The sequence below is a fragment of the Varanus komodoensis genome, unplaced genomic scaffold, assembly GCF_004798865.1.
Source record: "Varanus komodoensis strain SLA01 unplaced genomic scaffold, ASM479886v1 scaffold20_1, whole genome shotgun sequence".
In the NCBI taxonomy this organism is placed as follows: Eukaryota; Metazoa; Chordata; class Lepidosauria; order Squamata; family Varanidae; genus Varanus; species Varanus komodoensis.
In genome coordinates this window covers 11,877,595-11,948,820 of record NW_025335587.1, presented here as the reverse complement: position 1 = coordinate 11,948,820, position 71,226 = coordinate 11,877,595, and the positions used below count along the sequence as shown (strand labels likewise).

The following is a 71,226-nucleotide window of genomic DNA, read 5'->3' as shown; positions in this document are numbered from 1 at the left end:
CTCTTAGGGCTGGTAAAATCTAGGCCACCTGTGAATTGCCAAAAAAAGGACATGTACCTTTAAATTTGCAGAGTGTTTGCATTTGCTGATTTATCCCTCTGGGTGCAAAGCTAGATTTTCAAACTTCATATGAAGGTATCATTTGCAGCCGCCTGGCATGGCTGCCTGGGACCTTGGGAACTCAGAGATATTGGAAGGAGGAGAAGGTGCCAAGCAAAGGCACTTGCAATCCATGCTTCCCTCCCGCTCCAAAGCACACGGAGAGCTGAGTTTAGCTACCTCAGCATTTTATGCTTAGTGTTGAGGGTGGATCAGGAGGGTGTGTGGAATCCAGCGCTCCAGCCCCATCTGGAGCTCCTTCCGAGGTTGCCGGGCCCTGGAAGTCACTGGGGGCACCATAGATCGCCTCTCCAATTGAAGCCCAGTGCACATGCCGCTCGGGCCATGCTCGGTCTGCAGGGACTGACCAAGGAGAAGAACTGGTCCCATGCAAAAAACAAGCGGCCTCCGTGTGTCATTACTAATTGTAGTTACGATGACAATGTCTGTAGCACCCAAAAGCCAAAACTCTCCGAGTAGTTCCCAAGCATTCAGCTGGAGCTGCCCGGAGAAAGCTGCCTCCTGCGGTGCCGTCTTCACTGGTCTCATGGCAGAGCTGGCCGTGACGAGCCATTCCCAGGCCCCGCTGCGCTTTCTTTCTCTCGTTCGCTGGGAACCAGACTTGGATGGAAAGCGCTTCGAACAGCCAGTGCCTTCAGACTGCAGGGTCTGTCCAGCAGCAAGAGGAAGGCTTCTGTACACACGGGCACACGGCAACCTTAGCTGACGGGGCCGGCCCAGGAGGCCACACTTTGTGGCCGCTGCACTGCGATGGCGAGTGCCGCCAGACTCGAGGGCATGGGCTCGCTGGGGGAGTGCGGGGGGGACTGCGGTCCCCTCGCACCCCCCCACTGCAGGATCAGCTGGCCTGTGGACACCCTGGCGCCCAGCCAGTAGCTTGCCCCTGCATCCTGGGCTGACGGCACCTCGTCCCTGCAGTCTTCAAAAGGCATGCCCATGCGCAGGTTAGTGCACGGTGCTTCCGGAGCACAGCCCACTGCAGCCGGACGAGCTCTGCCCAGGAGAGGCAGGAAAGATTTGGGGCCTGCAAATTTGGAAAGGCCTTTTTCCATAGCCATCGTGTTCGGACCAGCATCTTTCCAAGAAATACCTGCTGCTCGCAGGCTGAATGTCAACAATCTGTGGATTTTGAATGTAGGAAGGATTTGGGGGAATCCCTGTGCAACAGGATAAGAGCCAGTGGGACACCGAGGTGAGAATGGAGGAGATCCGGGGATTTGACCCCGTGCGGCCATGAAGCTTGCTAGATGATTTTGGGCCAGTCGCTGAATCACAGCCTAGCCTACCTCACAGGGTTGTTGTGAGGATAACATAGAGAGGAGGAAGACAATGATCCTTGCATTGGGTTTGTTGCAAGAGGAGGAAATAGTATATAAATAAGGAATGCAAAGGACAAGTGCCCACTGATATGGGGGTGCTGAGGGTGACTGAATGACGAAAAGCAGAAGCAACAGCGGTGGGGAACGGAGATGCCCGCACAGGGCAGGAGAATTTCCTTCGGCGCCCTGCTGAGTCTTTCCCTTGGCTCACAGCTCTGCGTAATACCAGGGCACATTTGGGCGGATGCGAATTCTTCTTTCCTAAGGTAACTCTTTTGGCCTCTTCCAGCTGGGTGACATTCTGTCCTTGGGATTATGCCTTGTTTCTCAGAAAAGGTTTTACAGGCTCCGGATGAGTTTGATTAATTGTATATGTGCAACTATTAATAAAAGGGCGAAGTTGGGTGTGGATCCATTTAAATACCTGAGAGAAATTGGAGAAGGCAGAAGCTGCCGTAGGGAGACCTCGGTCATGGGCGTGTGAGATCCTGGGAGGGACGGGGCAAGTAGGAATGGTTCAGCACATGCCAGCCAACTTTGTAAACCCCAAAGAGAGAGATTTATGTTCATCGCTCAGCACGTTATTAAGTTCATCCCTCAGCGTGTGATCAAAGTAGATGCACAATGAAACACTGCATACATGTATGTGGGTGTGTATATACACTGAGGTGCATAAGCAAGCTGCAAAGGTTCTGTCCTACTCCAGGGGCTTTGTGTGGCCCTCCTAGAGCCCACCTTCAGCAACATGGTTGGTGTTGCGCTGTGGCATCGAGACTTCTCTGACCCGACAACGAGCCTCCTCCAACACGTCCTGTGCTCGGAAGCCCCTCGGAACGCTCCTCACTGCAAGGCTGTGGCCTCCTTGCTGGAGCCCATCCACGTCACATTTGGTCTTCCTCCTCCTGCCTTGGACTTTCCCTAGCAGGGTGGTCTTCTCCAGGGAGTCTGGCCTTCGCAGGATGTGCAGGAATCATGGCTCCCTCCACCTGCTTGGTGTATTGTGGGGAGTACAATCCCGCTAGGAAGGCATGTGCACCCAGGACCTGGCTGGGCCTGATGGCAGCTGGAGTCCAGCAACATCTCTGTGAGTGGCCAAGAATGAGACCCTGGAGTGGACGTGGGTTCTCCACGTCTCCTTTTGAGGACAGGGGCCTCACTGAGGTCTTGCCCAGTAACATCTCCCTCAGTGAAGTTCCAGGTGAGAGAGTGAAAGGGCTGGCTGCATGGCACAGAGACGAGGCGGTCCCGGCCGGACTCTTGCCCAGGTGTGCGAGGCCTGACTCTGCAGAGTTCTGCTGGGAAATGAGGCAGAGGCTTGGTCATCTGCGCTTGGGTGCTGAGGGAATGGCTCTCCGAAGGATCCCATCACTTCCCCTAGACCAGTGGTGGCGAACCGATGGCACGTGTGCCGCAGCGGGCACCCACAGCCCCCTCTGCCGGCACGTGAGCCCAGTCGCCCCAGCATCGCCCCAGTGGCCGAGCATCGGATAACAGCGCACACAGGGGCCATGCGCATGCTCGGAAAGGAGTAGCGGCGCCAGGCGATGACGTCACGAGCCACGACTCATTAGCCACGACTCGTCCGAGCTTTCGCATGGCTGGTCAGTGTGTGCCAAGGAGAGAGAGAGAGAGAGTTGTTTGGACTGCCTGAGTGGTTTTTTCTAAATTAAAACCTCAGTATTCAGGTTTTATTGCAGTGTTTGTGATAATTAAGTGGATTTTGGATTGCAGTTTGGGCACTCGGCCTCTAAAAGTTTCGCCATCGACAATGGTGAGAAGCCCTGGAATTGCATTCTAAAGAATGCATAAACAAAGTAGCAATTGTGCGTTTGTTTTGAGAGAAAGAGGCGTCTCCCAAGCCTGGATAACCACCCTGGAAAGACCATGGGGACACTTCACGGTGCTTGGATGCATGTGATGCTCATTCACACACATCCACACGTGTTGCACCATCGAACAAGAACACGGACTACAGGACCAAGCATTCTTTGCTTGCACTCTTGTTCGCTTCTGACAATATCTACCTGCTGTGCCATTATGTATGGGGGTATTTTCAATCTTCAACCCCTGAACCTCTCAAGTCTGGTACCGGGGAGTGCGTCACACCTTTTCGAAGTTAAAAAGAATAAAGGAAAGGAAGGAAGAAGTGAAACGGGGAAAATATAGACATGGATTTAATAAGAATAATAGTGGTGATGGAAAGGGTGATGTAGACGGCTGGCTGGGGTGTCATGGGAGACTGTGAGGCCATTTTTTCTGTCCAAACTTGCATAAGGTTGTATCTTCAGAGAGTAACCAGAGAAGCAAATGCATTAAAAGGTTGTTGGGTGGGGGAGAAATTGTGTTGCTTTTTACATCAGAGGAAATCACAAAAGATTAGTCACGTACTCTAACGATGACTTTCTCCCCCGGGGTGTTTTGCTTCTTTGTTCTCTGTTTCCCTCTCTGCTTTTAAGACCACCAGATTTCTGCTTCCACTGAGGCTCCTCCTGGGCTTAAGCAGTGGCAGCCTCGGGGGGGGGGGGGGGGGGGGGGGACGTGGGCCCCCGAGGGCGGTGACACACTATGACCTCTGACTCCTGGCTTGGTATGGTTTCTCATGCATGCGGAAGGCCTTTGGGGGCAGGGCGAGCGTGTGCTTGACAGCTCTGGGAATTGCCTGGCTTGCAGAGAAGTCATAATGGCTGGAGAAGCTGCTGTAACAGCTCCGGCACGGCCTCCTATACCATGAGCTCCATCACTCTGCGTGCGTGCGTGCGTGTGTGCGTGCAAACCATGTCGCACCACTAGGAGAACATGCACCACCACCTTTCCTGCTGCTTCGAGGTTTGGGCTGTGCTCAAAAAGTTGTTGCAGGGGATCTCAGGAAAGCAAGCCGTCCCTCCCGATCTGTCCCCTGGAGTGCAGAATTCACCCAGCCTCATGGGAGGGCCGGCCCTGAGCAGGGTAAAGTCCCAGGGCGGCCATGCGTCACCCTGTGGAGGGCGCCCTCTGTTGGGGAGTTTATCCACTGCCTTTACCGGTTGGGCAGAAAACTGGTCCCCACCCAGCCATGAAGTGCCCTGGCTGACTTAGGCCAGTCAGGGCCGCTCAGCCCAACCTTCCTCACAGGGTTGTTGTACAGATAACGTAGGAGAGAGAGGAGAAGAGTATAGGAGCCTTGGGTTCTTTGCAAGAGGAGGAAAGTCGGAATAGAAACGTCATGCAATAATAACAACACCGTCGGCATGAATCGTGTCCTGATATGAGCCGCTCCGTCCATCCTGCTCTGGCTGCTCCACCCCCCTGGGAACAGGCTGCCTGGCAAGGGAAGGCCTGGGCAGGAATGGCCGAGCACGGAGCTCGGAGCTTGGCTCTCCCTGGTCTTAACCCCGAACCCGCACTGCACAGACTTCCATGTCCCCTCGGACCTTAAATAGCAAGGCTGCGCATTCTTTCAGCAGGGGTTGCTCGAAAAGGTGAAGGAGAGTCCTGAACTTATCACGGTGGCTATAAAACTGTGAAAACTGAGAAGGGAAGGTCAGATCTGGGGCGCCCACCCTGCTGATGGTGAACACGCTGTGAATGTCAAGGGCTCAGTTGGCCCTGGAACGCCCAGGCGATCCGGATTTGGCTGTGGAAATGAATCAGACTCTTCAGACCAGTAAAGGGGGAACAAATCTTCCAAACACAAAGAGGAAAGCTGCCATGGCATGTCTCCATGCCCAGCCGTGTGAACTTGATGCTGAAAATGATGGGAGATATTTTTTCCGTTCATCTGCTGAGCCAGAAGGGTGGAAAAAACCGGGTGTAACAGGGGCCAGACTCATGTTAGAAATCATTGCCACTGGCAGATGAGATGAGTGTAATAAGGAAGGGGGCACTCCTGCACATGTGCAGAGTGCTTTTCTGCCTCCCAGAGCAGCAGCAGCAGCAGCCCTTTATGCAATGCACATTTCCCCTTTCAGCCTGTAGATGGAACTCCATTTTGGAGGAATTCTGAGGAGCTCCGTACATCCGTGTGGCCGGCAGGCCTTGGACTGTGTTTTCGCAGCTCACGTGCCGCCACTGAAGTTTCCTCTCTGCCATGAGAACCTGACCACTTCCGTCAGACAACGAGCACGCAAGCCGCCCAGCACCTGGTGCCACAGGTTTCCCTGCCGAGCCAAGTGCAGAAGGACCCACCCCATTCCCTGCAGGCCCTCAGCTAGAGGAGCAAACACGCAGGCAAGGTGCCGTTGGCCCTTTGGTGGTTACTGAGCTAATTTAATTCATGCCTAGCGGCTTCTTTCGCCTGCAACTCCCTACAGAGGAGGGCTCGGCTTTTTCATGCATCAACCCAGGGCTTCTCAGTATGCAGTGTTCAACTTGCTGTCCTACCGAGGTGTCTTCTTCCATTTTCTCAGTGGGAACAAGTATGCATCCTTTAGACATGACCTTTGGGAATATGAAGAACTTCTCTTTCTGTTTTATTTCAGCTTCCCAGACAGACTTTGCACTTGGTAGGCATGTCGTGAGCAGAGCCAGCTGGAGCCGGGGGTCAGACTAGATGGCCCAGGGGACCGCCTTCTGACTCGCTCTATGTTTCTACTTTCCTCATTCTAAGAAAAGCCATAGAAATGGCTGCAAGACATGGGGACAGCCTCGGGGAACAGCGATGGGGCATAAAGCACCCCATGGGTGAGGCATCCCAAATGCACAATAGCAAAGAATTCACTCTCGGAAAAGTTGGGTTGTCGCCTCCTTGGCTCCTTTTCCGCATCTCCAACCTCCTCTTCCCAGCTGCAGTTGCAGCAACCAGAAAAAGGCAAGTGAGAGTACTAACATCCTGAAAGAAGCAACAGTAACCAGAAGAGAACATGTAGTGAAGTTCAGCAGATAAGGTGAGTAGGAAACGTTCTTTTACAAGCACAGGATGCCTCGATTACCACAGGAGATGTTCCACGCCAGCATGCAAGGGAAGGCCTTGGCTTTGATTGGCAAAGGCTACGGTTTAAGTTGCCAGAATTATACCCCAGTTGACAAATTGTTCCAAGCCCAGTTTGGAGCTGTCGGCTTTTTCAATGCAGCTTCGTTGTCGGTGAGCTGCCACCTAGTGTTGGACTGGGGTACTGCTTTGGGACGCCAATTATTAATAATTGGGAAGAATTTCCTTTATTAGGACCAAATAAAGCAGAAAAGGCTGCAATTGACCTACAGCAGATGCCTCAAGAATGGAGGACTGGAGCAGATGGCTAGCAGATTACATCAGGTGCAAAAATGAGGTCTCGTCTTGAAGAAATATAAACACGGCTGACTTCCAGGAAACGGGTTAAAACTGTTCTGTGCAGGGGGGCTCTCCACATGTCCTGAGCTTTCGTAGTAACGGTCTGGCAGTTTTTATCTCTGCCAACATACACACAGTTTCGATATTTGTTGCCAGTCATTTATACAAGGATGAGCCTGAAAAGAAGGTTCTTGGACAGACTAGCACACACTTCCGCTATCAGCTGAGTTGTATCTCTTTGTAGCTTTGCAACCCCATGATCCACTGTCTGGATGATTAAAAGCTTAAAAAAGCGCTTTTGTATGCCGCTGGATTAAGGGGACCAAAAATGCTTTAGCAAGAGTTTTCTTGAGTGTGTAAAGATTTTCCAGGAGGAATTTTAAAGGGGCGAGTGCTTAGATACGTTCCTTGAGTTTGTATGTCCATGGTCAGGTGCCATTGCTCATGAAGCCCATTGAGATTGGGGGTCCCTGAAACTTTCATTTGGTGCCCTGAATCTCTGGGGGGCATTGGTGCCCCTCCATGGGCCACCCCCTAACGAAGCAAGGGGGGAAATGGCAAGCAGAAGGGCCTTTCGGCTCTTGCATGTCATTTGCGGAAGGGCATTTGGCGCCCTTGCCATGTAACCTCCACTGCCACGTTAAGATGATTTTCTTTACCACTCACTCCTAGTACTCGCTTGGGCTTTATTATGCTATATCATTGCTTCTTGCTATATGCTCATGGTATATGCCTGGTATATGATATTGTTGGATTTTATGCTTGCATTTTGGATTTTATAGTTTTAGAAACACAGAAACAGAGCGAGTCAGAGGGGGCCTCCTGAGCCATCTAGTCTGACCCCAGATCCAGCTGGCTCTGCTCACGACATGCCCACCCTGTGCATGTCCAGCCTATCCTTGAACTCCGATGGGGCCTCAACCACCTCCCGTTTAATTCTGTTATGGTCTTATGTTGATGGTTTCTGTCTTCCTTGTGAGCCGCACAGAGAGTACTGGGTCTATGGGCTGGCATACAAATGAAATAATAAGTCCGGGGGCCCTGAGGATCCCCCTGGATGAGCTGGTTCATGGATCACATGGGCTTTGTCATCTGGAATCAGGTGCCGATCATACACCCTGTTTTGCAAACAGGGTCTTTAGAGGAGATGGGGTCCTTTAAAGACACTGACTTAAGAACAGATGGGATCAGTATATGAACATTTGTGCTTTTTCCCACATTTTGTGTTGTTGGCTGAGCTCTTGATTTTGGTGCCCAGCACTCCCTGAGACCCACGCACAAGTAGGAGCTATCAGCAACTTGGGGGAATTCTGAGCTTTCCAAAAAGATCCTCACCATCTTTATAGGGCGAAACAGCGGAGCTTTTTCACACAAGGCTGTGAAGTTTCTGCTCATTCACTATATTAGCTTCTGGTTTCATCACAGAACTGAGATTCAAGCACATCCTGAGCAACCTGAACCGTTTCCTGCTTTTCTGCTACATAACCTCTAGGTGGCACTGTGGCACAGCAGAATAGCGCAAATGCACAAGAGCAAATGGTACCTTTTTCACTTGTACAATTAAATGCTATACGTTTCTGTTCCAAAAACAAGCATAAATGCTATATGTTTCTGTTCCAAAAGCAAGCAAACAAACAAACAAAAAAAACCCCTTCAAAACAGAATCTTCTTCAAAAGTGCTGGTTAGATAGAGAAATAAAATGCAGGATGGGTGTCATGAAATCGTCTAAAGGACCCATAAAATGAGTTGGGAGATGGCGCAAACAATAAATGCCTCATGCACAGAAGCTTTAGGTCCCCACATGAGGCTCAGTGAGGAATATGCTCTCTGGCCAAGAAATACTGACTGACAGGTGAAAAGGAATGGAAAACCACGCCAGAGTGGAATGGAATATACTGGAACAGGGCAGGACAGGCTGCCTGGCTGGCTGGAACCCGAAACAAAAATTCTCCACGCTGCAGCAATTTGTTGCAGTGCTTGTCTGCATGAAGTGGAATCTCCATGAGGAAGAAACTAGTTTGAAACTAGATTGTTGTAGGAATTGAGAAAGATCGAGCTCACTATGATAAAGGATCACTGTTTCAGGACATCATTAATGCCCTGGGAAGGCGGAATGGCATCTGTGTTGAGTGAGCAGACTCACTGTTTTAAGCAGCTTCTCTGCCTCTCCTGTTCTGCACCCCAAAAAATAATTTAAAAGCCCCAAAACCAAAACTGTGAACATATGTTCAAAACACAGTTTACCCCTGTGAATGTACAAATGGTGTATTTCAGTGTTCTGTCACATATATCTTCTGAGGGCACTTTAGTATGTATGGCTCGTATATAGTTGGCTGAGCTATTAGGCTGGAACTTTTGGACATCATATATAAGAACCCTGGAAAGGTCCCGCCAGACCAGGTTGGCCTAGTTCGGCTCATCGTAGCTCATTCGCCCTTGCACAGCCGCAACCCGTTGTTGGCTCTCATGTAGCTTGTGCTCTACAACGGCCCCGAGTGTCAAAACGCCTAAGCCTGAAGTGTTTAATTTACCCAGATCCAAATTGCACCAGTTCCTCAAGAAACCAAATGCTCACACACATCACGGCACACCCAAAGACTTGCATGCCTCATCCTTTGTAGGCTTCATGGCCATTTGCACATTTTTACACCTTTGATAAAAGTTGATACCAGTTCTTCGTTTTACTTCTCCTTGGAAGCACATTATGGATGTGGGCCTGCCTTCTGGGGTCCCAAATAATAGCTAATTTCACAGAGTTGAGCCATTTCAGGAACTAGGATGGGCTGGTTCGAATTTCTCCTGATATTCTAGCAATGGCGGCCCAGGAGAATCCCTCGGGGCTGGCACTCCGAGGAAGGCCCCCAAGTCCAAGCAGACTGTGGCAGGGAGGGGAGCTCCCACATGTGGTCCCACGTCACGCGAGGCCTCATGGGTCATGCTTGCTTCCTGGGCCAGCTATCCGGAGCCTGGCCAGGGCGTCTTTCTGCCTGAGGACAAAATGCGGAAAGCTGACCAGGCCGGGGGTTGGATGCAAGTTCAGCACTGGGAACGGAAGAGCCTTTCCCACGACATCCGAGGGCAGCTGGGCACGTCAGGTCCTCCTGCGCAAGGTCTGCTGCCCGACTTTGGAGCGTCACCTGGCCCAATGGCGGGGCTGGCCCCGATTCTTGCCAGTTCAGACTCAAAACCCACACCTGCCTCCGCACAGCTTCACAACGCTACCCACCTCTTCCCGTGCTTCGCCTTCCACTGGTGTGTCAGTACACCACGCTCACCCAGGCGCAAGCGCACGTGTGCCTGGAGCATGCGAGCGAGGCGGGGGAGGAAGGCGGGTGCCAATCTCTCTCCTCTCACTACGTAGCTCATCTACTGCATCATCTCTGCCTCCACCGTCTCAGCTCGACCCTTCCTCGCTCCGGCATCTGTGTTCCTGCACCTTTACTCCTCCTTTACGTCATGCGCACTCAAGCCGCCTCTGGCCTATGGCAACCCTGTGAATGAAGCCCCCGCCCCCCCAGATGTCCAGTCCACGACAGCCCCGCTCAGCTCCTCCAACTTCAAGGCTGTGGCTTCCTTGATGGGGTCCATCGCCTCATACGTGCTCCCCCTCCTCTTCTTCTGCCTTCGGCTTTCCCCAGCGTGAGGCCTTCTTCAGGGAATCTGGTCTTCTCCGGAGGCGCCCAAAGTACAACCGCCTCAGTTTTGTCAGGTCTGCTTCTGGGGAAAGCCTGCCTTGCTTGGATTTAGGACGCCCTTGCTTGTCTGGGTGTCTGTTCAGGGCATTCGCAAGGCTCTCCTCCAGCCCCAGGTTTTGAGCACACCCGTTTTCTCCTTCCCAGCTTTCTTCGCCATCCACCTTTCCCTCTGTTCACCCTCCTCATCTTCTCCTCCTCTGCCCCATGCCTGCCTTCCACGCCTTCCGCCTGCGTGTCTCTCTGCCTTCTCTGCTCAGAGCTGATTAACGGAAAAGGCAGGGAACATTTTTGGAAGTGGGGGGCAAAATAAGCCGAGATGTGGGGGGAGAGATTTTGCTCCCAGGTGAAGAGGAATTCTGGGATGCCGCCTCCCACCACCTCACTCTGTCAATGTTACCAAGTCTAGGAAGTGCAACTGAAATTCTGTTCGTCTCGAGGGTTGTTGGATCATGTGGCTCATTGCCTTGAATCCCAGCCCAAACTTGCTTCTGCTCTGTCCCCGCTCCTTACGCTTCTGTCTCTTTCCCCTGCAAATCGCTGCCCCATTGATTGCTCCAAAGGGGTCGCCTGATTTATGCCACAGCAGCCCAAGAACTAATTCAGAAAGGGGTGGGGGAGGCGGAGGCAGCCGTGGCGTGGTGTGGGGGAAGATGAAGAGCCCGGCCGTGAGCTTTTGATTGGGGTTGTCTGTCATTTCCCTTCATATTGCCAAGCGGTGAAGGATTTATGGTGTCAGGCTGTGGAGTGACAAAGCCGCCTGTGGTCGGGCGCTGCTGCGTCAGGGCTTCCTTTCCGGCCGCTCGCTGCTCCCCGTTCCTTTGCTTCTCCTCGCTTAGCTTAGGAGCCGCCTTCTGCACATTTCGTTATTTAAGGATGCCGTGCCCTGCTTGCCTGGAGAGAGAAGCGGCCTCCAGCTCCAGCTCTTCTGGCCAGGGAAGGCTCCTTCTCTGTCTAAGCAGGCCCAGAATAATACCAAAAAGTCTTTGCTTAAAGCTGGGGTGCTGGAGCTCAGGTGCTGGGGCCAAATTCGGCCTGCGGAGGTTTCCTGGGAGGCAGGGGGGGCATTTTTCTCGGTGAGCTGGCAGCAAATGGAGTTGCCTCCTCCCTGAGAGGCAAACAGGGATCCAAAGGCCTGGAGAGATTTGGACAGAGGAGGGGAAACCCAAGGGACGTTTCTCCGGACAAGAGAGAGGTGCTGCTGGTCCACTGAAAGACAATCCAGGGAGTGAGGACAGCCTCGCAACTTGGATGCCCTCCCGGATCGGGTCCCGAGCTTGGATGCCCAGGTTTTGGTGGCGGCCAGGAGTGCCTCTGCCCAGCTGGACCTACTGCTCTGTAAGACCCATCCCGGGAAGCATCTGATCTGCGCATGGCCACACGTTGCGTCCCACTGGGAGTGCAGCCTGTCAGGATCAAGGCCTGTAAGTGCCTGCAGAACCAGAAGCAACTATGCCGTGCAGCTGGAGGTCCCGAAGCCTTTCTGGCACCGGGGTTCTTTGCCACAGCCACACAAGCAGTTTTCGGGACTCCCTTGTGCTCCGGCCTCTGCCTGAACCTTGCTCCTCCAGCCCTGCTCCAGTTTTTTCTGCCTTGCTCCACTTCGTCCCTGTTCCAGTTGGTTCCTGCCTTGCTCCTGTCTGGTCCTGCGTGCCCCAGCCTGCCTTTGCCCTGCTCCTGCGTGTTCTCGCTTGCTCCAAGTTGCTCCTGCCCTGCTCCAGCCCCCTCATGTCTGGACCACCCTTACATGGCTGCTTCCCTGGCCTCAGGCCACCGGACTGTTCCTGGACCCTGATTTCTCCCCCCTGTAGAAGACTGGGCTGCCTGCGGCCTCGGCCCTGGCCCTGGGCTGCGGACCACGCCACCGGCCTCGAGCCCTGCTCAGCCGCTCAGCGGCCCTGGCATTCTGCCTGTCCCGGCCATCCACGTCCTGGCCCTGACGCAGCCATGCCTTCAGAACTGCTTGGGAGCTGGGCCACGCTGCTGGGGCCACGCAGGTGCCTACGGCTTCCTTCCCGCAGTGGCTTCACTCATGACTGTGCTGCTTCTGGCCAGAATTCAAAGGCTGGTCATGTCCCACGAAGCCCCACAAAGTTTGGGTATCCGCTTCCAGTGGAAGCTTGGAGAAGCCCTTCTTTGAAGACAGCCACCCTGGGAGATGTCTTTGGTGGCAATTGAAGAGTAGGCATTTTTGGGGCCACTCCCCATCCGTGGACGCCCCCCCCCCGGAAAGGCTCGGCACACTCCTTCTCCATTGCCCCCTGTGGCAAACCAGGATGGCCTCTGTGCCATCAGCGAGTCTGTTGGACGGAGCACTGGCTTTATTTTTTCCTCTGTAAAGGTTGCGCCATATTTTGATGGACTGTTTTACGATTTTGATCAAGTTTAAGATGCCAGTTCAATGTACTTCCGCTGTGCCTGAATGGCAGGGTCCAAGTAAAGGAATAAGTGAATGGCTGATGGGAAGCGGGTTTGAAGAGTGGTGCCACTCATAGCAGCAAGGCCCACAGATCCTCCTCCCCTTAGGGCTCCTGGGGCCTGGAAGCGGCTCCCGCGGGAGGTGGCTGAGGCCCCATCGGTGCGGGTGTTCAAGGACAGGCTGGACATGCACTTGGCGGGCATGTCGTGAGCGGAGCCGGCTGGTGCCGGGGGCCGGACTAGATGGCCTGGAAGGCCCCTTCTGACTTGCTCTGTTTCTATGCTTCTCTGGTAGTTAAATAATACTAATAAAAATAATAACACATTGAGCAATTGACAGTTTGCAACGTTCCTGACACCCCAAACATAGTCTTTTTCAACCCTTACCAAGATGTGTGAAGGAAAACCAGCACCAGCCACCCTATTCCTTTTTCCAGCCAGAGGACAGAGAGGCCTATTTTTTTTATTTTATTTTATTTTATTTTATTTTATTTTATTTTATTTTATTTATTCCATTTCTGTGCCGCCCCATAACCTAAAGGTTTTAGGTGCTTTGGCTTACCAAACTGGCTGGTAACAAGGATCGGAATCACTGGGCACCTTTTGAGGCTCGCAGCTCATCTCAGACACGCCGCTGGCAGGATCCCGGGGAACCGCTCGCCCTCTTTCCTATGGCGCCATCCTTGCCCATCTCCCTGCTGCTCCCACCCAGATCGGGGCCACGGTGGGAAGGAAGCCCCGCCCCCTGGCCGCCTGCCAATCAAGCAAGTGGTGGCCATGAAGTGACGGAGCAAAACCAGCTGGGAAGAGCAGCGGCGGGGAGGCTGATCCACCCTGGAAGCGGCACCGCGGACGCTGATGTACCGACGGCTCCCGAGAAGAAAGCCAACGCCAGGGCTTGTGGCACCGTGCGGTGTTTGCACCGAGCCATCAGCCGGCCCAGTAGCTTCCTTGCTAAGACCAGCCGCCTTGAGTTGACACTGGGAGGGTTCTGCATGTGAGTGGTTTGAGGGACCGATCAATATTTGATCGAATTGCCGGCCAGCCCTTGGGTCCTCAGTCTCTGCGGTGCATTAGGGTCCTTTCCCTGACCTGTATCTGTCACCAGAGTGGATTTATCGCTCTGGGCTCCGCTGATCAATTTTCCCGGTGACAGCTGCAGATTTCTTGCTTAGCAAGTGGGCTTAGGGGATGACATGCTCATCTGGTTTTGTACCCAGGATTACCATGTGTTTGGCAGCCCACTTGAACAGGCCTGGGGCATCGGCCACGGCCAATCTACGTTGGCAGGGGAAGCTGACCCCACGACCAAAGAAATGTCAACAGAAATTCTAGCATTCTTCTGCAGACGCCTCCCAAGTTCTGAACAAAAGCTGGGTGTGGGGGAACATGTTTGGCCGCTCAGAAAATCTGGATTGCTATTATTGTTTCCAAAATAACAGGATCCAAATGAAAGCTGGGTCCGGTCCTTATTTTGTTCTCCCCATAAATAATTTTGTCGCTCTGGTAAAGAGAGACTTTCGTATGAAGTTCTGTGTTGCGGCAGGAAAAGAACGCACCAGCAAAACACTGGAAATCTCTCTCCCCCCCTCCCCTTGCAGGTCCCAAGAAACGAACGAAAAAGGAGTAGCATTTTGCAGAAGAGAATCAAATCATGTGTATTGCTGCCAGAAGTTAAATTGCTCAGATCTTGGGCTTTGTGGATCACAGGGCTATATAAAGATAGGCAAGTTGCAAAGAATGGATTTTCTCAAGGGTGAAATAAGAGCATGCTATGAGGTGTGCTTGAGCGATGGCGTGTTCTCCATTGGCCGGGTGACAGGTGGGAGGGCTTGGGATGCCATGTTAGTGGAGAACGTTGTCTGGTTTGCTGACCAAGGGAGGGTCATCTTGGACAATGGTACCACACTTAAGCGATGTCCGAGAAATCTGCAGTTGATTTGAATGCGCGTGAACTTCTAAGAATCCAGCCTGTAGTTCTGGTGGGGCTTTTCTGAACAACCCCAGCTTTTCATGATCCCCTTGCCAGGGCCAGCCCAGGGTTCGGAAGAGTCTTGGGCACCCAAATCCCCATGAATGCAGTGAACGTTCCTTCTCATGGCCACAGCCCTCGACTGCTCTTCCTCTCCCCCATCATGGCTTCCACTTGCTTGCGTGGTGGGTGGGTGGAGAGCAAGACGGTCCCCGCATTGCCTGATCCCCCTTATCCGTTCTGCAATTACCTGGGCCGCAGAGAGAAGCAGGTAAGCAAGCTGGTCACCACACCTTCAGCTGCTCCTGAGTCCTGCCCAGCTTACCCTGCCTCAGTTTACCCTGCCCCATGCATGCTCGTCTTTCCCATTTGGGACCTTGGACTCAGCTTTGACCATGTCCGTGCCTTGTTTTAGTACACATCCCAGCTCCTGGCTGGTCCCCTGGTCCAACGACCAGGCTCTGAACAGTGCTTAAACTCTTCTCCTGCTATCTGGGTTCAGGGGCCTCTGTCATCACGGCCCAGACCCTGTTACTGTTGGCACAGATGTCCCAGGCAGCCATCTGGCAGAGTCGCTTCAAACTGGGTTTCTGCACTGGGCTTTCTGGGCTTACTCTCCTGAATGGCCCTCTCGAGCTCTCTGGTTCTGGGGACCCTGGCAGGGCTGTGGGCGCTCGGCAGTGCCTATCCATGCCCTCCCTGGACACCAGCCTCGCCCCACACCAACAGCAGAGCTCCATGCCATGGTAGAGCTTTGTAGGGAAGGGGCGTCCAGTGGGAAAATGGCAGCCCTCAATGGAACGCACTCTTTCTCCCTGTGGAGTCCCCTTGGAGCAAGACTGTACCATCGGAAGGGCTCCTTCCAGGGACATGGAAGGAAGGGAAGGGAGATTGCCAGGAGAGCGTGGGCACAACCCGCCTTGGGCCAGTGTCTGCTGACAGTTCCTACCACAGACAGTTCCTACCATTTACAGCAAAACACAGAGAAGCTGCCATTGTTTCACTGCAGACACAAAGCCTGAAATATTCTCCTTGCTCCCCCAATACAAGAAAAAAATAAAGACAAACACCTCACCTTTTCGTTGCCTGTGAACGGGGCGATGAATTTATGTGTCAAGAAATTTATGCGCCACTTTCTCTCTGCTCCAAGTATCTGTATCTACTGTTAAAATGTTGGGATCTAATATATGATTTATGGTTCACATTTGGTTGCTCTAAGCCTTTGGAAAAAAGGAGGAAAGGTGACCAACAAATCCATCAGTTAATTTGGACGCAATCCTGCTTCTGGATTTTGTGTCTGCAGCTCCCCCAAACCGACCGTGCTATTTGTTCCACTTATCCTTTAGAGCATTGCAAAGGCTGCAGGTCATCCTCCGGGAATGGCTTCGTTCAAGCACTCGTCATTCACCTTTGGCTAAGCGTGGGCGTGCTTCCCTTGCTTGGGTTGCTTAAGCAGTCTATGGAGAGGAAGAGGATGTAGCGCTCCGTAGCCGGGCAGCTCCAAGCACTCCTGGAAGAAGCGGATCATAGACTCACAGAAGAGTAGAGTTGGAAGAGGCCAAGAGGGCCATGGGGTCCAGCCCCCCGCTGTTGCAGGACACCCATTTACACCATCCCACTCAGAAGGCTGCCCAGTTTCTTTTTAGATGCCCCTAGCGGGGGAGAGCCCACGCCCCCTCTGGGCAGCTGGTTCCACTGCCCCTTTGCTCTGATGGTGAGGAAGCTCTTCCTGATATCCAGCCTGAATCTGGGTTGTTGCAACTTGACTTGATTCTTCTGTGTCCCGCAGTCTGGCATCAGCAAGAAGAGATCTTGGCCTTCCTCTTTGTGACAGCCATTGAGCTACTTCTGGAGGGATACCATGTCCGAACTCAGTCTTCTTTTCTCAACATGCCCAGTTCTGTGTCTCTCCTCCCAGTGCAGTGTTTCCGAACCCTGAATCATGTGTGTTGCCCTCCGCTGGACCATTTCTAAATTTCCTGCATCTTCCTTAAATCTTGGTGCTCAGAACTGGACACAGTATTGCACGTGAGCCCTGACTTGTGAGGAGTATAGAGGAACTACTACTTCTCATGATTTGGAAGTAATATTTCTGTTAATGTATCCCAAACTAGAATTTGTCCTTTTGGCAACTGTGTCACCCCATGTTTACTTATTGTCCACAATTACTCCAATATATTTTTCTTGTTCAGTTCTGCTGAGCCACGTATTCCCCATCTTGTTTCGATGCTTTTGGTCTCTTTTTCCTGGCTGGAGGACTTGGCACTTGTCCCTATTGAATCTCATCCCGTTGCTTTCAGCCCAGTGTTCAGGTAATTTTCTAGAGCCATTTCAGTTGGGCTTTAGGCTCAGGTTTGGACTGGAAACTGCCTTGGTCACCTTTGTGGGATGACCTTTTCTGGGAGAGAGACGGGGGAACGCAATTCTCCTGTTGATTCTCCTGGCCTCTCAGCAGCTTTTGATGCCATCGCCCAGGTTTCCTTCTGGAGAGGTTGGCTGGGTTGAGAGTTGGGGGGCTCCACTCTGTGGTGGTTCTGCTCCTCAGTTGGTGGAGGTGGGGGACTGTCATGCTGCGCTGTGGCACCTGAGTCACGAGGTCCCTCATGGCTCTATTCTGTCCCCCGTGCTATTTCACGTCTGTACGCCACTGCTGGGAGAGGTCATCCGGAGGGTTTGACTGACGTGTCCCTGGGACACCGATGGCCCCCCTCTGCCTCTTGTTCTCGTCCAGCCCAGGTGAGGCAGTGACTGCTCTGCCTTGACTTGTTCTTGGTCTGGGTGAGGGCCAATAAGCTGAAACTCTGTCCAGACAAGACGGAGGTGCTCCCGGTGGGCAGTCTGCCCGCCCAACTGGGAACGCTTCAATCTATCCTGGACGGGGTTGCGCTCTCCCAAAGCATAAGGCTCGCAGCTTGGGGTGCCCCTGGACCCCGGGTGGCCCCTTGTTCCGCAGGTGGCCTCGGTGGCCAGGAGCACCTTCCAACAGCTCAGGCTGATTGTCCAGCCACGCTCCTACTGGGACGAGCGGAGCCTTGCCACGGTCGCCCATGTGCCGGCTGCCTTTCCCACGGATCACTGCGATGCGCTCTGCGTGGGGCTGCCTTTGAAGACGCTTGTCTTCCACCAGCTGCTACTGCCCGGGCCCAATTCAGAGCGCCTATGCTTACATCCAAATCCTAAGCGGCTTGGGGCCGGGGTATCTAAAGGAACGCCTGTCTCCATATACCCCTACCAGGCCGCTTAGATCTTCAGTGGAGGGCCTCCTTAGTGAACCCCCCAAATGAAGTGGCAGCGGGGAGTCGGCAAGGAAAGGGGCCATCTTTGCAACTTCCTTCCAAAATTGGGGCGACGGGAACCCTCATTCTCTTTGCACCCCCAAGGAGAGACTTCTTCCATTTAGTCCCTGCGTGTAGAAGTTGGGTTTTATTTGCTTTTCACTGCTGGTTTTATTGTGGGTTATATTATCCTCATGTTTCACACCTTATAATAGTTGGTGGGGTTTTTTTATTATAGTTCTGTTAAGCTGTTGTTTCTGATTTTTGTGAGCCTCCAGAGAGCTGCCAGACTATGGGAAGGCATACAAGCGCAATATGTAAATAAATAAGTATTCCTTCTGGATTTTGCCAGGAAGAAAGAGAGAGCGATTCTGTCTTTGAGTCCCATGTATTTTTGTAGACGAGATCATATGTTAGCCACAGGATCTTAGAATCCCAGCATCTGCTTCATGTTGATCCCTAATCTATTACCCAGGTTAACAAAGGATCAACTTCTCTTGTCCATTCCTGTTTTGAAGACCCTGCTCAGGTGTGTGGTGTTAAGAACATTTGGAGCCCAAAAGACAAGACCTTCTTGGTTGTGGCTTCTCACCTGCTGAACTGCCTTTCACTTGCCCCCTTCAGTTCCTGTTAGGGTGCCAAGGTGTCCTGTTTCTCAGGCAACAATCATTTCCTTTGGAGAGCAGCCACAGAAGAGTCTTCTAATTATTTTATTAGTAGCAGTAGAAGCTGTATTATTATTACTATTATTATTATTTTCATTTCATATGAAATATCTGATAGCTGAAACCCTCTGGGCAGTTCACAACAATTCATAAGCATAATAGTAAAAATAGATGGCAATAAGAATACGAATCCAATAAAATACAGAGTAAAAATCCTATATACAAAAGCAAAAACAGTTTAAACCACTAAAAGAATTTCAGGAAAAACTAGACCTGTTAAAACAGCAGCCATGTTGTAAAAGATGATAGCGCTGGCGCCAGGCACAGCGCAATGGGGAGATCATCCCATAATTGGGGACACCCTCGAGAAGGCCATCCCCCTTATTGCATCCCTTTGAGCATCTTTTGGAAGTGACACCCCAAGGAAGGCTTCAGGGGTAGATGTACTTGCTTATGCATTAACCCCATTTTTACATTTTGCAATAGCCCAAGCTCTCTGGGAGGGCCACAACAATTTAACCCATAAAATACAGTATAAACATTGAAATAGTTAATAATTTAAAATAAAAGTGAAAACTAGAGTAAAGAATTGACATACAATACAGAATTTAACGCTATGTGAAACCAAATTTCCTTGGAGAACTCCTGGCAAAATAAGGACTTCACCTGGTGCTGGAGAGGTGCACCTTGGGAGCTGTAATTTGGAAGGGCATCGGGTGGCATGACATCACACGTCCCCAGATGATGTACCCTCTTGATCGGCTGTTTTCACATGGCCCATCTGTGGGATGTCATGGGATATTCAGCCAGGGCTGGAGTGCCAATAGACTCCCCCATTCTCCTTCCCGGAGTTGCAGCCTCAGGGGCACCGGTGTGCACAAGATGCTGGTGAGTTTTGTGGACTCTAGTCGGTCCGGACTGAACATTATGCACGGGAGTGGGAGAACTGTTCTTGCTTATCTGCACATGCTCCGGAGTGGGCCATCCATTCTGAACTTCCCAGCAAATTCCCAAGATATCGATCTCCTCCCAAACGCAAGCCTCACAAAAGGACGAGCTTTGCCCAAGGAGCCGAGTAATTACAACATCGGGCTGCATTGCTGGTTGAAAGGGCACGGGTGACCTAATGCCAGTGTCCAAAGCGTGTGACCATGTTAGGCCATTGGTCATGGTGCCCTTTAGGAATCTGCAGCTGTTATTAAGGTCAGGAAGACTAAAGGGCTTTGTATCGGCAAGCAACAATCGTGCTCCCCCGGCGGCCAAAGAGTTTTCCTCTCGCCCATGGTGGTCCAGCAAAAAAACAAAAGAGGAGTAGAAAAAGGGGGATCCAATTTCATTGGTTCCTCCAACACTTTTATGAGCTATTTCAGCCATATGAAATGCTGGCATCTTTCGGCTTGGGACTGCCCGAAACATTTTTCAGGATCAAAGCAGAAACGCAACATCTGTGGGGAAGATTAGCAGAGGCAGAAGAAGGGTGATATGCCCATTTTGAAAGGGCATGACCGCCCCACCCCATCAAAGCCAGCCCCAAGTCGTCTCAAAACACAGTAGATTAAATCAACCGAGCTTCTGGAGAGGGGACAATAAAGTTGGGAAGCAGAAGCCAGGAAGTTCTCTTGTACAAGATTCCCACAGGGAAATGGAATTCATTAGAAGGCCCAGTCATGGAATTCTTTTAAAAATGGCTTTTACAAGAGTGTGTGCCAGTGGACGGCTCTCTAATCAAAGGCAGGGCTGGGAACAAGACATGCCTCTTATGGGGGGCCCTCCTGGTGCTCCCAGATGATCCTGAGGTCTGTTTTAGGGTTGATTGAAACGGAATTGTGTGCGTGGCTCTCCCTCCAAGGGGGTCATGCCGGATCCGAGCAAAGTGAGTCTGCCCAGATCAGCCCTACTATTTACACGGAGGTCGTGAACGCTTGCCAAAAAAACAGTTGTGAGAAAATGCATTGCTTGCTCCGAGGAATATTGCTGAGGTCAGAGAGAGCAGAGAGTTCTGAAGGGGTGGCCAATGGGTCAGCCGCCCTGCTAATGCAATGGCACTGGCGCAGGGTCCCCACAAGCCCCGGTGCCTCTACACCATCACTCGTGAGCCCCAGTCGTGCCTCTGCAACGCTTCGGGAAGCTTTCTGCCGGGAATCAACACAAAATGTCCATCAATGTGTCCCGGGTACGGTGTCTAAAAGCATCTCTGCCGATTCTTTTGTTCTTTTGGCCGGGTTAGATTGTTTAGTCTATGAATTCTTCAGGACAGAATGCCTCTACCTCATCCATCAGCAGCTGATGTGCCGTGACATGCAGTAGAACGTGTACATTCCCCCCATCTTGGTAAGAAAAGATTTATAAGCTTTCTAACGTGCCTTGACTTCAGCGCAGAACGCAGACGAGGAGGATCTCCCGGGCAGGGCAGGAACAAACCTCGGAAAGTGCGTGGAGGGCGCCGGATGCCCCCCAACCCAGGGGAGAGTCTGGAGGTGGGGAATGCCACCCAGGTTTCCCTCGGCAAAGGGAGATGGGGGATCTGCTGCCGGTTGCTGTTCCTCCAATGCCTGAGTGAAGGCCAGATGCACGTGGGCTCCAGAACCAGGAGTCCTGGAAGAGCCCGTGACCACCGTGCTCCAGAACTTGAAGGCCGGGGGTTCTCTGCATTTGACCCCGTGCCTGATCTTGCACCCTGTCCCGGCTTCACTGCTGTGCTGCTGGATTTGCAGCCCAATTTTGGCACTGCAGTGGCAACGGGGAAAGTGGATTGTCTACCATCCTGAAAGCCATGTGGATATTGAGGTGGCCTATAAAAGCTGAATAAATACATATCTCTTGTTCTGAGAGGGTTAGTGGATAAGAGAGCAGGCCTGGGGCTCAGGAGATCTGGGGTCGAACCCCCAGGCGGGTTCTAGTCTCTGGCTGGCTTTGGGCCAGTCGTAGATTCTCAGCCCAGCCTACCTTGCAGGGTTGCTCTTGTGAGGATCAGATGTGGGGGAAGAGGAGAATGATGCCAGCCATCTTGGGTTCCCTAGAAGGAAAAGAGATGGGATGCAACTCAAATTAATAAATTCAATAAAAGAAAATAATGCAGAATTGCACCCCCAGGATCTTGCAAGAGACACGATTCTGCTTTTTAAACATGCTTCCTGCTGGGTTGATTCGTTTTTCTTCTCTCACTGTGCTGCAGAAGTTGGGTGGGAGAAGCCGACCCTTCGGCCCCAAAGGCTGCGTCCTTGTGTGATAAATCATGCCTTGAAGTGTGTCCCAGGTTAGTGCGTGTTTGTGCACCTGTGCAAGCGGTTAATCTCCACTTGGGTGTGTCAGGTACGGCTCTTTTGCGCGTGAATGTGAATATTTATTTTTTATTTATTTAAAGCTTTTATATACCGTCTGACTACTACAGTCTTGGGACAGTCTACAATAAAAACAAAATAAAATGAAGCATAGCATCCAGTAAGTCCAATAAAATCCACTTTTAAACCTATTCAACCTAAAATAATGGGCAAATAAAAAGCTTATGGCCTGGTGCTGAAAAGAATACAGAGTCGGCACCAGGCAGACCTCTCTGGGGAGCACGTTCCATAGCCAGGGCACCACCACCGAGAAGGCCCTTCTCCGGGTAGTCACTCTCCTAATCTCCTTCAAGAAGAACCTCTGAGCCAGACCTTAAGGGAAAGCACATAGGGAAGGAGGTGCTCCTTCAGGTATCCAGGACTCAAGCCATTTAGGGCTTCATAGGTCAAAACCCGGACCTTGAATTGGGCCCAGACTTCAATTGGTAGCCAGTGGAATAGAACTGTCAAAATAGCAGGGAAGTCGATTTTGGCTAAATTTTAAGGCAATACTCTAACAGGAAGGGCTGTTTGGTAGTGGAGGTGATGGGCTCGCTGGAAGTTTGAAGCGAAGGCTGGATGGCCAAGGGTCAGGGACTCAGTTGTTGCATCCTGCATGCAAATTCTTTAATCAGTGACGGGTTGGACTAGATGTCCTCCAAGGACCCCAAGCTTTCATGATGATAAGAAATGGAAGGTGCTGATGATTGATTTCATTTTGATAGCCAAAGCGCTCTTGGCGGTGTACACTGAATAATGAAATAGAATATAAAATATAAATCATTACAAATCATAAAATTACATTAAAATGATACAGATGTAAGCGTTCAGTGTTCGTGTGAGAGAGTGAAAAGGAGAGCATGCTTGAACTCAAGCAAACTCAAACTCCACCGCAATAGCAAGAAGAGTCACGCACCTTACTTTGGAATAAACAACTCTTTTCATTTTCCGGGCTGGATTAGCTGCCAGTTTCTCTGGGAATAACTTGGCGCAACTGTAAACCCTATGCTACTGTTTTCTTCTAGAACTTTTTGGCAAACTCTGTGTTGGTGCTGCTTTCTGATTTAGTGGCATTTTCCAATGATGTCAACATTGCTTCAAAGCAGGAATGCTTATTATGATACTATTGGCCCAGTTTTGCACTGAGGGCCCATAATCTCTTGATCTGTTGTGTCCCGTAAGGTACATACATGAGCTGCAACCAGGAATGGTTTGCCCAAGGAATTCCTTGCAAGTCCCTGCCCCGGGTTGTTAAGGCTTTCGGTCAAGACCCCTTCACTGGTTCCCTTCTTCAGTGAGTGCCTTTGCTTCCATGGTCTGCAGCTGGCATCACTCCTCGTCCTTCTTGGAGTGGTACCCCATCCTTGATGGATACACAGAGAGCTGGTGTGTCATGCCTCTGATCCTGCTCAATCTTTTCATCAATGACCTGGAGGAGGGGGTGACCAGTCTGCTGGTCAAATTCGGAGATGATTCTAAAATGAGGGCAGTGGCCACAACTGAGGAGCAGCTACTCCGGATCCAGAAGGATTTGGACAGACTGTGGAAGTGGGCAGGAGACAACAGGATGGCGTTCAATGCGGATAAGTGCAAGGTCTTGCGCTTGGGGCATAGGAATGGGTGTCATAGGTACAGGTTAGGGGGCAAGTGGCTGGAGAGCAGCACTTGTGAAAGGGACCTCGGGGTGCTGGCTGACTGCAGGCTGAACATGAGCCAGCAGTGTGATGCGGTGGTCAAGAGGGCGAGCGCCACCCTTGGTTGCATAGCCAGAAGCGTGGTATTCCTGCCACTCTGTACGACTCTGGTGTGCCCACAGCTGGAGTCCTGTGTTCAGTTCTGGGCCCCTCATTGCAAGAGGGATATAGCAAGGTTGGAATCAGTGCAACAAAGGGCCACTAGGATGGTGACTGGTTTGCAGGGGAAGCCATATGAGGGGAGACTGAGGGAGCTGGGGCTTTTCAGCCTTGAGAAGAGAAGACTGAGGGGGGACATGGTATCCCTCTAGAAGTACCCCAAAGGCTGTCACAAAGAGGAAGGTCAAGACCTCTTCTGGCTGATGCCAGAGTGTAGTACATGGAATAATCAAGTCAAGTTGTGAGAACCAAGATTCAGGCTGGACATCAGGAAAAGTTTCCTCACTCGCAGAGCAAGATGACTGTGGAACCACCTGCCTGGAGAGGTGGTGGACTCTCCCACCCTGGAGGCATTCAAGGCAAAGCTAGACAGCCCTCTCAGTGGGACGGTGAGACTTGGCGTCCTGCAGCAGCAGGGGGCTGGACCTGATGGCCTTCGTGGCCCCTCCCAGCTCTACCCTTCCGTGATTCCTTCTCAGTCCCTCCGCTGGCAGGGCCAGGCTGAGAGACAGGAACAAACAGGCGGCAGTGCTGAAGAGCAGCCATTCCGTGGCGCGCTTGGCTCCCGCTGGGAAGCGGGCCTTGACAGGGGCTGCTCCCTTCCTGCCCCCGATCCTGGCTCTGGAGGGTTGCTTGATGGGGACGGTGCTGAGACCCAGGGAAGGAGACAGCGTGGGGCAGGCTGTGTGGAAGGGGCTGGCGCCCCACTTGGCAAGGCAGTTAGTGCCTCATGGCCCACCTTTGTGTCTGTTGCGGTGAACGGATATCGGAGGGGAATGAGCCGCGTTGCCTTCCGCTGGGGCACTCTTCTCCGGCCACATCGAATTATGTCATACCCACCCTGTGCTAGTTCGGATTAGTCTGCCTTTCAGTTGTGACAGATTATCCCTCTTGACGCAGTGCGACAAGCTGTAAGTAACAGAAAGTGACCTCGGCGGAGGAACAGGAGCACCATGTTTGTCAGGACTGATGTGCTGTCTCCGCGTTCGCAGCAAAGAGACAGGCACAAGGCTGCGTTCCACTGCTGGGCAATCGCAGCTCACAACCTACAAAGTCGTGCTGGAGATGGTGGCAATGTCAGGAGCAGTTTTAGGAACACTCAGCCACACCCACCTCGTCTGGCTTCTTGGAATTAGGAGAGCGGGTTCCCAACAGCAGCTGGGGGATCCAGGGGTCATGTGGAGAGGCATGTGTGGCGAGAGGATGGATGGTCAGGGACCTCTGGGCAGCTTGCTGCCATTACCAGGGACAGGGCAGTGCTGGGCATATTCTAATATCAGGGTTTTTTGCATTGTATTCTATGGACATCAGACAAGGTAAGAACTATGCAAGAAGATCCTGGTCATATAAAACAGTCCAAGAAAAGCAGGCAAGGTGTGTAGCATTTGGTCAAGGTAAATGGTAGGTGTGTCATGAGTGGAGCCGGCGGGAGCTGGGGTCAGACTAGATGGCCCAGGAGACCCCTTCTCTGTTTCTCTGTTTCTAAATAGGACAGGCACAAGGAGCTAAGTGAAGGTGGAAGCCCCTTAGGCAAGGAGGAGCTGCAGCAGGAAAATGGATCCTTCATTCAGAGTGGGCTTTTCTGGATTTATTTACCGTGTAGCATGTCATACATGGGCTTGTGATATATATTAGAACTTAAACAAGTTAAGATCACATTGAAAATATAAATGTTGAAAAGACCTCTATTCAAACTTCAGTGTCTAGGCCATCTAACCATTGAAGCGCAGCATTGTTTGTACAGAAAAAGGCAAAAAGGCTTTTCTGGACACATAGGAAGATGTTGTCTCAGCAGCTAGCTACAATCAGTGGAAGTTTTAGCTAGGCAGCTACATCTGTTGTGTGATTAACTTCGCCCCTCTGGAGGTGGTGGGCCCTTGGCTGATTTTGTATTCTCAGACATCTGCAAGGCTGGGGAGGTGGAGGTTCTCTGCAAGAGGTTCCTCACAAGAGGAAAAAACTGGGCTATAAATGCAACGTAATACTTGCAGCAGCAACAACGGATGCCCAGAGAGCTTCAGCTATTGGACAGCACAGAAATAAAATTATGAATAATAAACTATCTCTGTTGATGCCAGTGTATAATTGTTAAAAGTATGCATGCATTTCTTCCAAATCGAAGCACATATATTTAAAAAACAGGGGTACCCAAAAACACCAAGAAGTGAACCTCTTTTTGCGCACCATTTAAAAACCTTTAGTGGCACCATCAGTTAAAGGATGTTGAAGTCAGTTCCACCAGTGAAATAGACTTCAAGTCATGCACATTATCTGGGCTGTTTTTCCCAACCTTTTTAGGAACCAGGGAATTTCTGGCTGTGCATGTACCCGTGACTTTCTGAGTCCTACAGGGATACCTTAGCATGGAGGATTTTTCCTTTGGGCACCCCCACCCCACCCCACCCCTGTCTCTGCTGCCCCCTTTGTTGTGTCTGAGGCATCAGCTGCCCCTAGGAAAGGGGACCTCACCTCACCATGTCGTACCTTTTGCAATCTGCCGTAAGAGTTAAAGCCGGTTCTCCAGGGGCAAAGGCAGGGAGAAGCCCTAATTCATCATCCATCCATTAGCATTTCCAGACAAATCTTCTTTACAAAGAAAAAAATGCAAATTGGCTGCCCAAGAAAGGAAAACATAGATCGGAGAGAGAACATAGACGGGACCCTGGAGCCAGACATAAATTTGGTATTTAATATTTCAAGTGAAACTCTCAGCACCAATTAACTTTGCCCCCCACCCCACCCCCGTTTTAAGGAAATTGCTGGCTAAATCAGCCAGCTCTCTAATTATCCAACTGAATGACGGAAATTTTTAGTGTAATTAAATAAACAGCCTCCCTTCCTCCTTCTCCTTTCCCCTGTTCAGCCGCCTTCATCTGGAGCCATTCTATAACTAGGAAGTAGGTGGAACTGGAAGGCAAACTTCGAAAGCCAAGACATTCTCCCAGAATTTCCCCAACCTGGAGAATTTTCTCCAACCTGAAGCTCTGCAGGTGCCTAGGACTACAACTCCCATTAATCCCAGCTAGAAAGGCTAAGGTTGATGGGGGTTATGATACAGAGCACCCGGAAGGCACCAACCCAGGGAAGTCTGTCTTGGAGCCTGGTGTTTTGCTTCGGACTATTATGCATCTGAGACCCTTTGACAACCAACCCACACTGTAGGGCACAGCACCCCCTTAACAAAGGAGTGCTTTTGGTAGTTCTGAGGAGCAGTTGTGAACTTCCCAAAGAGTAAAGTAGATAGTAATAATTAGTGGGCATGCTCTGATCCAGTATGCAATGGGGAGAGAGGCTTGCCCCTGGCGTCCTTGATCTCCCCATCAGGTTTGTAACTGAGTTGCAGAACCAAAAAGCTCCCATCCTAGCAGAGGTTGTGTGTAAGTGGGCTTGGGCTGAGAACACGGGTGTGTCCTGGAGACAGTCCTGAGGTCCAGAATGAGAGGTCTGCATTCGCCCCCCCCAAACCTTGGCCTCATCTGGGACATTGATCTGGGCATTAAGTTTGCCATGGCTTTCTTCTGTACAACAGCCAGCAAAGGGCTGGTGGTGCGATCACCGATGATTTGGGGCCGGTGTGCAGAGGCTAGCACAGCCCAATCCACAGGTGAGTGAGGCCAAAGTGAAAGGGGCGGGGTCAAAAGACCAGGCTATTCCACTTCAAGCTCTTACTGACTACAACCAAGGCTTGAAGGCAGCGTTTCAAGCCTTTTAGGATGGGAAGATGTGCGCTTAGTCTGCGGGACTGCTCAATGATCATAGGGTCATGGGAAATTGCTGGGGGCTTGGGGAGAATTTGATCTCTGCGCCTGAGCTTGTTCTCTGTCGATTTAAATTCTGCACCATGCAACACAGCATTGTAAATATTGCCCTGGACTATATTTTGCAATGAGCACATCATGTGAAAGGCCAGGCTAGATGAATCACAAGTCGGAATTAAGATTGCTGGGAGAAATATCAACAACCTCAGATACACAGACAATACCACTCTAATGGCAGAAAGTGAAGAGGAACTAAAGAGCCTCTTGATGCAGGTGAAAGAGGAGAATGCAAAAGTTGGCTTGAAACTCAGCATTAAGACAACTAAGATCATGGCATCTGGTTCTCTCACTTCCTGGCAAATAGATGGGGAAGAAATGGAGGTAGTGACAGGTTTTATTTTCTTGGACTCCAAGATCACCGCAGACGGGGACTGCAGCCAAGAAATTAAAAGACGCTTGCTCCTTGGGAGGAAAGCTATGGCAAATCTAGACAGCATACTAAAAAGCAGAGACATCACCCTGCCAACAAAAGTGCGTATAGTCAAGGCTATGGTTTTCCCAGTTGCAATGTATGCCATAAGGAAGGCTGAGCGCCGAAGAATTGAGGCCTTTGAATTTGGTGCTGGTGCAGACTCCTGTGAGTCCCTTGGACCACAAGGCGATCAAACCGGTCAGTCCTAGAGGAGATCAACCCTGACTGCTCTTTAGAAGGCCAGATCCTGAAGATGAAACTCAAATGCTTTGGCCACCTAATGAGAAGGAAGGACTCCCTGGAGAAGAGACTGATGCTGGGAACAATAGATGGCAAAAGGAGAAAGGGGCAGCAGAGGATGAGGTGGCTGGATGGGGTCCCTGGGGCAGTGGGTGTGGGCTTGGGTGGACTCCAAGGACAGGAAGGCCTGGAAGAAGGCTGTCCATGGGGTCGCAATGGGTGGGGCATGATTTTGTGACTAAACAAAAAAATTTTTGCAATGCAAAGTTTCCCCTGGCTTGGGAGTGCCCTAGCCTGATGGAGGACATGACTGGGCCACCCAGGGAGCTCTATGCCACGGCCGTCCCAGAAAGCCCCTGGTGCCGCACCCACAGGTGGAACAAGGCAGCTGGCACCAGCCTTGGCTAGGGCAGATGTGGGCTTGCTATACCGAAGTCGGCGTGCCATCAGAAGTCGCCCTGCCCTGGAAAGGTTACCTGCTCCGGGTCTGGTTGGACAACAGAGAAGCACCAGGAGAGGAGGAAAGCGGTGGCCTGCCCACGTTCCGTGGGAACAAGGAGCCACGCGCCAAGCGTGTAGTTCTCTGGTCAGAGTTTTCTTCAGCAGGGCGAGATGCGCTGCATTGCTATGCAGACGACGGGGATCAGATCTAGTTGTGCATCTGTGCAACCAGTTAGCATGTACAAATGGTTTGCCAATTCATATTTGGTGATGAATGTCCTCTTGTTTATTTTTTATTTTTTGTCTGATAAGAAGCAGCTGTTCTAGTTGCTACCCCAGGGGATAATAATATTAAACTTCTTTGCATAATTTTTGAAGCCATCCCTAGTTTGCGTGATCCCTGGAGAAATGAAGCCACGTGGGCTTTTTTCGTATCCTTATGCATGCCCATTGTGCTTTGCACAATTGTGCTTTGCACAATTCGTTTGCTACAATTAACCCTCTTCCGTAACGGCACGGAAGGCCGGTGCAGTGTGGTGGTGTGGTCCTCAGCCAAACCTACCTACCTCTCAGGGTTGTTGTGGCAAGGGTAAAACGGAGCTATGTAAGCCACCTCGGGTTCCACCCAAGAGGAAAAAAAGAAGGGGCAGAGATGCAACGTGAAGTTGGGCTGCCGTGTGCGAGGCGAGTGGTGAGGGTGGCTCCCAACCGGCCCAGAACCGCACAACAAGCCACAGCTTCTGGGGCGGTTTGGGAACCGTTCGTGCCGTTCACCTCATGCCTTCATTTTAAGGCCATGCAAGCCCAGCCAGCGAACCCTGCAAAAGCTGCGAAGAGTTCGGGTGCCTGGGTTGTGTGTGTTCAGTCCAGCTGATTTCAGGTGGCCGGAAGCACAATCCGCTTAGTCTGTTTCCAATCCACTGGCCCGAATGCCCGTTCTCTTTTACAGTCCCTCTCAATCTCTCTCTCTCTTTCTCTCCCTGGTCTTGTCACATATGGACTCCTCCATCCTTCTGCCTTGTGAAGATCCTGGTGAGTAAAAATATTCCTCACAGCCACCCCGAAAAGTGTTTGTTCACCTGGAGAGCGGATGCCCCCCTTCCTTCCCTCTGCACACCCACCCGTGCAGTTTCAGCTTTCCTGTTCTACTTATACACTGCGTTAATTCTATGGAAGCAAACCGTGGAGAGGCGGGAAATGCCTGGAATGGCTCCGCGGGACAGTTGTGCTCTCACAGTCTGGCTTCCATTGTCTAAACTTGGAGTGAGCTCATTGTTACCCCCAGATGGTACTATATATAGAGGGACAATAGTCTTTGTGTGGGTTGGTGAGCCAGTTGGCAGAGAAGGTGAAGAAAGACAACATGGTAAGCTTGCTTGCTTGCTTGCTTGCTTGCTTGCTTGCTTGCTTGCCTGCCTTCCTTCCTTCCTTCCTTCCTTCCTTCCTTCCTTCCTTCCTTCCTTCCTCTCAAACGTATAAACAGACATCTAGGGAGGGTCCTGCTTAGCAGCTCCATTTGTATTTAATGGATTGTCTGGCATCATTCGTTCTGTCTTCTGCTTGTTAATAGATACAGATTTTTAAAATTTACTCAGAAAAGTACCCCCATCCATCAGAATATAGGGAAGGTTTGCTAGTATGTAACATTTTGTGTATTTTCTTGGTTAATCATAAACTCAATGAGCAAAACACGCATGTGTGCCAGAAAGATTGCTGCTCCACAAAGGCTGAAGAGAGGTCAGAGTTAGGTAAAACGTTGCACGTGTGGTTTTTCAAAATCATTTTTTGAAAAAATACAGTTTAAAGATGCAGCATTGTTACTTGACTCCCTTAATTTCGCATGACCAATGGTGTACAGGTCTAAAAGCTTAGACAAATGGTCCACAAGTCCATGCAATTTTGAAAGGCTGGTCATCCCCAGATTCCGTAGGGTAGATTCATAGAAATTCCAGGTCATTTTGATCTGCTAGGGTTCCCTCCATGTCTACAAACAACGCACACACAATTTTAACAATCAAGAATAAGATACCTTGGATGTTTTGGAAAATTAAGGGTGCCTCCCTCACTAATTCAGGAGTAAGTCCCTTTACATGCCACAACACTTACTTTTGAATTGGCATGAGAAAGCTGCAGCTCCTCCCACGTCCAGAAACACCAAGAGGACGATGTGGCTGGAATTCTCTCTACCTGGTCACTAAGAGGGGAATTTCTGCTGCTTGGCCTTGCTTGGCTCAACGTTTGCAGAGGCACTCGGGCGAACGCCAACAGCTTTGTGCTTTTACAGCATGTGCTTTTACTAATATGTAACTCTAACCTTATGCCCCTTTAAGGGCTCGCAACTCCTGTGGAATGCTCTGATGGTCGCTGCAGCTGGGTGGGAGTTCTTGACCTGCCTAAACAAGCGTCGGGTTGTGCCTAAACTTACTGGGCTACCTGCATTTTAGTTCCGGCCACGTGTCCGGCCTCAGCATCCCTTATGGTGAAATGGCCTCCTTTCCTTCCTGCCTTCCTGCCTTCCTTCCTTCTCTCTGCATTAGCCACAGCTTTGGTCTAGAACTCAGACTCAAAGGGGCACCATGGACCAAGACAAGCAGCAGGGGTCACTTTTGGGGAAATTCATTGCTGGAAAGAAAGTGCATAGATTTGCATGCAATATCGGTGTGCTATGTAATGGCAGCATTTCAATAGCACATTGGCCAGCTTTTTCTAGGTGACCTGCACGCCTCGCTTTGTCTGCTGCCCAGGTACTCCAAGGCCCATCTGCCTGCTCTACCTTCTCTAGGTCCTTTATCTTCAGCCCTTTGGATAGAGAACATGCTCAGGAGGAGGACTGCCCCTTGTGAAGTGGGATTCAGGCCCACGCTGCTGACCATGTGATCTTCTCAGACCTTGGGCCCGGCCAGGTTCTCCTCCATTAGAAGGCCCTGGCTTTGCTCTTTCTCTCCCCACCCCCAGTCCCGATCTCTCTCTCTCTCTCTCTCTGCCCATCCTTGCCTTCCCTTTTCTCTCCCCCTTTCTAGCTTATAACCTTGCCTCTTGCCCTCTCTCTCCGCCTGCCTCCCTGTGCCCCCTTTCCTCCTAGCCTTGCTGCTTCTTTCCCCATCTTTAAGTACTTTAACCTCGCTTGTGACAAGCCAGTCATTTTGAAATAGTCATCGCGGGGGCTTTTTAGTGGTGGTGCCCGCTGCAGTTTCTCAAATTGCCAAATGGGCCAACAGGAGAGAAAAAAAGAAGATTGGGGCCCCTATCTTTGTGCTTGCAGTGCACTGAGAGGGTAAAGGGGGCCTTTAAATGGCTTCTCTCTACACCCCTTTGTTTGTTAAAAAAATAAAAAGTCATATACAATGTGGGGGTAGCCTGGGGGGACTGCAGCGGCTGCAGTGGGGGCTACATGTCACTCGCCCTTGCTGAATTCTCCCCATGGCTGGTTAGACCACGGCACCCATCCTACTTCCAAAAGCCTCTGAGCGTTCTGGCAAGAATGACCCAGGCAGCCCGCTTGGCCTGGAGGTGGAGTGTGAAGCAGTGGGGAAAGGGGGGGGGAACTGGGGGCGGCCCACCCCCACCCCTGCTCTGAGGCCCCCAACAGATCGTCCCCAAGGGAAGGCACCCTTCCCCAAGAAAATGGTTCCCACCCAATCAAGGGGACAGGAAGGGCTCTGCCAAACCGAGGGGGGGGGGGTCAAACATGTGCAGTGCATGTTCCTTGTGAATTGGGCATTCTGTTTGGAGGAGTGTTTGGTGCCTATGAAGTGGTGTTAAACCTCCAAACTTCCCAGGGCCGCTTCGACAGTCCCCTGCAGAGGGGAACGGAAATGGCTGCCCCATGGGCTTCCGGCCCCCACCCGAGCTGGCTTTGGCCACGCAGGTGCGTCCTGGCCTGCGAGGGCAGCCCTTAGCCCTCCTGCGCTGTGTGTCTGGGGTCTCAACTCGCACTTTGAGGCAGCAAAGAACCAGTCTGGGCTCCTTTCCACGTCGAAGCCTGCCAGGCATCTGAAACATGCTGCGGAGGCTCCACCCTGCCTCCTCTTCTCTCCTCTGGGCCAGGGGGAGTGCTTGGAACCAGAAAGATCAAAGAGGAAAGGGGAAAACGCACACATCTGCATAGGTTAGTCTGCACAGGTTCTGAAGTCTCTCTGCACGTCCTTAAAGGACCCCGTCTCCTAAGGACATCCATCTTTTAACTAGGGATGCATGGGGAGGGGAGAAGATTGCAGAGAAAGAAGATAAAATGCAACTTAGGCAAAAAGATTGGGGATGGGGAGGAATTGGGAATTTTATTTTATTTATTCATTCATTCAAACGTTTAGTTTACTTTTACATCCGCTGGCGTCCCGGGATGGTTTACAACAAGCAACAGATAAAATGGCACAGCATCCAGTAAATCAAGAATATAAAACCACATTAAAACCAATTAAACATTCAAATAACGCGAAAATAAAAGGGTTTTCGCCTGGCGCCGAAAAGAAAAAAGCGTTGGCACCAGTTGAACCTCTCTGGAGAGTGTATACCATAATCAGGGCACCACCGCAGAGAAGGCCCTCCTCCGGGTAGCCACCCTCCTACTCTCCTTCAAGCAGGACTCCCGGAGCAGGGCCTCCGCCTCCGATCCCAAGGGGCGGGGGGCACATAGGGAAGGAGGCGCTCCTTCGGGTATCCCGGACCCCAGCCATTTAGGGCCTTATAGGTCATCACCTTAAACTGGGCCTGGCCTCCAATTGCCAGCCAGTGTAAGCGATAAAGGACCGGCGTTTCAACATAACCTGGGCTGGGTGCAGCCTGGCGGCTTTCCTGCCGCAGCTCGCATGGGCTCCCCGCACTCCGTGGGACCCTCAGTGAGTCACGACGAATTTAAGCAGCCCTGATGCCTAACTCAAAATCCTGTTGACGGTCCTGCTTTAAGTACTGATGGATCTGTTTTACACATGTCTGTGTCTGATTCCATCATCGTCACAGAAATAGTGATAATAATTCCTCATGCTTTAGGAAATATTTTTCCAAAGCACCCAGGGTCTCAACAAAGCATGTGGTGAATGTAAAATAGTGGAGGGGGGGGCAACCCCCCCAACCCACATAAGGATGGTCATATTCTAAATGAAAGCAATCTGAGGATGTCTATACAGAAGGAAGTGATTGCTCTTTATTAATTAGAGAGAAAAGTGCATGTAATTATGCTAAATGAACTCTGCAGGGAAGCCTTCTACCCTCCCACCATCCCCAGCTCTCACGCTTTACAACGTCTTAAAGGCTTTATAAATATTACTGTGGTTTTATAGCATGACGTTTCAATTCTTCTGTAGCACCACTTTCAAAGGATTACTGGAGACAAAAACATGGTTGTCAGAAATAAGGCAACACTCATTACAAGTTGCAGAAGTTCAGCATACAGAGCGAAGGGGGAGAGGGGGAATGTTTGCAGGCCACACAAATGGTGCCCCGCAAGATTTCAGATCTTGGGAAAAGCCGCCGACCAGCATCTCCTGGAGGGCCCTTCTCTGGAAGGTCTGGAAAGACCTGGACTGCATCCATTCCACTCCACTTAAGCCCCAGAGGGGTGTGTGGATTTCACAATGGATCCCAACACTCCAAGATCATCTGGCCAGGAAAGATCAGGGACACCCGTGCCGGTGGGCCACCTCACCTGTGCCAGCCACTATTTTGAGCTTTATGGGAACTCTCTGTGGCGCTGAACCCCTTTGCCAGGATAGGTTCACTGCTATACTGTGTAAAGCAAAAGCTGCAATGGATGAGGAAGGCCACCAACAAAGCAGTCACCAGTCTCCCTGTGTTTTGTTGGCCGTTGGGATATGGAAAGCTGGACTCCGCGGCTCTTTGGCCCCATTACTACTGTGCTGCTGAATTCGATTTTGATGAAACCCTTACATAGTTCTCATCCTCTCCATCTTATCCTCACAACAACAACCCTGTGAGGCAGGTTAGGCTGAGAGTCTGTGAATGGCCCAAAGTCACCCACTGAACTCCATGGCTGAGTGAGGACTCAAACCCAGATCTCCTGCATCCCAATCTGACGCCCTTAGCGGATTGTCTATGGATGCCATTAAAAGCTGTTCTTTCAGCACTCTGTAGAATTTAGCAATCTGGGGGACGAAAGCAGCTCCAGAATTTTGGTGGCTGCCCACCCAATTTTAGAACACAGCTTATTTTCTTGGCATTTCCTTCCATAAGGCACTCCGTTTCTTTCTTCCTCACAAAGCAAGCATGGTTTCTATTACACTGTGTTATTTATTACGTTGTGCTCTTTTTTATTTGTTGCTTTTACTGTAAACCGTTCAGAGAGTCTTTTGGCTTATGTGGATGGTATATAAAACTTTTAATCAATAGATAAGTGATGGTCCTTTTTGTGCATGTGACAAAAGCCATGCTCCACACCCCCACCAATGACTCAAGGGCTAACCTGTGCTCCAAACCATCCAACACAAAATCCTTCTCCATTCTTGATCTCCCACCAAAGCTCACTCCATCGGCATCTGTCTTTGGCATCATAAACCGAGACGCTGGGACTGGATTTATCATCTAATTATAGCAGAAGTGGAAAAGGGAGAATAAAAAAATGATCGGAGGTATGGAATGCCGTCCATAAAAGGAGATGATCCAATGTTTGCAGTACATGGGATTCAAGTGGAATCCCGTGGGAGGGAAACGTAGAGAAGCCCGGCTGAGCGAATGCCTACGTGGTCCACAGGGGCGGCATTTCTTATCAGGCTGCGCGGTGACTTCCTTTGTGGAAACCAGATGGGGGCAGCCCTCTTACGCCTTAGCCTCCTTCAGGTGCAACCCCAAGGAAGTTTAAAAGGCCTATGACACCCAGAATGCCCCAGCAAGGAGGAATGCTGGCAGTTGTTGCTTTTCTCCTGTCTAACTTTGCATAGGACTGTAACTTCAGTGGCCTTTAGATGCTTTGATTTGGCCAACACTGGTTGAAGTCAGAAGATGGGGTTGGTGAATGCAGTTGTCTTCACTCTCTTTGAGGTTTCGTCAGGACGGGTCTTGGTGGAAGGGACCAAGAGCCCATTTAGAAGAATGAACAGATATTCCTGCAAGCAAAAGGCTTCCCCACTTTTTAAAGCAATGCATGTCGTTGTTGTTGTTGTTAGTTGCGAAGTCGTGTCCAGCCCATCGCGACCCCATAGACAACATTCCTCCAGGCCTTCCTGTCCTCCACCATCTCCCAGAGTCCACCCAAGCCCAAGCCCACATCCAGCCACCTCAGCCTCTGCCATCCCCTGCTCCTTTTGCCGTCAGTTGTTCCCAGCATCAGGCTCTTCTCCAGGGAGTCCTTCCTTCTCATTAGGTGGCCATTAGTTGAGTTTCATCTTCAGGATCTGGCCTTCTAAAGAGCAGTCAGGGTTGATCTCCTCTAGGACTGACCGGTTTGATCGCCTTGCGGTCCAAGGGACTCGCAGGAGTCTCCTCCAGCACCACAGTTCAAAGGCCTCAGTCCTTTGGTGCTCAGCCTTCCTTATGGTCCAGCTTTCACAGCCATACATTGCAACTGGGAAAACCATAGCCTTGACTATACGCACTTTTGTCGGCAGGGTGATGTCTCTGCTTTTTAGTATGCCGTCTAGATTTGCCATAGCTTTCCTCCCCAGGGGCAAGCATCTTTTCATTTCTTGGCTGCAGTCCCCATCTGCGTTGATCTTGGAGCCCAGGAAAATAAAATAAAATCTATCACTAAAAGCAATGCATATCTTCATGCAAAGTGCCCACTTTTCAAAATGACTGAATTGCACCACTGGGGCGTTGTCATGCCTGCCCATCACCGGGATCCTCTTGGCCCTGGATGCTCAGCAACCCATCCTTTGGCAATGCCTTCCATGGCTTCTTTTCCTCCCTGTGGATGGCCCTCTTTTCCCTTGTCAAAAATGAGAAAAGGATTGGCAATACCCCAGCCAGGAAACAACGCCAAACCCAAACCAAGAAACACCAAACTCTCACGCTGGGCAGAAGATGTGCACAGGTGGCCAGAGTCTCTCTTCCTGCAGAGCTGTATCTTGAAACTGGACCGGGACCAAGTGGTCCTGATGTAAAGGGATGCTTGCAGCTAGAGGGCAGCCCTCTGATTGGCCGCTCTGTGTGGACTTGTCCAATCAGGTCCAAGGAAGAAGGCATCTCTGAGCTTGGAGGTCACACAGCACCCGCTCTTCCAAGGTGGTGAGTGCATCTCTGTTCAGAAAGCGACTGCAATGGTTTGGCTACCTGCCCGCCACCTTCTACTAGATGCCGAGACTTTACCCTGCTCTAATCAGTGGTGCTGAGTCACTTTGCTGGTGTGTGTCCCTCTGTTCCCTTCATTCTCCCAGACTTCCTGGCCCTCACAGCAGGGAGAAATTAAAAGAACGCTTGAAAGTGGGACCTGGAAAAAAAGGAAAAGGGGGGGGGACCCATCTTACACAATTAAGCCCCCCTCCCCAAATCAAAACAAAATCCTTAGCCTTGCTGGTTTATCTTCAGTTCAGTCTTTGCTTCCATTTTCAATTGATGATTTATTGTTTTTGGAGCATGCGGAAAACAGTCTCAGAAAGCCCTTAAAATTCAGGGCAGTTCTTAATGTTAGGGGACACGAGCAAGAGAATCCGGGGTCTTTTAAGGCTCTGCAGCATTTTGCATGGGGGGGGGGGTTGCAATAGGAGAATCAGGGACCACACAGACACAAAGCATAATTGTCAAAGAAGAAGAGACTCAGAAAGCCCTGTCTCCACTCTGATGCGATCGTTTCAGCTGAGGAGACAGGGAAGGAATGGGTTTCTTGCCCATTTCAATGTATACCTGTCTGATCTGCAGTTCCCAAACTAATATGTCAACCGAACAACAGCTATCTTTCAATATCTATCTATCTATCCATCCATCCATCCATCCATCCACCCATCCATCCAACCATCTATCTAATATACTTTCTAATTATTTTAAAATCTCAATATTAGCTGTTCCCTGAATATTATGCTAGAATTCAAATTCAAAGTATGCAAACCAAATGTGCATATTAGGGAAAAGCTCAACACCACACCTTAGTGAAATCAACAGAAAAATACATTATGTTCTGGAAAGCCGCTTGCAAAAATGTGTTTCTAAGGCACAATGGCATAGACAAATGTGTACGTGCAGAGAATGCTTGTAAACAGAAGCATGTAAACATTACCAACACAATTTCATGCAATTGTGATGGTAAACCATCCTGAGAGTCAGTGATTAAAAGGAACGGTGTAAAAATGTAGTAAATACATAAATGGTCCCAGGGCTCAGGACCACAGGAGAAAACAAAAACAAATGCAAAGCACACACAAATTTACATATGCTCACTGTGTGTCCGTCTGTGTTTGTGCTGTAAGAATCCTGTCCCTAAGGATACTCCTCTTAGTAAAAAGGGATGCATGAACAGAGAAGAGGACGGCACTTGATTACTGAAAATAATCTCATGCAGAAAAGCTTGCGGGGGGGAGCAGAGACGAAGCACCCCACTCCTCAAACACACACATTTGCTACCAGAGGGGGATCTGATGGGCCCGAGCTCATCAAGTAAAATAAAGGGGCCCTGGGCAATAGGGTGGTGGGGTAGATAGCCCTCCCCTTGAGATCTGGGATCCCAGCTCTTTCAGAACACCCCCTTTCCTGGCCTGCAAGTGTTCTGCAAACTTAAAAAAACCCCTCAAGCTGATGCAGAAATAGGACAGAAAAAAGTAATACAGGTGAAATGAGAAATGGGGAGAGTTTCCTTTGTTGGTCAGTATAAGTAAAATAAAACCAATAATTTATAGCAATAATTTGTCAGATGCATCTATTCCTAGTTCAGTGCCACCAAGTATTATGTATTATGACACTATCCACTCTGAAATGTTTCTGGAAGGATGCTATGCCTAATTATAGCTACCCAGAGCAATCCAGGGAAATGGATAACAGGGCTGAAAACAGAGTTGCTACTCAGCTGACACTTTGTTTATGGCTTTGGATGTAATTGTGGGTGATTGTCCTATCCTCCATTTGCTGAACTGTTTGCTGTGCTACAGCTTGGCTTTTCCTCTCTTTTCTTTTTTAAACAATCATTAAATAAGCCTTATAAAGTCTACTGTTCAGCCACTTAGCATAAAGTTCTGGTCAATGCACCTAAAAATGGGTATTGTGGAAAAGTCCATGGAAGGGCACCCAGAATCAGAGGGCTGAGGTACGTAAGCTCCTTGTGCAGAAAGGCCTGAGATGGTTAACCCAGAAAAAGTGTGAGTAAAGAGGGACAGGACAGAGGTATGCAAAATAATCTAGGGAGAAATTTTTCTCCCTCTCTTATCATACTAGAATCCAAAGGGGCCATCCCATAAAACCGATTAGTGGGAGATTTAGGGCTGATCAAAGGGAAGACTTCTTCACGGCCACCAGTTTGAAGGGATTTAAAAAAAGACTGGGCCAATTCATGGAGGATAAGCTATCAATGCTTCTAGTCCTCGTAGCTCTGTGCTATCTCCAGCATCAGAGACAGTGGGCTGATGTACTCCAGTTGCGGAGGAACATGGGTACGAGGCTGCTGTTGTACTTCTGGGATCCTGCATGCAGCCAATTGGGCAGTGTGTTAACAAAATTCTGGGCCGTGGGTGTGATTTTATATTCTTAGTAAAGGCAGAGTCCTATCCATGCTTCAACTTTAAAAAGGAACATCTAATGGGTTATGTAGGCCTTTGTTTCCTGTCCAACCCCCCTTTTTTCTGTCAAAACTTGATAGGATTGTACCCAAAACATTTATTTTGATGTGTGATTTTTCATTTTGTAGTTTTAGCTTGTTTGCGTTTCATGATGCCCATTGCTTCTATTTTGTTATCTGTCATGGGCTTCCACAAGACAGGGAAATCCTATATAAGAGTGCAGAATATATATGTATAAAAGATCCTATATAGGAATGCAAGAAGAAAGCCGTTTCATTAAATTTCATGGAACTTACTCCCCAGTCAGTGGGTCACTTTACACCGAAAGTGTAGGTCTAAAATTTGCACATGCAATTTTCTTCTTCAGCACAGCTGTCTAAAGTACAGGTCAAGAGCATGGGGGTGATCTATGGGGGGTGGGAACACCCCTTCTGCCTCCTTTCAATCGCCTTCCACCATCCCTCTCTCTTTCTGACACCTCCTCTTTCTTCCCCTCACCTGGGCTCTCCAACACCCCCTTTCTCGCTCCTTCTTTCTGAGATTCCTTCTCTCTGTGTTCCTTTCCTGCCTACCAGGGGCTTGCAGGTTGTAGTTGTGAGGATAAAATGGAGCGAGGGAGAACTTTGTAAGCTGCTTTGGATTCCTCACATGAGGAAAAAGCATGCTATAAATCCAACAAATAATGTTGCATTGTTCAGACCAACTTCCCCCAACAATGCCACGCTTCTCCTCTGATGGTTTGTTTTTAATTTCTAGGCCCCCAAAGTGGCAAGACGCAAGAAAGAAGGAGGTGGCTCAAATGTATTCTCCATGTTTGAGCAAAGTCAGATTCAGGAATTTAAAGAGGTAGGTCTAATGGTCTACAGATGGTCTTTTGCCAGTTAAAGATTTTCATTATGATTCGGCCTTCCTTGGATGGTTCTGTAGATATGGCGAGGGTTCCCAAACAGTGCTATGAAGAACTAAAAATAAATAAATAAATAGTGGGGGTGGTGGGCTTCTAAGGAGGGTCACTGCAGGTGGAGCATCACCTGTGGTTGCACACCCCACAATTTCAGATCGGCCGGGGCGGTTCTGCTTGTGCCGCCCTTGAGAAGCTGCCTGTGGGGCCATCACATGGTGCAGGGCCTTTTTGGTGTGGCCCTGCTGCTGTGGAAGAGATTTAGAGAGCCCTACACTATTGTTGTTTGGGTGCCAGCTAAAGATGCATTTCTTGGTGGGAGCTTTTAAAGACTAGACAAACGTTTTCTGGTCTTGCACCGATGGTTTGGTTGGGCTGCCTCATGTACCTGTAATTTTAGAGATACGATTTTCATGGCATCGATAGGTGTGTTCGTTTCATGTGCTTGTGGCTACGCTTGGGCTCCTTGTGAGGAAGGGTGGGATATAAATCAAGAAATAGATGCAACTGAGCTAAACAGCAAGCCCAACGGATTTCAAGCGCTACGCGGCGTCTTGAGTTTCCAAGCTGTCAACGCAGATTCATGCAGGTTCGGTGCTTCTGCGTGGCCATCAGAGCAAGGCATCAGAGACCTGCGCATGGGGCACACGTGCACCAAGCAGTGCAACCGGCACCTCTGAGTCTGGCGCTGGTGGGAGCCATGCCTCTGGCCTGCAGCACCCTTGCGTGAAAGCACCCAGGCCCGTGCAGTCCTCGCGGCTGCTTGACGGCGCTTCGCCTCCAGCGACATTCTGCCAGTGCACAAGCATTTCCCGAGCCTGCAGCAGGTGCTGCGGACAGCAGGAAGCGCAAATCGTGGAATGGGGGGGGGGGTTGGAAGGGGCCACCCGCTGCTGGTGCAGGACGCTGGTTCTACCATCCCACTCACTGAACTGCCCAGCTCCTTCTTGAATGTCCCCCGTGGGAGATCCCAGAAAGGATCCCAGAGATCCTGCATCTACCGGAATTCCCTCCCACTTCCATGCAATCTTTTCATCCAACATCCCCTCCCAATTCTACAAACTGCACTGGGAGTCTGGAATTCACCCAGTAACACTCCCTTTCCCTCTGTCTCCTGCATCTTAGTAACAAGAGCATCATTTTCTATAGCATTCCCAATTTCTCTCTGCTCACCTCCACAGTCCCTGTCAGTTAGCAATACGGTTTCATACAAACTGGCAGCCGCAACAACCAAAACTGGGTCCAGTGAGGAAAGACCCCTCTCGCTTTGTACCTCATCAGTTTTATTGAAAGATTACCCAGGACCCCTTCAGGATGCTCCCGGGTCGTGCTCTGCACTGCCAACTACAAGGTTTTAGAGCATATACAGAGTATTTTATAGATTCTGAGTCACATGGGCCCAGCGGCTGGGCAGCCAATGACAAAATAAGGTGATCATAGTCAGAAGCAGGTGCCAGGTCTGCAGAGGGGGCTCAGTACAATGGCTTTTGATTGCAGGATACTAACATAATGGTCATGGGATTACTGTGGGTCTTGGCATGCAAATTATTATTATTATTATTATTATTATTATTATTATTACTACTACTACTACTACTACTACTACTACTACTACTACTAGAACATTTCTATGAGGGTGATTGCAATGCAGGGCCGTCTTAAGGCATGGGCCTGTTGGGCACTTGCCTGTGGGCCCCATGCTAATCTGTGTATGTTAACCCTTGGAAAACTTCCAAGATCAACAGTAGTTGTAGTTGTTGTAGGGGCCCAGGACACTGCTTTGCCCGGGGCCCGTCATGCTGTTCAGACAGCCCTGTTGCAATGCTGTTCACCTGCCAGCCTGACCAGCTCTTACTGATCGGCAAAACAGCCCCAGCAGCTTCCTGGGGGAGCCACCAGGTCCCACTTCTTAAAGTAACAGCACATGCCAAATGCTTGGAATTTTTGGGCGCTTCCTGAGAAAAGGGTGCAGGCATTTTATAACACAAAGACACAATAAGCAACGGTTCTCTGCCAGGATTTATCTGAACTTCCCCAACAATATCAAACCCCCAAGTTTCTGCACAACTCCATTTCAGCAGTTTTGTGTTTGCAAATTGTGTTTGTGGGGCACCAATTTTGTAAGACTGGTAGATTCTACGGGGCTATTTGTTTCCTAAGGAACACTGCAACACACCCTAACATACAAAATAAACTGCTTCTTATCAACCATTTCACAAAAAGCAGCACGGACAATTATAATATATAATAATAACAACAACAAAAGCGCCCAATCTATGGAATGCGCTCCCCAGAGAGGTCCGCCTGGTGCCGTCGTTATTTGTTTTTTGGTGCCAGGTCAAGACCTTTTTATTTAAACGTTATTTTAATTGCTAATATTATTTATGTATTTTACATCTTTGTCCAGGACGTCTCCAATTATATTGTTTTTATATTATTATTTACTTATTGTTGTGAGCTGCCCCGAGGCTTTGGCGAATGGGGCGGCATAGAAGCTTTCTAAATAAATAAATACATAAAATATTACAATCCGTGCACCTAAGTCCCTGGCAACAAATACAAAGAGCATTGGCTGGAAAGCTGCAAAGGTCAAAAGTCCTTTCGGCCTCCCACTGTAAGGCTTCATTTCCAAGCCCTGGATCATCTTTGCTGCCCCTCCTCTGAACTCTCTCCAGATTTTCAACATCCCTTTTCATCCCTTTTGGGTGCCCAAAACTGAACACGGCGTTCCTGGCGAGGTCTGACCAGCGCATGCACCGCCAAAAGGTGGAGGCGCTGGTTTGCATGGAATTTACATGTGCTCATTGCTGCTCATAGATGTCTGTTTAGAATAAAGCATTAGAATTTAAATAGTGCGGAAGACAGTGATAAGTCAGTCCAGTCTGGGTTCACCTGAGAGGTCCAGGTTCTAGTCCTCACTCATTTATGAAGCTCACAGGCTGACTTTTGGCCAGCCACTGACTCTCAGCCTAACCTACCTCGCAGGGTTGTTGTGAGGATAAAAAATGGAGAGCTGGAGAACTATGTAAGTTTTCCTTGGAGTCCTTGAAAGAGGAGGAAAAGGAGCATTTAAACGTAATCCTGTAAATAAGAACTTTGCACCTCTTTTTATGGTCTTTTATCTTTAAAGTGGACTTAAACTTGACAGCCCTTTCAAAACAGAGGAGCATCTTCTACAAAAAAGGATGCACGACCACCCTAGATAGGGCCTAGTATTACAATCTTGGCTGCAGCATAGTGAACTTTTCAGTGAACAGACTGGAAAAGCGATCTGATAAACAATCTGTTATTTACAGAGCAGAGCAGATGGTTCCCAAATAATGTACAATTAAAAACACAGTTAAAACTCAATTCACTAAATCACTGATTAATAGATGCAGGCTTAACACTCTAATGTGGGGCCACAGCTATTAAATAGTAGGGAAACAGCTCTCGCTTGAGGTGTAGCATATGCATAATAATACTCTTTCCATCCCATGCCCCGTCGCTGCCTTTGGAAACAGTCCAGAAATTTCAGTTGGCCCAGAAGTGGGTAACAAGATGGTAAAGAGGGAATGGCCAATTTGATTATAATATACCAGCTCTTTTGCATCTGCACTGACTGCCAGTTCAGGTCTAGAGCTGGGATTAACATTCGGTGGTGTAACAGTTTGGAAGCTGCTTTTTGGAAAGATCAACTCCTCCCATCCATGGCCTGCTGGGATCCCAAGAGCTTCTCTAGCAGTTTTTCCAAGGGATCCCCAGCTAAGGAAAGTCAGAGGGAGGCTACAAAGACGAGGGTCTTTTCTGTTGCGGCACCCCAGACACAGAATGAACTCCTGCAAAATGGGCTCACCAAGCACCTGTGTTGCAGATGAAGCACTCCGTATTTTCCCAGGAAGACTCCTGGGATTTGTAGATTTCGTCTCTTTTAAATGTTGCTCTGTATTTCAGGTCTTTGTGTTGCTGCTAGGTTTTACTCTAGTTTTCACTATATACCTTTTTATACTGTATTTTATGTCTTAAATGATTCTAAATGGTTGTAAATGGCCCAGAGAGCTTCGGCTATTGGGAGGTATAAAAATGTGGTAAGTGTTTAGACAGACAAAAGGCAGTGCTGGGAACTACCAGACTTTACTTCTGTCTAAACATGCAAACATATTCAGGTGTTACTCAGCATCGGGGGGAAAACACAACACAACACAACACACTCGGTACAATGCTGTGCATCGCACCAGCTCTTGCAGCAGCAAATTCAATGGCTTAACTCTCTGTGGTTGAATATATGTGGGAAAAGGTGGTTTTGCTGCTATAAGAGAGGGTTAGGAGAGGAGGTGGGGAAAGATTGTTCAGTTTTATGCTTTCAACCTGCTGCATGATGAGGAACACATCTATCCTCTGAAAATCAGCTTCTCTGAATTTTGCAGTAGGGCTACCCAATCAAAAATATGTATGTTAGGAAAAGCAGCACTAAAGATGCTTTGGGTTAGGTCTCCTGCGTCCAGGTGAGCTGTGGAAGCAGCAGCCGTGCCGTGGAAGGGGCCAGCTGTCTTCCAGTTGGCGAGGCCTGCTTTACTTGGTGTCTGAGCCTCCCTCCAGCTTGCACCACTGCTCTTCCAGTTCTGGCCAGTCACTGCACTCCTTGTCCCAAAGGGCACCTGCCTTGCTAAACCACTTTTCAAACCGCCAAAGCACTTTGTCTTTAAAGGGCAGGTAACCAGGTTGCGTGTCCCTCACCTTTTTGGTATCCCACCTCAAAATGTTGGGCTGGGCCTGGGGCCAAAGTCCTGGGGCCCTTCAAGGCTGAGATGCAGATACCCTGCAGTTCCCTGGGCTGGGCTCGCCCTCACCCAGTTTAACACCTCCTGTCCTGACAGGGGGAAGGTGAGCTCCTGACACACTCCACCTGGAGCGGGCAAGGGCTGTGTCTTCCATCGCGCAACCGGGGTGGGTTGTGGGAGCAATCTTGTGTTTCCCTCAACACTGCGCGATGGGCTGATGGTTTGTTGCTGCACAGGAAAGCTGCAGTGGGCATGAGAGAAGCCAAGCACAAACCCAGGGAAATTCTGGTGGCTGTTAGACAAGTCTCGGCTGGGATCCAAGCCATCTGAACGGTTTGGAGCCAAGAGCATTGGCCTTGGCCCAGCTCTGCACTATTTCACAATGTGATATTGGGTTAGGTTCAAGAAAACTGCTTGCCAAGAGAAATATGTGATTTAGGAGTCAATAGTAGTCTGGCAGTATGAATTAAGGAGACATCAGAATGATTACAATGTATCAGGGGCTATCTTGATTACTTAATTAGTGGGGAATGAAAGAAGATTTGTAATGGGTCCTCACCACCTAAGTCTTAAGCAATCCAGGCAACGATCCTCGGTGTGTTTAGACAGAGCAAAAGCCCTGCGATTCCCAGTCTTCAGCCTTCTTGGGGTGGATGGTCACAGGTCTTCGTCAGCCCATTCCAAGCGTGATTTTCTCTTTGGAAAATCCCTTTCTAACAATTCAGACACGCACAGACTACTGCTTACCCATGAAGTTCATCTCCTGAATATGTGGACACCACTAATTTTGGAGTGGCCCTGTTTCTCTTCCAAACTGTTAGTCATTCAAGCATCTGAGTTCAGTACTGGGGGGTATGATGCTCGGTGTCCACCTAAGCCATTTTGCCTGCTCCAGGGGAGGACAAACAGAAGACCACCAGAAGTTTGCATGCTATTTCTCCTTTGCATGGTGTTTCTAACAATCAGCCCTGCTGGCAGAAGCTTCTGGGAGCTGAAGCCTCAAACATCTGGATGTCTACCTAATACCCATCATGGGTCTAGGCTGATGAAAAGCAGATATCCATATGCCCTTTGAAAGCTGAGAGGTCAGTGATGGGGGAGCTTCTAGGTGGATCCCAAAATAGTAGAGTTGGAAGGGGCCATGAAGGCCATCAAGTCCAACCCAGGTGGACTCTCCCAAGGATTGTTCACCCTCATTTTTTCTGCCTAACTCTGGGAAGTCACCAGTTCCATTTGTACCTTTAGGAGATGGTGACATTTTCTTAACTGGGTTTTCTAGCATTGCTCTTCCCCAGAGTTCAGGTCCCTTCTCATGTTCTGGAGAAGAGAGAGGCCTCATGTGCCTCTCCAGATGTTTTGACCTACAATTGATTCTGCTGGCTAGAGCTGTAGACCAAAACATCTGGATGGTCACAAGTCACCCATCCCTGCTCTCGAAGTTAAGTCTTGGAATAAGGATTGGATGTAACTTATCATTCCACCTCTTACGGTATATTTTAAATTGTTGTGGGACTCACACTTTTCTAGCCTACCTTTAACAAAAACACTCCCCTGATACTTAAATTGGTGGAGGAAAGATAATCACAATGAATGGCTATTGGGCGATTTGCCATGCTGGCCAGGGAAGATGGGAACTGTGGTCCAACACATCTAGGAGGAAGTGTGGCAGAGGCACAGGAGAGGTTTCAGTTCCATGCAACTGTGGTGGGGCGTTGGGGCAGCGCTCATTCAGTGAGAATTGTGTGGCACAATATTTTCGAGACTTGGCGGGCATGGGACCCTTTTGACTCGCTCTCTTTCCGCGTTTCTATGTTCCTCTATAGGCCTTCACAATCATGGATCAAAACCGAGATGGGTTCATTGACAAGGCTGACCTGAGAGACACTTTTGCTGCACTAGGTGAGAAAGCAAAAATGCGCTGTGTGCCAACCTTATCTTATAAGAAGCTCTTCAACACATCGCCACCACCTGTTTCTGTCAAAGGGGAGGGGAGGATAAATATACATCAACATGCCAAAGTCTGTGGAGGACCCTTCAGTTAGGAAGAATGGTGCATCAGAGACGACAGTGGGACCGGCTGCCTGGTGAGGTGGGGGGCTCTCCCACACTGGAGGCATTCAAGGAGAAACTGGGCAGCCACCTGAGTGGGGTGGTGTAAATGGGTGTCCTGCAACAGCAGGGGGCTGGACGCAATGGCCTTCTTGGCCCCGTCCAGCTCTACTGTTCTGTGATTCTATGACATATTCTCCTCTTTTGCTTTTAGGTGAAAAATATTTTCAGCTGAAAAATAAATATTTCAGGAAGAAGCAAATATTTATTTATTTATTTATTAAAACATTTTTATGCCGCCCCATTCACCGAAATATTTTCCTCAAATGTGTTGGATACATGAGCATTAGAGCTAATCATAGAGCCAACAGTTTGGGGAGAGGGGTTGGTGGGCATAAAGTGCCCCCCCACACACTCCATGTTCTTTAAATTTTCTTAGAAGCCCTGGGGGTAAGGACAGAAGATGGGGAAAACAGAAATGAAGCAGTAGTCTATTGTTGAGGCGTGCAGAACAATAGAACAGGGTTTCCATAAGCCACCCCCAACCTGAGTTTCCTCCAGAGTGTCTGCTCGAGGCTGTGGCTTCCTTTGTGGAATTCTGGGCTTAGTCCTGATCATGAAGGACACAGTGCTTGATAAAATGGAAGTGGCGGGATCTTTGCAGGAAATTGACCCTTTTGGAACGCTTGTTTCCAAATAAGTAGATTTCTCAAATAAGACGTTTCCCATCCCATAAATATTTTATTTATATTGTACTTTATGTGCTGTCACAAGCTGCTCAGAGTGCATCAGCAATTGGCAGTATAGAGATATAATTAGTAATAATATAATTGCTCTTCTTTTCCAGTTGTCAGGGTTTCTTTCCCCCTCTAAACATTCTGTGTCATTACATTATCCCTGGGGGCTCACCCCATTATGTTTCCCCCCCTTTGGAATTTTTTGCACTCCTGGGAACCATGGGATTGCCCTGAATGTGTGAAGACCTTTGTCTTGTGCGCAAGCTTGCAGGACATGGTTTTGGCTGAATTTGCATGTGCTTTAGGAGAACAAATTAGCCCAGTAAGGTGGATGCATATCTCCCAGTTTACCATCTTCAAAGAGCCTCAAAGAAAGTGGGTGGGATCCTGATGCCTAAGAATTTTGAAGGAGAAAAGAGCTTGGGAGGATTAGGAGATCTGGGAAAGTGAAACAGTGGAGGCTGAATCACAAACGGTTGGCACATGGAAAAGGGGAATATCTCCAGAAAGCTAGGTAGTCCCAGGAAGTTCTCCAATGAGCTGAGACTTAGAAAGGGCATGTGTAGGAGACAGAAGGAAGTGTGGAGAGAAATTAATTTGACTCATGGTTTAATGAAGATTTATTTAACTGTGCACTTTTGCATCAATGCCTGGAATGAATCCTGCAAAAAATTTTTTATTTATTTATTTTATTTATTTATTAAAACATTTCTATGCCGCCCCTTGCCAAGGCCTTGGGGCGGCTTACAACATTGAATACAAAATACATTAAAACAATGACAATTAAAATATATACAGTAAAATAAAATAAGCCGCCCTGGCCGAATAAAATTCAATAATATTAACATTTAAAATGCTGCATAAATAAAAAGGTCTTCGCCTGGCGCCGAAAAACAAATAACGACGGCGCCAGGCGGACCTCTCTGGGGAGCGCATTCCATAACTTAGGCGCCACCGCTGAGAAAGCCCTCCTCCGAGTAGCCACCCTCCTAATTTCCTTCACTGAGGGCTCCCGGAGGAGGGCCTCTCCTGCTGATCTCAAGGGGCAGCTGGGCATATATGGACGTAAGCGCTCCTTCAGGTAACCTTTCGCAGCTCTCTGCATGTTTGCAGTGGAGTTTTTCAGTCCAAACGCTGCCCGTTGGGCTGCGGCAAAACCAGTTGCCAAAGAGGGTTTTTATCCAATGTAGTCAATGTCTTCTCTGCTGCATTTTCTTGGCCTTCGTAGCAACAGCTGAAACCTCCCTTCCCCACTTCTATGGCAGGTCGCATGAACGTCAAGCCTGAAGAGTTAGAAGCGATGATCAAGGAGGCTCCGGGTGCCATCAACTTCACTGTCTTCCTTACAATGTTTGGTGAGAAGCTGAAAGGTAAGGCTGAGCAGCGCTGCGCCCAGTATGACTCTCTCCCACAGAAGGCTGCCTTTTGGCCACGTCTGAGGCCCAGCTTTTGGTGTCCTTTTCAGCACTATGGCATTTCCCTACTCAAAAACATTTGTGTCACATCTCTTCATGAATCTTGCCTAAGGTGACAAACCTCCACAAGAAGTCCAGAATATCTCAGCTGCACAAAATGACTAGCAGGGAAGCCGAGGTGTTTGGCAAGTGAAAGGCCCTTGGCCTCCCCATGGCCAAAATCAGTGCCAGATGCAACTTGTTTACACCGCTCTGATGGGCTCTATGTGGTCCTTCCTTTGAAAAGATTTGCAGCTGCTGAAAAAAGCAGCACCTGCTGTTTGGGATGGCTTCTGCAGACCACATCACACCAGTTCAGGCACGGCTGCTCTGGCTCCCAGTTTGTTTCTGAGCCCAGTTCAAGTCCTACATGGCTTGCATCCAGGACTGGCACTTCCTCGTATAAACATGCCTGCATTGGAAACCGTCACTGGGAGCCACAATGTATTCCATGACTTAGGCTGGTGGGAGCTTGAGGCAGGGTCTTTCCTACAGTAGCACCTAGAAGATGGAACACCCTTGGAGGCTCAGCCTAGCCTTTTCTTCCTGACAATGTAGATGCAGGAGAGTTAAGACTGTGTTGCTTCGCTGGGCTTTGTACAGTCTCGAAAAATCAATTTCCAAATTTAGTGCAAGGAATGATTTCGGCTCTGTTCTACTGCTATTGTTATAATAGAGCTTTATTTTAATTTATCTGGATTTCATTGATCAGTTCCAGCATGTGGAGGGGCTATTGGTGATGTGAAGGACAAATGCAAATAGCACTACTAAGGTCATTCCAGGGGAAACCTACATAACTGAAGGCAAAACCTGGGATTGGGAATTATTCAGGAAAAGAAAGAGCACACACCTTCAGGCTACTAGGTTTGGCTTGCTATCCTTCATGAGAACCAAATTTGTCTGGTTCTATAATAGGAAGTCCTGACCCAAGACATTTTGTTGCCTGAAGTAGAATCCTAGTAGCCCACCTGCAGTGCGGTGCTGAAATGGTATAGAAAGACCTAAAAAAGTTAAGTCCTATAACATTTCATAACAAGGTTGTAGATTCTCCGGGTCCAAATCCAGCCCACCAGGGGTTCCAGCACGGCCTCTGCCATTCCACGGATCCCTTGCCTCCTTGCCCCTGCTCTTTGCTTTCTGTTGTTTAATGGGTGGACAGTCCATAAGACAATCTCTCCCCTTATTCCACGCCTGCTAAATCAGCTCCGGAGTCCTTATCAAAAGGCTTATGGAAGTCCAAATAAACCATGTCTAGCCGGTCATCCAGTCCACGGGCTCCAAGAACTGTTCAGAATCAATGAGACGGGAATTATCTTGGTGGAAGACATGCTGATACACTTCCAGATGCTTGCTATTCTATTCTATTTTATATTTATATTTATTTATAGCAAGCTTTCGTATACCGTCCGTGACCAAATGGTCTCGGGACAGTCTTACAATAAAACAAAACGGAGCACAGCCTCTCCGGCGCTGCTTTCCAGGGATTTACCCAGAACAGATGAAAAGCTACCTGGCCTGTACATTCCAGGATTCCTCTTGGATCCCTTTTTTTTAAAAATGGCATCCCATGGCACTTTCTCCAAACCTTTGGTACAGGAGCCAGTCTTAGGAATATGTTACCTAGTTTTGGAGAACATCTTGGCCTTCAGGAGAGGCAGCAAAATGGCATGCCAAGGTCGGCTTCCAAGCCTCTTCCAGCTCGCTCGCTCGCTCTCTCTCTCTCTCTCTCTCTCTCGCCTATTTTTTAAATATCCATGCTTAGGGGGGGCTCCTGCCGCCCCCTTGCTGGAGAGAAGACAGAGCGGCCTTGCATGCTCCGCCGCCCTGCTGACATCTAGCTTTGAAGTGCGACTCTGCGGCAAGCCCTCCCTGTTGATTAGCTTCCGCATAACACGGTCTCTTTCAAGAAGAGCAGCAACTTTGTGCCGTAGACAAATTGCATTTCTTCTGACTCTTTGTAGAACAGAGACCCATGTGGTTGGTATTAATGCAAAATGCTGTATGTTTTCTTTTGCTTAGCTGCTCATCTGGCATCAGGAAATGTTTGTGTGTGTGTGTTCAAAGTTCCCAGTTTATTTCAAGAATCCCAACCCTCTTTCCCCACTCCAGCCCTGAACCAAACTGGACTGGTTTTAATGGGTTCCCAGAATAATTAATTGTTGCACAATAGGAAAAACTGGCTTTCTCTAAATCCACGCCATTTCTCCTTTGTTGAGAAAGGATGGCCAAAACTTGCCCTGCAGCTCCCTTCACCATTGTAATTTTTGGTGCACAGTGCAAGAAAAACGTTTGGGCCAATTAAAGAACTGGGCAACCTTTAAAGAAAGGATGCGAAAGGCTGTTTCATGCAACTCATCCCACGGGAAGGACGCGACACACTTTCTCACCGAGGGCATGATCTGAGGGCCTCCCAGCGTTGTCTGGGGTGCATCTCAGCTCTCCGACCCTATAATCTCAGAGCTGTCCCTCTGTGGCCAAGTGCCGCCTTGCCCCGTTAGAGCAGGCCTGGGAAGAGGGGCAGTCTGCTTTCCCCGCAGTCACCGAGGCAAAAACGGGGGGATGCCATGGGATGGAGGGAAGGTGGGCCTGAGGACAGCCTCCAGTTCCTATGGCCGACCCACGTTCTCTCTCCCCCTGACAGCACTTCGTTTGGACCACCGAGAAAGTCCGTCTAGATAAAAATCACACTGCAGTGCGTGGTGGCAGTGGAAATATTCCTCGTTGGTCCTCATTCTGCACATAGGATGCACAGGGATGCTTCGCCGTGGCTGCAGGGTGCAGGCTCATTTCCCGCAGCCACGAGGGCACTGTGCTAGGGCTCGAAGGGCTGGGTTCTGATCGCCATTCAGCCAGTGAAGCGCACTGGGAGACTTTGGGCAGGTCACAAACCCTCAACCTAACCTACCTCACAGGGTCGTTGTTGCAAGGATGGCATGGAGAGGAGGAGAACCCCATGAGCTGCCTTGGGCTTCTAGCCAGAGGGAGAAAGGCAGGGTAGGATTAATGAAGTAGCCAGAGCAATAAAGTGAGGCCAGAGGAAAGCTTGTGAACTACGGTGTGGACGTAAAACAGTTGTAGATGGACACAGCCAAGGTCAGGTGGGCATGGAAAACATGTCTATTCCATTCAGCTGTGAACGGTTTCTAAGTGGAATCTGACATTCCAATTCCTTGGTGCCTTCAGCTCCTTTCTAATCTGGCTTTTTGTTTCGATTTGTTTTCATGTTTGAAGCTTTGTTTTCAGTTCCTACGCTGGGGGCCCCTTTTAGCTTCTAAAAACATTGGTGCATGCGACCCAGTGTTTTCCCAAATGAAACTATGACTCTACCTGGACCCCAACTCTTCTCCTGTTTGCCTGCCCCTCCTTTTGGGCTCACAGATTCCAGAAAAACATAATTTCCATAGAACAGATTTCAGCTTGTACTCTCGTGCCAATGGGCTGGGGGCAAGTCCCCTTGAGTTCAATGGAGCTTACTTCTGAGTAGCCACACACAGCAGGCGGTGTTGGCATTCGTGGTTCTGCATTTCCTGCAGTCCTAGGTGTATAAAGAGCCCTTTTGATACTGGGGTTCCTGATCCGGAAAAGAGTCATCATTCCATCGTGGAGGCACGTGGCCATTTGCAGCGGCTATTTCTGAGGCTTCTGATCTGATGCCCTCGTCGAGCGGGGCATAATGTCATATGCTGAAGGTTCTGGCTATTTCGACATGGAATGGGGCTCTCTCGCTCTTCCTGCCGGGTGACGCCGAGCTGCGTTTGACATCCAGGGATGCAATCTGGCTCTTCCCTGGTGGTGGAGCAAAACAGCCACCCTGGAGCGGAGCTGCCCTTGCGCCCAAGGCCTGCCTGGCCTTTGCTTTCTCCTTAGCCACCCCCTGCATTTTACATCATCTCTCAGGTGGCAAATCTAGTCAAAATGCAAAAACCAGCATAGAAAGATACCAGAGAAGAATCACAGTGGCCACACACAATGAGCCTCGTTAAAGCATTTCGTAAAAATCCGAGGCCACTAAATGAGGGGTGCAGAGACTTTTTCCGCCCAGGCGGGGACTATCCTGGGGAAGCTCTCGGTGGGTGCATTTCAGCACTGGGGGGACCCAAAGCAAGAGGTGCAGGGCTGGGTGTGCGAGGTATCCATCTGGGGGCAGGAATTCATTCAGTTCCCTTGACTCAGCTGCCCAGACTGGTTCCGGGGCTCAGAGTCCAAGCCCCCTTGGAGGATGCCCAGCACTCACTGGGAGCTTGCCAGGATCCGAGCCCATGTGCCACACCCGAAGCAGAAGGAGTTCACCAGTTGCATAACCTTCGTTCCACGAGCATTTGCAAGCTTCCAATTGACAGAATCTCAGTTTTCAATTTGTGAGGAGGAAATAAAAACTCGGGTCCGTGGGAAAGATCAACCGTTTGAACCTCTGCTGCTTGCTTTATCGGTGACCCAGTACCTGCAGTCGCTAACGATAATGCACTACTGGGCAGAGGCAAACTCAACGGCAAGTTCAAGGCCCATGTGCAGACACTTTCGCAACCTGCTAGTCACGTACACCAATACAGAGTGTTCAGTTTCCAGATAGTGTTGGTACAAGAGCATCTCGATATCTCTAGGCATGAAAGAATGTTCTAAACCCATCAAAAATACTGGAAACAATAGGATGGAAAACATCACTGATTGCTGCATTGATAGGTCTGTCTAGCAAATTCTTGACAGTTCAGCTCAGCCTCTGTGTCTGTTTAGATACGCAAATGTGTCTGATGGAGGAGCCATCCAGGAAGCCTGGTTTGGCAACTACACTCTGCGGGGGCTTGTTAGGTGGGCCCATTCAGAAACAAATAGACAGCATTATTTCAGTTTTTCTACAACTGATAAGAAACATAGAAACAGAGCGAGTGAGAAGGGGTTCCCGGGCCATCTAGTCTGACCCCAGGCTCCAGCCGGCTCCGCTCACGACATGCCCACCATGTGGACGTCCAGCCTATCCTTGAACACCCGCAGCGATGGGGCCTCAGCCACCTCCCGGGGAAGCCCATTCCACCCCCTCGGGGTCCCGACGGTCAGGAAGTGCTTCACACAGGCATTTCCTCACTGATAGTATTAGTGAGGCCTCTCAGTCTAGCTAAGAGTGCCCTCTTCTTAGCAGCGGCAACACTAAACAATGGCCTGACTTGGAAAACTGGTGCTTTGTGAGATGGAGGCGCAGGTTTGCTTTTATAGCACAAAAGGCAAAAGCCAGGATTTAGCTGAATTTTCCCAGCGCTCTCAGCTTGGCTCACTCTGCAGGACTGGGGCAAGCACGAGAGAGAGTTCACAAGGCCTCAGGGGCAGCTTCCACTGCAGATCTAGGTCATCCCAACCCTTGGCAGGGCCTAGGGCAAAAGGGACAACCCGGAACTCCAAAATTGCCAGCACATTGTAACTCAAAGCCCTTCCTACTGCCTGTCACCAAGCCTCTGTGGGGGCAATGGAACCTTTTGCAAGGGGGGAAATAGAAGGGCTGAGGAAATCAAATGCACGAGTGCCCTTCACTTGGCACTGGAAGCTCCGGCTGGACTCCCTTGGCACTGAAGTGACTGTTCCACATCTCAGGTGCTGAAATGGGCCAACTGAAAAGATGCTGTTGTGGGTTGCTTTCTGCGGGGGTGGCCAGGGGTCCTACGTTCGAGAAGGTGGCAGCCTGTGTGTAGAGCTGTGTGGTCCAAGCCTGGATTTTGAGAACTGGGCCAGTTGATGCAGGGGGGAGGAGGTGGTCCTTGTGGGACCAGGCATGGCAGACTAGCTCCACGGGGGCAGCCCACACGGGCGTGGGGTGGATGTCCATCATGAATAGTCCATCAGCACACAGCCTCTGCAGATACTGGGCGCTGAGCTGCTGTCCCGGGAATTCTGGCACTTCAATACTTCGCCAAGTTCATGGATGGAGAACTCCTTCCAGGCTAAGGGCCGCATCCACTTCGACAGAAGCTCTTCAGGAGTGTCTGTACCCTAATGGGAACCCGAACCTGAAGGAAGCAGGGACAGGACCCCAAATACCATGGGAGAAAGCTCTGGGACACTGTGGAGGGCAGCCAGCCTGAAGAGAGGCGATTCAGCCTCTTAGAGCGGGTGGAAAACTGCACAAGAGCTGAGACACCACTGAAGGAGTGGTGGTCGAGCGGGTTGCACTGGGGCAGAGGCCCAGCCGGGTGGGGAACCAGATGGGGTGGGGGGTGCTAGCCGTCCAGGGCAGCACTGTCCTTTGAGTGTATCACAGGGGGTTGAAAAAGGGGGATTTCCAAGGAATCCAAGCCTGACTTGTGAGAGGTGCAGCCACCTGAGGCCTCTTCCCATGTCCAAAGCGTGCGGTCCCAGAGCGGAGAGAGTCCCAGCGCTCGGCGTGCATGGATCGGCCTGCAAGGACATGCGCAGAAGTCTTCAAGACATAAACTCTGCTTGTTTGCCACATAGGCACAGACCCTGAAGAGATAATTCTGAATGCTTTCCGGGTTTTCGACCAGGAAGGAAAAGGTTTCATAAAAGCAGACTAGTAAGTTGTCTCTTTCCTGTTTATTCTCTTGCTTGCATGTTCACTTTGCCTTATCCAACTTTCCGGCTCGCCATCAGTCTATTGAGTTTGGCACGGAAGTTGAAATGGATGAGATGCAGGGCAAAGACTGCCAGGGAGGGGGAGGTATTGCTGCGGCTGCGGTTCAAATCTGCGGAGGGGAAACGGGAAGGCTCCAAGGGAAGGACTGAAAGGGAGGAAACCTCAAAGAGGCATGTTCTCTGCTTGCGACTTCATCACTTTGGGATGGAGGTGGTGCAGCAATTTCAAAAAGCCCCAAACCATCTTCCTCATCATTGCAGAATATTTATTTATTCTATTTATTACATTTCTATACTGCCCATAGCTCACAGGGCTTTCTGGGCAGTTTACAAATATTAAAATAATAAAAACAATTCTTAAAATACTTATGGAAACAGTACAAACCACATACACCCCAAATAGTATAAAACAACAGTGCAATAATCAACAGTCAAGGAGAAATAGCCAGATGCAGCGGCAATTTCTGCACAACATTTACACTGGTTCAGCCCTCCTCCCATTACCACCCCTTTCATCTTTGTGGGAGGACTCCCTGAGAAGGACATTTGGGGATATGCAAATATGGTCAGGTAGGGTCAGGTATGGACATTTGGGATATGCAAATATGCTTGCATGGAGCCAGTCTCAGGACTGGGATGCCAAAATGTAGGGAAGAGACAGAATTGGAATGTCAGACAAAGGGAAATTGAAGGTACCGAATAGGGAATGGCTCAGGAGGCATAACTGGAAGCAGGGGCTGGCAGGGAGATGGGGGGGGGGCTATCAAGAGAAGAGGACCCCACAACTTCAGATGTGTCTACTCAGAGGGTGGTCACAAGACAAGTATGCAGGAGGTTGGACAAAGGCAGAGCAGCTCAAGCGAGTGTTGGATGCCAACCTACTGCCCTTGAAATGAGTCCGACTGGGACTCCCATCATCCTCAGCCAGTATGCCCCATGGGGAAAGCTGGCCTTGACCCTGGGGAGGGAATCCTGGTAGCTGTGCCTTCCAGCCTTATGACTGGGTGACCCTAAGAAGGCCATGGGGCTACAGAAGGATCTTGCAGCGAGGAAAGGGGAACCTGGCCTATTTGTCTGAACCAACCAGCCCGTTCCGGAATGAGTTTAACCTCTGAAGTCATTCACTTTGGCCCTCTTGACATTTGCTTAAGAAGATGAATCAAGAGTTTTATTTGGATGGGGTGGAATATATTTCATATTGGATAGACCAATGTTGGCTGGTCTATCCAATATGAAATACATTCCACCCCACCCTGCCCCAGCTCTGCAACTGGATGCAATCGCCTTTTGCTGAAGGGCAAAACTGAATGACAAAGACTGTTGCCAGTCATTTGTTGGAATGTCACACTAGCTAGATAGGGTTGGTGCCCAAATCCGAAGTTGCGAATTAACATTAATCAAACCCTGGGCAGTGAAAAGCATTCTTTCAAATCCAAGATTTCCTGTTGTTGTTTCTGGAAGATGCTACTGTGTGAAAACTTCCCCGGTGCAAGGGGAAAAAAAAAACCTACACAAAAACTGAGCGCCTTTTGGATGATGGATGGGTGGCTGGGAAAAAGATGGAGAGACTTCCGGAGAACAATGCAGGGCTGGATCGGGACCCTAAGCCTGTGGTGCTCCACAGCTGGGTGGATGTGCTCCATGATCGTGTGAGCTGGGGGAGCGAAGGAAAACACGCACTGCCGTCTGCTCCCCCCCTGCAGTGCGGGCGAGTGTCTGCCATGGGGAGCATCTTGTGTTCACGTAGACACCCTGTGAGAAGTCTGATTCTCATGGATGCAGTACTCTAGTTGGGCTCTGACTAGTGCTGAATAGAGGGCAACTAGCACTTCTTGTGTTTTGGAAGCGATGCTTCTGTTAATGCAGCCCCAAGTAACGTTTCTGCAGCCAGATCACATTCTTGGCTCGTATTTGGCTTGTGTCCTGCAGTGATGCCAAGATCCTTCTCACTTGAGCACTGTGGAGCCAAGTGCTCCCCATCTTGTCACGATGCAGTTGGTTTCTTCTTCCTAAGTGCAGAACGTGACATTTGTCCCACTGAATTTCGTCCCATTCTTTTCGGCCACCCAGCGCTCCATCCTACCAAGATCGCCTTGAATCGTTTTTCTGCCTTCCAGGGTATTCGCTCTCCCTCCCACTTCTGTGTCATCTGCTAATTCAAACGGTGCCTCCATCGCCATGCTTGTCCTCCATTTTGCCTGCTTTCTTGAACATGGGTCCCGGAATAGGCCTAACGGAGAATCTAAATGTAGGATATATAAACAGTGGATTTTCCTTGCCTCCACACAGAGACAAATTACCCTCTCAAACCACCCCTAAGCAATTGCCATGACAGAACATAAGGTTTCTTGATGTGGCCCTGAACAGAGTTCTGAGCACCACAAACCCAGCCCTTTAATGCAATTCCATGACCATATTTGCAATGCTCCACTTCTATTCATATATTTCCCCAAATACCCACATTTGACTCTCATCATTACTCACAGTAGCCTGTCCATCGCTTTGAAAGCCCTACCTCTTTCAAGTTGAGGGTTGCTATTAATTAATTGTACTTCTCCATATTAAAGGGAAAAAGCCAAAACCAAAACAAAACAAAGGGCGGAGGGAAGCAAGAGCATAAGAACTGTGCCACAACTGGCCACACTTGACCTTTTAATAAGAGCCTTCATCTAATTAACATCCATTTGGGGGCACTTCATTTTTTCCACTGTGTGTTTTCACTTCTCGCTTGGAAAAGCGTGATTCATTTCAGAGTGCTGGGAGGATTCTGCAATAGCAAAGTTTCCTTTCTTCATATGTACACAAAGAGACTCAGTGTGGTGTCGTGGTTGAGAGCAAGGGGCTGGAACTCAGGAGAGCCAGGTTCTAACCCCCCCCCCCAGCCCCAGCCATAGAGCCCACTCTGGGCCAGTCACAGACTCTCAGTCTGGCCTACCTCACAAGGTTGTTGTTGTGGGGATAAACTTGAGAGCAGGAGGAGAAGACTCACCTAAGCCACCTTGAGTTCTTTGCAAGAAAAAAGGAGAGCTATAAATACCAGTCGTAAAACTTTCGTTTCACAAGTGTTTGCTGACTTCCTCTTGGCTCAGCCACTTTCAAGGCTGGGCCAAACATGAGAGGAAGTCCGTTAATGCTAGAGGGATGGATTCTGCTAGCTTTCCCAATCCTGTGCTGGAAGGCTGTTACTGCTGGTCCATGTGGACAATATTGGGTTCGATGAACTCAGAGCCTCACTCAGAATAAAACACCTTCCTATCTATGTTCCCCGTGCAATTTCGTTTGCCCGGCCCATTCAGTTGCTCTTGGCCTGTTTTCCCCGGAAGGCCCAGTGGGTGTCTTGGGAAGCGCTGGCTTGGGGAGACGGTGCAATCCATGTTTGCGCAGTGCCATGGCTGTGATCCGATCCAGGCCTCCCAAGGGTACAGAATACTCGGTTCACGAACACGTCTGTGCGCAAACAATTCGGTTCGCAAACAGAACGTTTGGCCAAATTTTGCTTCCGTTTGCGAATTCCACATCGGGTGATGAACACGGTCGCGGCCATCTTCCCCACTCTGACACACGGCCGCAGCTCCCTCTAGTCAAGATCGCGGCCACAGACTCTCCCTCCAGACAATAACCTCCCCCGACCCACCTTCCTGCCCTCCATGCCAGAAATCATCTCAAGCAAGGTTAGTGTTCTCTCTCTTTATACTGTACTGTACTTTGTTTCATATTTTGTGGTTTAAAAAAATCACATATGGTTCAGAACGAAGTAACCTTATTTGCACTGAACCTTATGGGGAAATTTGACTCGGTTCACGACCAGAATCATGGAACGAATTAAGTTTGTCAACCGAGGTACCACCGTACCTTTTAAAGAAGAAGAGGGGCAGCTACGGGCCGCAAGAGTGTGGAAGGCACTTGGTGGGTCTGTGAAGTGGTCAAAGGTTTCCAAGAGTTTCATCAAGACCTTAACAACGGTGCGCGCTGCTCCACATCTTCTCCAGGCTGAATTGTGTGCCGGGTCTCCTCAATTAATATAACACACCTGCCCCGCCCCCCGCATTCTGTTTTAAAAGTGGCCCTGTAGGATGTCCTAGGAAACATTTTTCATCTTCTCTTCTTAATATTGGAGACAGAGACATTGGCCACAGCCGATACCATCTCATGTCCCACATCAAAGTTGATGGGCAGGGACTGGTTTGTGTAAATCCGCCCTGAAAGACATGGATTTTGTTTTGTGGTCCTCCCGCTCCCCCCACTCTGAAGTAACAAATAACATGGAAACCAACAACTGTAAAAAGTTCAGAGCTTCTGAGTTTGGAAAATCTGAATCTTCATTTCTCTGTAAAATAAATACTGGAACATGCTGAGCTCTTTCCCCAGACTTTCAGATGTGTGATTACGCCAGAGGCTGATGTGTGGCTTTTGTGGCATCTCATTACTGCTGATGCTCCCCAAGTCACCATCAGCCCCCCCCCCGCCATTTCTAGCTTCAAATTCTTTCCAAAAACACGGCATGTGCGTGAATGGAAGTTGTCATCCTTTTCCAAAGAGCAAGGCTGAAACACACGCTGCTTTGGGGACACAACCAACAAAGGCCTCTGAGGCTCAGTGGTGGGAACACCATTCAGGAGACTCTTGCAGTCTCCCTCAGTCGGCTGGCATGGATACAGCACGGGGAATGTGGCGCGAGGGACTGGGAGGCCTTAGCAAGGTCCGAAAAGCTGGATCCAACCCGAGGCCAGTACATGGCCACATTCTCTTTCCACGGGGGGGCAGCCTGAAGTCACCCAGCAGCCCACAAGAGGACAGGAGCAATGCGAGCTCAGGAGGGAGCGTATCACCATAAGGACTAGCAGCTTTGGATAGCTGTGTGCTAATCCCCTCCTGAAGCTGCCCAAGTTGATGGCCACCCCTTCTCTCCCTTGGTTTTGCTTTGCACAACATGAAGATTTTATCACCAGACATTCTCTTACTCAAGCACGTGCAATTCTTACTTAGAAGGCCATTTTAAATGGTTCAACATATGGTTGTTTAATTGTATGCCCTTTTTATCTTATTTTACTTGGTGTATTCTCTTTTTCCTTATCGTTGATCTTATGCTTAGTATCGCTTTCATTTTTACTGAAAGTCCATTATTGTGGTTTGCTTGTGCATGGTGAATCGAACCGAATCAAGATGCACTATTTTAATTGTCGTTAATGTTGTTATATTAACAACAGCTAATGGGGCAGCCTACAAGTCAAATAAATGAATGAATTAATAAGGAAGAAGTCCTCTCAGGGGTCTGTCCTGGATCTCCCACCGCCCAGCTCCATGGGACGGCCTGTCTGTCCCTCTTTCTCCCTTGCCGGAAGGGAGACTGGGAGCCATACGGACGGGTCCTGCCCAGAGCCTGCTCCAAGCCCCTGCCAAGAGCCATAGAGGCTTCTCCCCTTCAGGCTGTGCATGCCAGCGACACCTGAAGTGCGGGAGGAAAGCCGGGAAGAAACCTCCCCTCCACAATCCAACTTAAGCTGGCGGCTTTTCCTGGGCATTCCTCTTGTCCCAGCTCCATATACTTTCCATTCCTGCTTCCACCCGTCTGCAGAAACATTGCTTTGAAGAGAAAGGGAGAATTCTGCCATCCCTGAGAATTACAGCAGAATGTAGCAAGCACAGAAATGCCTGTTATCTTCAGTCACGATAGTGGTGAAGCGGGACTGAGACTCAGGCGATCCGCCATGGAGCCAGTGGGGCAACTTTGGACCAGTCCCAGACTCTTGGCCCAACCTACCTCACAAGGTTGTTGTTCTGAGGATAAGGTTGAGAGCGGGGGTGGGGAGCCAATTTGAGTTCTTTGAAGGAAAAAAGGTGGGATATAAATCTGAATGAATAAAGCCAGCACGAATTCCCACTGGCAATTTGTTGCTACCAATTCCTGCTCGTTTCAAGCACGGCTGGACTAAGGAATGCACCCACAACCCCTTCCTTTGCTTGTCACCCTTAAACCAGCACATTTTCTTTTATTTTGGGCAGCATGAAGGAAATGCTAATGACTCAGGCAGATCGGTTCACTGCGGACGAGGTAAGACCAAGTTCTTCAGCGCACACCCTCTGGCGAATTACTGGCTTGCTTAAGGGCAATTTCCAATCTTTTTCTTTTTCTTAACCATCCTGAACATGGAATTTGACTTTTCTTTTGCCACTGAATGCCAAGTTTCACTGAACTCAAAGATCTTTCCCCTTCTGAGGAACTCATTCATTTATTTGGGGTTTTCTATCCTGTTTAATAGTTCAGGGCTCTCAGAAGACCCATACAATAAAACCCAATAAAATAGTGTAACAAAAACCAGCCATCATTTTAAAACAATAATATCAACAATATCAATATCAAAGGTCAATTTAAAAGCAAGAACACTAATCATAAAAGCACCTCAATAATCAATAAAAGGCAACCAACATAAATAGCAAAAGAACAAATACCAATAATAAACAGTAATCCATATGTATCAGTTTCAGTATAATAAAAGGCAATATAAAGCCGGATGTTCATGAACAATTGAAATGGGGAGAGAGTAAAAACCTGGAATCCGTCAGGGAATGGGAATCTGTTGGAATACTGGGCTCTGTTCCCCAGGCTGCAGTCCCCTTGGAGCAGCCCAGAGTTTGTGGGGGGCTCCCCGGGAATCCGGCCCCGCAGGCCAAGAAAGGCCCCCTCTGGCTCCAGGAACAGCCAAAAAGGTCTGCTCTCAAGGGGGTTGCCAGGAAAGGAGCTGCCACAGCGCTGCCCTCCTGCACACGAGTTGCTGCAGCCGCCATGGGAAAAGGCTGCCAGTTGCTCAGCCAGGGCCCACGAGTTGATATGGGCAGCGCACCTCCAACTGCAGGGGGAGAAAACCCACAGGCCCTCAGAGGCACGACTTCCGGGAAGGCTCATCCCAACCCACAATCGACTCTCTTAAGCAGTATTAAAATAAGCAACAGCAGCTAACATTAACCCTCAACGAGGGGGTGTGGGCGTCCTCATTTAGAGAGGACAGTCCTCTTTTGGAAGGGTTCCTCTGCTGGAAGGACGCTCCCGTCCAGGCCCAGTTCGGTGTTCAAGAACCATAAAAGGAGGGAGGCCGCACAGCCTTGAGGACGCGCCGTGGCAGCTCCTGGAATGCGGACCGAGAGCACGTGGCCCCGTCTTCTCCAGCATGCTGAAAAACATCGCATTTATTTGCTATTTAAATTATTGTGATTCTTCCATGCATCGATGCATCATGTGCAATGTGCACAGGTGGATTGTATGTGCGATCGCTGTCCTGTTTTGTCCCTTTTGGCGATGGTGCTAAACGAACACCTGATTTCTCCCTCTGGACAAACACGGTGTTTTCATTTTTCATTTTTTTAAATTTCTCATGAATCCACTTTTGGGGGAATTTTGTAGCAGAGACTTGACCTCAAGAGTGATGGGAAGCTGCAGTTAATCTAAATGGTGGACTACTATCCAGTTGACTCTTAGCCACTGGACCAAAAACAGAGCAGCGGGGGGGGGGGGCTGGAAACCCAGAAGAGGCCCGGCAGATGCTCATAACCAGGTGGACTCCAAATGCTGTTGATTTGTGCCTTCACCCTCTTTCAGCATTGGACATGCTGACGGGAACTGCAAATCAACATCTGGAGAACCCACCTCAAGTTGGCCACCTCTTCGCCAATCCACAATTGGCCTTCTCCACCCTCAAGCTGGTGTCATCCTTTTCATAAAATGAAAAGTCCCACAGCTCTCCATTGTTGGGAAAATTCAGATAAATCCTGGCAGAAAAGGGTTGCTTATATGTGCCTTTGTGTTATAAAATCAAACCTACACCCCTTTCTCAGAAAGCAGCAGAATTCCAAGCCAGGTTACAGTTTAGCATTGCTGTTACTTTAAGAAGTGGGAACTGAGAGCTTGCCTAGACAGGGCTCTTGTTTTGCTGATCAGTAAGAACTGTTCAGGCTGCCAGGTTAACAGCATTGCAATTACCCTCATTTGCATGCCAAGACCCACAATAATCCCTGTTCCTCAGTGATCGTTACGTTAATCTCCTGCAATCAAATGCCATTGTGCTGAGCCCCCTCTGCAGACCTCTCACTTCTTCTAACTGTGTTCCCCTCATTTCGTCATCAACTGCTGGGCCTATGTGACTCAGAATCTATAAAACACTCTGTGTATGCTCTAAAAGCTTCTATTGGCGGTGGAAACCAGTACCCGGGAGCAGGTTGTCGCAAGTCACTGCAGGGGGCCTGGGTGATCTCGCCCATAAAAACACCAGGGTCCAAAGCGATTCAATCTCTCCTGCAGGTCCTGGAGATTCATTCTCGCCATTATTAAAGAGACTCTGACAGCATCTTCCCTCAGAGATAAAGCCCCCGAATCTTTTTGTTTCCCCCTTTCTGCCCATTTTCCTGTTCTGTCATAACATTGCAGAGTTGAGTGATCCAGAATGGGCCATGGTCTTTCAACTGTAGCTGCACCATAGATTTCATGACAAAGATGCTGCCCAGGAATGAGCCAGGAATGTACAGAAATGTTTACCGATTTTCTGTTTCAGACAAATAGATGGAAAGCGTAATTAAGACTCAAGAACTCTGCTCTGCAATCCTATGCATGCCCATGGAAAGAATGGCCACTATTCACTAGGATCCACTCTCCGGAAAGTGGATATAGGACAGAAGCCTGATTGCAATACATAATGTGCTGAATCGGTACAGCTTCCCAAAAACACAGACTGCTTCACCAGCATCTCAAAATTCTTGAATGTCAACAGCGATTAAGCTCAGGAAAATCTGGTAGATGCTGGGTTTGAGCCAACCGAATCATGCTTTAACTAGACCCACTGACACATAAGTTAGTCTTAGTCTAACTAAGTCAAGACCAACTTCATTGACTTAGTTAAGACTTCACTCTTAACTGACATAAGTCCCATTAATTTTAATGGATCTACACGAAGCATGACAAATTCTACATCCAATCCAACATATGCTTTGCCTTCCAAGAGCTTCTTACAATGGCTCCTGCGAGTTAAGCTGCCAAAAGATTTGGATGTTGTTAAGAAATATATGGCAGATAATAAAAGGAGGAAAGAGAGCACTGGAATGGAGCCAACCAAGAATACATATTAGGAGTGGCTGGTTCTTCTTTCATAAATTATCTGCCGTCTGTTGCAAATACTGCGGTAGCCAAGTTTGCAGAAGACCCTGAATTATACAAGATGGTGATGACGCAAATGGGCTGTGAAAAGATCCAGTAGAATGCCTTGACAAAGGGACCGTGGGCAGCACAGGTCCCGCAGGCTCCCTAGCACAAGAAATCTTGGCTTCCAGCTCAAGCCCGCACAGGCCTGACCCAGCCTTTTGCATGTCTGTGTGGAAATGGCCAGAGAGGAGCTTTTCCCTGCATCAGACACTTTCTCGCTCTGACTTCCTTTGTATATTCCTCAGGTCAAGCAGACATTCGCTGCGTTCCCCCCAGATCCTGCTGGCAATCTTGATTATAAGAACCTTGTTTATGTTATCACGCATGGGGAAGAGAAGGACTAAGAGAGGCTGAGAAGACCCATCAAGGGAAGGCTGGTTGCCATCACCTCAGCTTGATGCGCAAGCCAATGAAGTCTGTGATGAGATTAAAACCATTCAGATTAAAGAATCTGAATGAGATTAAAACCATTGCACTAAATGTCCTTGGGTGCTTAAAAAAATAAAAGTGGAAGATACCATTTGTGTTGATCTTTCCCTCCCTCTCCATTCTCCCAGTTCACATCTTCTCATTTTCTGTTGTTGTTCTTGTCGGCAATATATACATGGAATGTTCTTGATGAAATGGTTCTTTTATGACTTGTTGACACATCTAATGTTCACCAGATGGTTTACTGGCCAGTGTGATATTTCTTAACTTCTTCCCTTCCCTTTATTAAACTCTAAGAACCCTCCCTTTTCCATCACTTGGGGGAAAGCCTTGCTAAGCAGACACAAATTCTATTTATAAATCTTCAACTGGGTTTAATTTGATCCCAAGCTGGTTCCCAGGCCAGTTTTAAATTGGAAAGGCCAGCTGAGAAACCAGTAAATTGAAATAATGAATGTGTTTTTTAAATAAAGGATATCTCTGAATCCCCGCTAGAAACCTGCTCAAACTGTAAAAAGCCTTACAGAATTCCAATGCAAACGGGATGCAGTTAAATTTACCAATTTCAGTTCCTTTGAGCTGCTCACTTTTCCAGTCTTATGTGCAAAAGTTCACCCTGTGCATTAAGTTTTTTTTGGATTCATCCATTTTCTTCATTGATTTTTTAAAAGTTTGCCTGAACATTGGTTTGCCTTTTTGTGTACATTTCTCTGGATGCACGCACATTTTATATGCAAACATGGCTACTTTTTCCGAGCAATTTCCCTACTAGAATACATTTGAAATGTCACTTTTAGCAATATATGCATTTTGTTAGGCACCTGTTAGTTGGAGGACCCCATTACAAAATTTGGAGAAAAATGAGCTCTGAAGGATAATTGAGCTTCAGTTCACATATTGGTTCAGAAATGTGAAATTGGGGGTGTGGTTAAAATATGAACCAAACGTTCAATGCATGCCTGACTTGCCCTCTTTCCAGAATTCTGTTCCTGAGGGGAACAAAGGAAAAAAAATCCTTCTTAAAGGTTTGCTGCTCCATTAGCTCTTTGTCCACCCTAGTTGCACTATGCTTTGTTCTATTCTAAGCTATGTTCCAAGCCTAGTTATGAATGAAGTTCGTCACAAATGAAATTCATCACCCTTAGATAATCCCTTCACAGTCCCACATGTATCAGGATTCCCCTAGATGAGGGAATGGCCACTGGAGGGGAATTTGTCCCTCTCATCGGGCCAGATGGAAAGCAGGCAAAAACGTATGGATTCAGGATATCCACGAGCAAAAGAAAGCGTGCATTCCTCTTCTTGCTGACTGTATTGGTTCCCTGAACAGGGTGCCCAACATTGTGTGGGTGAGTGATGCATCAATTCCTCTCTCTGAATCAAGAACCAAAGGCACCACCTCTTGCTATGGATTTTGCCAAGCTCCTCTCCCCCTCGCTTCAGGAGCACCCAAGGCTCTGGGCACCCTTCTTGGGAGAGGTGAGTCTGCTTCAGAAAGCCGGACAGCAGGAGCAGGGCTGACTTCACAGCGAGTGCCCTTGCTGCACTTCCTAACAAGCCAAGGGCCATAAGGTGTCAGCATGGCTCCAGGAATCTAGCCTGGGTTTTGGACATTGCAAAAGTTCACTATGCTGCCTGTTGAACCTTAATTCCTTAGAGGTTAATTCCTTAATTCCTTAAAAAAAAAAAAACAACTTAGAGGTTCTTTGCCATTCTACTGGTACAGCTCATCCAATACCCATCTTCTGCAGCCATCTTTTTCAGGAGGGTGTGTATAAATTGCTCTAACCTAAATACTAGGTTTTAGTAAGGCTCAGCGTACTAAAAACAAAGACATCACCCAAAGTCAAGGCTGTGGTTTTCCCAGTTACAAGGTATGGCTGTGAAAGCTGGACCATAAGGAAGGCTGAGAGCAAAAGGATTGAGGCCTTTGAATTGTGGTGCTGGCAGAGACTCCTGCGAGTCCCTTGGACCGCAAGGCAATCAAACCGGTCAGTCCTAGAGGAGATCAGCCCTGACTGCTCTTCAGAAGGCCAGATTCTGAAGGTGAAACTCAAATACTTTGGCCACCTAAAGAGAAGGAAGGACTCCCTGGAGAAGAGCCTGATGCTGGGAACAACTGACGGCAAAAGGAGAAGGGGGCGGCAGAGGATGAGGTGGCTGGATGGGGTCACTGAAGCAGTCGGCGTGAGCCTGAGTGGACTCCGGGGGATGAGGAGGGCAGGGGGGCCTGGAGGAGTGTTGTCCATGGGGTCGCGATGGGTCGGGCACGACTGCAACTAAACAACCACAAAAATACTGGCTGGGTAGTGGAGTCCCTCAATAATGGGACCTGCTGGCATAAGTCTTGGCCATGTCTCCTTCAGCACAGCTTCCAAAATGCTTTCTTTGGAATGTCTAATGCTACAAACTGCCCGAGTTTGCTTAACTGGCTCCCCTCTTAAGCTTCTGAAGCAACCGCCAGCCTGGAGTCCCTTTTCGAGTGGCGTGGTCAAGAGAATGGTGTGGGAGGGAGTGAATGGTTTGCGTCCACCCGTCCAATTTTGCGAGTGATCACATCAGTCCGCGTAAACTGTTGGTGCTCTGAGCTGCTTCAGATGATGCGGGCAAGGGGAAAGATGGCTAGCTCCTCACACACACAAGGTCTGCTTCCCGCTCCTCCAAATGGGAGCGGGAAGCAGACCTGGGCCCCCGTCCACAGAAGCAAACAGCCACGCAGAGACACGGCTGGCATGCAGGGTGCATTTCTCTTCTTATTTAGATGATGATAATAGTATTGCAGACTGCATACCTTTGCTTAGTTGTCAATTCAGGTGGAGGCTACACCCAAAGTATTTGAAGAAGACAGAACCTTGGAGGAGCAGCAAAAAGGGAGATCACATACAAGGACGATTCACCGGAGAGCATTCACCAGTGTTGTATTCTAGTTCGGGGTGTCCAACCTGCGGCCCAGGGGCCACATGCACCCCACACGGCTATGAATGCGGCCCAACACAAAATTGTAAACTTACTTAAAACAATACGAGATTTTTTTGCAATTTTTTTTGTAACTCAGTCACGCAGTGCTCCAGTGTGTACTTTGTGGACGATGCTGTCATGTCACAATGCTATGTAACCTAAACGCACCTGTGCTCTCCCTCTTCGTACACATGCATGGCTTCAGTTTTACAGCTGTGTGCAGCTCCCAGTGCGTTGTCTTCCAAGCGCAGGCAATGAAATGGGCACCACCAGACGTTACATGTGCTCATGGTGACTTGGCGAGCAAAACACAGCTATTATCAGTAATCTTTTAAATCTATAATCTTTAAATCTATAAAACAATTTTATACGTTTTGACACATTGGCTAAACACAGTCCTGTGGACAGTGCAAAATATGCAGCCTTGCTTCTTGATTTGATACAAGAATTTGAAAACAGATTTCAAGGTTTCTGGGGAAATAAGCACTATTTTGGTATATTTCGACTCCATTTTCAGTTGACATAAATACGTTACCTGCCAATTTTCAAATGGAATGCACAGAGCTGCAATCTGACATCCAACTTAAAGAGAAATTTGATCATGGATTTTATTTATTTATTTATTTATATCCTGCCTTTTTCCGACAAAGGGCTCAAGGCAGCTTACATCTCCTCCTTACATTCTCCTCCTCCATCTTATCCCCACAACAACAACCCTGTGAGGTGGGTTGGGCTGAGAGTCTGTGGCTGGCCCAAAGTCACCCAGTTGGCTCCATGGCAGAGCGGGGACTCGAACCCAGGTCCTCTGAGTCCCAGTCCCATGCTCTTCACCACTACACCACACTGGCTCTTTATAGGATTTTATAGGTCCTATCATCCCAGATACAAATAGTCCTCGCTTCACAATCACATCTTATTCATGTCTTCACTTTTTGGAAGCACCTACCTTTGAGAGCAACTATTTTCAAGAATTAAGCACGCTAAGAGTAAAATTAGAACCAGAATATCTGATGGGCACCTTGAGAACTCACTGAGAATTTCAACTACTTCCATCGAACCAGATATTGATCCATTAGTTTCTCAAATACAATGTCAAACATCCCACTAGTTTTATTTTGCCCTCTTTTACTTTTATAATCAAAAAATCAAAAAATCAATGAAGTTTTATTACTTAGATATGTGCATTTTCTCTATTAGTGATCACAAACTTTGGACTTGCTCAATGATTTTAAAAGACTCTCCGAGCCGGGCACCATTTAATTAGGATTAAGTGAGGACTTTTTGCTTATCTGTGGTGGCAGATATCACGAAAATTATGCACAGACTTTTTTTTTTTTTTTGCTTATCAGATTTTGTTAGTGTTTGTATGTGGCCCAAGACATTTTTTTTCTTTTAATGAGGCCCAGAGAAGCCAAAAGGCTGGACACCCCTGTTCTCAATAGTGATCTGGGATGCAGGTGAAAGCTGGACGGAGAAGAAAGCAGACAGGAAGAAAATGGATGCATTTGAAACATGGTGCTGGAGGAGAGCTTTGTGAATACCCTGGAAAAATGAAGAAGCTGGTCCTAGATCAAATGAAGCCAGATATTTCCCTAGAAGCAAAAATGACTAAACTGAGTCTGTTGTACTTTGGATATATCCTGACAATACAAGGATTACTGGAGAAGACAATCATGCTAGGAAAAGCTGGGAGAAGGAGAAAGAGACCGAGAAGGAGACCAGACTTAAGATGGATCAGCTCCCAAAAGGAAGTCCCAGCCTTGACCCTTGAGTTAACAAAAGCTAAGCAGGGCCGTCAAAGACAGGAGCTTTTGGAAGGTGCTCATCCGCCATAAGTCAGGGACAATTTGACAGTATGTAGCAACAAATATTATTGCTTGCACCAAGAAGGACAGGCTGGCATGCATGGTTTCTGACCCCATCCTTCCTTCTGGGACATTTGCCCATGACTCAGATCCGCTGTAAATGCTTGAGCGAGTGGGAACTTCAAAGAATTCCACAACAGTCAAATAAATCCAGATTTCTCTCTCTCCTGCAAATTTGGCAGCAGACTGGCTTTTCCCCCAAGCTGCGCCACCAACTGGAAACGTGCATTTTCCCCTGTAGGCAAAAGCATGAAAACTTGCATTCACGAAAGGTTTGCTTATTTGCATGGATTCAGAGAATTTTCAGAAGTGCAAACTGGCACAAGCGCGAACCGAACAAGTGTGAACAAATGCATGTTTGAGAGGCTTGGAAAGAAAACTCTGATTCCATCTGTGACGGAGCAAAAGGAGTGTGACAATGCACACAATGTAAAGGGAAGGATATCCTTATGAGCAAAGGGCTATTAGTCCAGACTCTTCTTATATGCGCCCTGCAAGCTTTCGAGTCCTCTGTTGATAGACTGCTCACAGCTAGGCCTGATCCCTCCTCCTGAGTAATCCCCATCTCCCAAGTGGCCCTCTCGTGTTCGTAGCCAATGGACCTACCTGTGCACTGGAGCGGTTTGCTGCTGTTTTTGCTCTGGGAACCCAAGGGGATAGACAAGCTGCTCTCGCTTCTTGCTCATGTCCACACTTTTGCAAATGATGTTGATAAGACAATGCATTTTTGGAAGGCCGCTCAATTTTTATTTGCATTCTTGGTTTGAAAATATGAGATCTAGTTATGTTTGCATTCACGGAAACATAGAAACAGAACAAGTCAGGAGGGGCCTCCCGAGCCCACTAGTCTGACCCCTGGCTCCAGCCGGC

The 71,226-nt window shown here is 49.1% G+C and overlaps 1 protein-coding gene across 1 annotated transcript; it reads left to right on the top strand.

The window, feature by feature from the left end:
- The first annotated feature begins 30,121 nt into the window (after positions 1–30,121).
- Positions 30,122–65,624, top strand: MYL10 (myosin light chain 10). The gene is made up of 7 exons (XM_044430246.1): positions 30,122–30,157; positions 40,197–40,286; positions 46,925–47,000; positions 49,153–49,257; positions 55,780–55,858; positions 61,921–61,969; positions 65,350–65,624. The coding sequence occupies exons 1-7, from the start codon at positions 30,155–30,157 to the stop codon at positions 65,446–65,448; spliced, it is 501 nt and encodes a 166-aa protein (XP_044286181.1). The 5' UTR covers positions 30,122–30,154; the 3' UTR covers positions 65,449–65,624.
- The last annotated feature ends 5,602 nt before the right edge of the window (positions 65,625–71,226 follow it).

Coding starts and splice junctions, on each gene's coding strand:
- MYL10 (XM_044430246.1), top strand. Junction 40,287..46,924: donor AGATTCAGGAATTTAAAGAG/GTAGGTCTAATG, acceptor GTTCCTCTATAG/GCCTTCACAATCATGGATCA. Junction 47,001..49,152: donor AGACACTTTTGCTGCACTAG/GTGAGAAAGCAA, acceptor CTTCTATGGCAG/GTCGCATGAACGTCAAGCCT.